We start from the raw sequence: 71,765 nt of genomic DNA, 5'->3' as shown, positions 1-71,765 counted from the left end.
TGTGTGTGTGTGTAAACATGATTGACAATTTAATTAGGATAGAGATCAAATTTCCCAAAATTACATACTTCATAGCCATGACATTTAAACCATTTTCTAAAATGTAGGCTCAGGTAGCTTCATCAATCAACTTCCTGACACACACACACACAAATCTTTCAACTGTTGGTTTTCTGAAATGGGAATGAAACAGGACGAACCAGAGAGATGGGATTTACCCTGCCTCACCTCCCACTTAAGAACACCAGACACAACCCAAAAGCAGACACACCTGAGAAACAACAGTAACAGGATTTACTGAAAGAGAGAAAGAGAGAGAATTTACAGGCTAATGTGCAGCCAGATGACGCCAGTCCCACCCCAGATAATATCAGCTGAGCAGAGAATGAAGTCCAATCAGAAGCCTCACGTGGCAATCTGGTGACTTCTCCATAGACACCCCTCCTCACCAGCGGTTTAACTGCCCCAAAGCCCAGCAGCTTAACAGTCAAAGCCTCAGCTCCACCCCCATTTCCTCTGAGCACCCCTATGGCAGAGGAACTTGGAAAACTCCACCTCCTACCACCCACTTGGTTATGAGCACCATCCACTGGCTGAGAGGTTACTCCTCACAGTTCCTCTTACAAGAAGAGCCAATTTTTATCAAAAAAGATTACGACGTCTATATGCACCCTGTGTATATACATACGTGCTACGGATGGTATAGTAAAGGCCAGAAGAGAGTGGGAAGGGTGATAAAATGATTAAGTAAAAGGGATAAACACAGGGTGACATAGAGTCGGACTGATGAGAACAGGAAGGGACGAGGAGAGACAGAGAAAGAGGACGAGGTTGATCATTCCAGACCAGGAAGGATGCCTAACAGCATCCACAAAACTTAGCCTCCTGAGAGGAGAGGGCCATGTTCTCACATACCACCTGATACAGGTGAAACAGTGAGTACATTCTGTAAGAACTTTTTTTTTTTTAAGATTTATTTATGTATACAAGAGCTGGGGTACAGGCCAGAAGTGGGGGGGGGTGGGTGAGAGGATTCACCAGAGACAGAGTAGGGAGAAAAACAGGCAGATTGACTGAAAGACACTGCTGAGGGGAGCAGTGGGTGAGACAGGAAAGGTCTACTGAGCCATGTGGGCTTCTCCCTGGCTGGCTTGGGATCGAACTCTTGCTGCAGAGGCTGCGGACAGCTTCACAGTGCTGTGCTTAACCCCTTGAGCCACCATTAAGTTCTCTATAAGAACTTAATAATGTATTGCCTATTGTGCATGGCATAGTGCTAAAATCAAGAGGGTTCTAATTTATATGAGAGGGTCCTCCTTGGTCGTGTATGGTTAAGTCTCAGCACTATCAGCGATCACTGCACGGGCCTGAGTGTGATCCCTAGCCAGGGAGGTGACCCACATGGTGCAGCAGACCTCTCCTGTCTCGCCTGCTGCTCCCCTCAGCAGTGTATTTCCGTAGATTCACCTTCTCTGCTCCCCAGCCTATCCCTGATGAATCTTCTCACCCCCTGGCACCTCTGACCTACACCCCAGTTCTTCTACATATAAGTAAATAAAAATAAATCTTTAAAAAAATAATTATATGAGAAAACAAGACATTTAACTGCAAAAAGATAATAAATATAGAAGTTTAAAAATATAGTAATACATCAAAATAACTACTTTCTTATTAGAGTAAAATAAGAATAATTTCATCTAAATCTGACAAGTCTTAAGCATTAAAGACTGGAAAAGATGAATAAGGCATTTAAAGAAAAAAAAACTCAAAGAAAAAGTACTTAGACCTAAAACCTGTCTACTTTTAAATAGGTCTAAAAACAATAGCTATCTCTTCAGTTGTTTTGAAAATCAGTACTATGTGAGGAAGAACTGGAGTGTGTAAGCGGAGGCGTGGGGGTGAAAGAATTCACCAGAGACAAAGTGGAGAACAGAAAAAGTGGATTTATTGAAATACACTGCTAAGAGAAGCAGCAGGTGAGATGGTAAAAGTCTGCTTACAAAGAAAGCTTTGGGGCTCCCTTTTACAACCTGTTTTGGTGGTTTTTCTTGACTGGGGGTGTCAGTCCCTGCAGGTTGCTATCTGCCGAGACATCAGGTTTAGAAAGGCCTTGGGCACAGGTGGTATCCTGGCCGGGTTGTGTTTGCCTAGAATTTTGGATACAGCACTCTATTGCTCATGTGGACCATGGCCAGGTTCCCAGGGCAATGCCTTCCTTGTCTGTTTTGTGTCTCCCAGCACTGGTCAGCTGAGCAAAGTACAGAGACTAAGTTTTAACTTTATTTAATGATACCTCCACAAGTGCTGCTCCTGGACATTTGACAAACTTTCTTATAAAGTGAGTGTGCTTCCCCGCTGGCACAGGGGTTAAAGTCTCAGCACTATCAAGCTATCACCAGCCACTGCGGCATGAGTCTGATTCCCAGCCAGATTTGCCTGTTCCGCTCCCCACTTTGTCTCTGGTGAATCCTCTCCCCGCACCTCCTCTCCCCTCACCTCTGGCCTATACTCCAGTTCTTGTATGCATAAATAAATAAAAATAAATCTTTAAAAAAATTAAAAATCTAAGGTGGCTAGAAGCAGGACATTAAGTTTGCTGTATAACCCTCCCAAAACAGTGTCCAGTAGAGAACAGGTCACTGTGAGTTCTTCAGCCAGGCACACAATTGCAATTGCAACCTGGTCTTGCACAATTCCAAGACCGGGTTCAGGGTACAACAATAATGGGGCTTATTTAACAAACACAAGAGACCAATAGTTACTAAGGCCACAAGTGGCTGACTATCTCACCTGAGATAGAGCCCACAGAGTTCAAAAGTTCCAAACAATAGGCCACTCCTACAAGATGAAATCATCCCCGAAACAAGGGCCTGGATTGTGTGGCAGCCAGAGGTGCCCATAGGTGGGGCTGCTGGATAATGCTGCATCAGGCTTCTAACCTCCAGAAATGTAAGCCACCAAATTTGTGCTATTTTAGCTACTAAATTGGTGGCAATTTGTTACAGCAGCAGAATCTCAAGGACTATAAAAAACTTACACAGAATCTGTCCCTAAAGAACCACACACAGAACCCTGATTACATCTCAATGACCAGAATTTAACCATATTGCCATATGTAGCTGCAAGAGAGACTGGACACACTGACAATTCAATTAAAATTGGAATGCCACTAACAGGGAAAGAAAAGAATGTATATTGTAGTGTGCAGGAGACAAGCTAGGTCATAGAACTCCATTCCTTGGGCCACCGTGATTACCCAGGGGTGGGCATGAGACTCAATAGACTATTTCCTGAGAGTTTATGGGGCTTGTCACAACAAGTCATCCTCCAAATTAATTTCATCATTTTTAGGCTTCTGGGCTTTATGGGGTCCAGGTGGGTGGCTCTTGCTCAGGATAATCATGTGGCTGCAGCCAGAGGATGGTGTCAGCTCAGAGCCTCCTCTTGTCTGCAGGTAGACACCACTGTTGGCCAGAACACCTACACACAGCTCTCCACGTGGCTTGAGCTTCCGCAGAGCATGGTGGCTGAGATCCACAGAGAGTATCTCAGGAGATTCAGATGCCATCTGCTTCGCCTTTACAACTTAGCCTGCCAAGTCACATTGCACGCCTCTGCCATAGTCAAAGATCTACCCAAGTTCAAGGAGAGTGAACATGCAGTCACACTGTAGGAAACACCTATGGGGTGGGGGGCACTGTTGCAGCCACTTGGCAGGGGGAGGGTGGAATACAACCTGCCCAAGGTACTTGGCATCCTCACATCAAGCTGTCCTTTCTGGATAACTGATCTATTGCATCTTTTTGTCATTTTTTGCTTGTTTGTTTTCTTTTTATTATTATTAAATATATTTATTGGGCCTCCCTGGTGGCACAAAGTGTTAAGCACAACACTGTGAAGTTATCTGCAGCTTCTGCAGCATGAGTTCCATCCCCGGCTGGCCAGGGAGCAACCCACATGACGCAGCAGACCTCTCCTGTCTCGCCCACTGCTCCCCTCAGCAGTGTATTTCAGTCAGTCTGCCTGTTCTGTTCCCTGCTCTGTCTCTGGTGAATCCTCTGCCCCCCACACCTCTGGCCTGTACCACAGTTCTTCTATGCATAAATGAATAAATCTTTTTAAAAATAATAAATAAATAAATTCATTTAAATATATATATATTTTACATCATCATTCATCTTTGTGTAATGATTTTTGATTTTTCATCTTAGGTGTAGTTCCCATAAAATTCCCACCACCAAGACACCCAGGGACCGTCATCATAGTCGCTTGTACTTTTCTACGTCCCTTTTTTCTTAAGCTAGTTTGAGGTGGATTTCTGTCACTTCCTGGCCAAACAATATAATGCACATCCTGTAGGCTGCTCTAAGGATTACATGACTGACAATGTTTGCCAAAATCACATCACAGTGCAAACAGTCAAAGCTCCATAAATGGAAGCTCCCTTGCTTGTGTTCTCTCCTTTCAGAAACCCTTCACTTCCCCTGTGGATGAGGGAAATGTGTAATGTATGCCATCTATGTTGCAAGAGAGCAGTACCAACCACCTTTGCCACTATAGACACTTCATGCACGAGGCTTGCAATTACATCCCAAGGGAATTTTGTAATATGTTTGCTCTGGCCTGATGTACACAGGCCTCCCCTCTTAGCAGTCACCTTTTTCCTTCTAGTCACCTAACCTTTCCATTAATAAGATCCTCAAGGGGGACCTACACTGATTTCATATTATAAGCAAAAGAGTTTGCTAACTGATTTTTATTTTTTTTATTTTATTTTTATTTAACCACTTAATTTTTAAATTATAATTTTTTTATTATTGAGATAATATTTGTTTACAGCACTGCATGATTCAGGATGATAGGTTCACACCTCCTCAGATGTACATCACCATGCCCCACCCACCACCAGAGCACCCATATCTCTATCACATACCATTGGGCCCCCTCCCTGATCACAGATTGTTTTTTAAGAGTCTTTAAACAAGCCTTTTAAGATAGTTTTGTGAAGCACATCATAACCTACATCCCCAGGGAAAATATCTACCATGCATCCAAGTTCTAGACTCCTGCATCCAAATTTTTTTTCCTAATATAAAAAAACTACATGCTTTGCAGAAAACTTAGGAACTATCAGAAATATGAAAAAGAACAAATAATCAACAATAATCTTTTGGCATATAATGAGAATCACAATGTGTAGGAAGTTCTGCAACCTAATTTTTCTCCCCTAAAGCATATCATGAAAAATGCCTGCATAACATTTACATCATACTGTTGATCTATAATTTAATTAGTACCCTCATAAGCAATATCCAAGTTTTGCTATTATGATAACCTATTAAACATCTCTATATGTAAATCTTTGAAAACATTCTGATTTTGCGCCCTCAGGATAGAAGTCTATGAATATAACACATTGATTCAATATGTATGATCTTTTATACATATTGTTGAATTATTTCCATGAAAATGCCTGTAAGAACGGGCCTTCCTGTTGGCTGAGGGTTAAGTCTCAGCACTACCACCATAATAGCCCACTAAGGCGCCTGAGTTTGACCAGCCCAGGAAGCTAACACACATGGCGCAGCAGCCATCTCCTGTCTAGCCCATTGCTCCCCTCAGCAGTATATCTCAGTGGATCTGCCTGTTCTTCTCCCCACTCTGTCCCTGGTAAAGCCTCTCACCCCTTGCACCTCTGGCTTACACCCCAGTTCTGCTACATGAAAATAAAGAAAGTCTTTTAAAAAAACAAACCCTTTTGTCCTCACATCCTTGCTAGTATTGAATATGATCATTTAAGAAATTGTTTTGATTTTATAATTTGTCAGGCAAAAAAATGGTGCCTTGCAGGTTGAAGCTCCCTTGCAAATGAAGCTTCTCCAGGGTGCTTTCTTTAAGTGTCCTTCAGAGGTGTGTTGCCTCTATATCCCCCCAACTCCCACACCAAGTGCCATTTTGTACACTCTTGCATAATTTCTGTTTGATTTCCTGCTAGACTTTGGAACTTCTCCTATAGACTTTTCTCTTTTTCAGTTCCAGCTCTGCTCTCCAAAGTCTAATTCTTGCACAGCACAGAAGACCAGATATGTTCCATTACCAAGGTCGTGTATGTTAAATGGTTAACCAGGCAGTGCCTGGAAGCAGCAGAGGGGCTTAGCTGGGTCAGAGAGGTGCCTCCCTTGGTAGGGCAACCAGTTACCCCATGCAGGGGAAAACCAAAAGCCAGGTCTTTTCTGGTTCACTGCAGGTAGCAGGTGAGGAAGCAGCCCTTGTGGAGCCAGACACCCACAATCTAACTCAAATCATACCAAAAAACCTGAGATCCTGAGATCGTGCATGGGCTGAGGAATGGTGGTTGGACTCTGAGTGAGGAAGCAGTTTTTCAGCAAAGACAGCCACAGAGAAGGAGCAATGATCTCTCTGCAGAAGCAAGCAACTTTTGAGGGAGAAAAACTTCTTTTAGACCCACTTATTTATTTACTTCTGTTCATTTTATTATCAAACTTTTAAAACATACAGAAAAGTTGAAAGTTGCTCACAATGAACACCTATGTATCCACTACATAGATTTTACTGTTACAGCAGGATCTTGTCGGGTAACCAGACAGCGCTCAGAGAGGAGGAGGGAAGTTCTTTATTTACCCCCGCTGGCTTTACACCAGTATGCCCAGAGATCTCTCTCCAAAGTCTCCAAAGTCTGAGCCCCGGGAAATTAGGCAATGGAATATTTATTGTCTAAAGCAAGGGGTACAGTCAACTGGGATGCATGAATCAGGCTTGTGGCCTTGAGAACGCTTATTAGTTGTTCCCTGACTCTTTCAGTCTACAGGCTATGTCCCAACTTCAGCCAATCTGCAGGTCAGCCTGACATTTTCCACTTCATTACTACAGCATTTACTCTAGTTGCCTTATGATATATATACTCCGTCTGCCCCTCCAGCTATGCAGCAACTTGAACGATTTATTGATGCATTTCAAAGTAAATTGCAGATATCACTACGCTTCCCTAGATTTCAACATTTGTTTATAGTTTTATTATTTCTTCAGGGCAAAATTTAAGTGGGATAAAATGCAAAAATCAGGCCTCCCTGCTGGTACAAGGGGTTAAGCACAGCACTATGAAGCAATCCGCAGCCTCTGCAACACAAGTTTGATCCCTGGCCTGTCAGGGAGCTACCTACATGGCACAGCAGACCTCTCCTGTCTCTCCCGCTGCTCCCCTCAGTAGGTTATTTCAGTCAGTCTACCTGTTCTGTTCCCCACTCTGTTTCTGGTGAATCCTCTCACCCCCTCCACCTCTGGCCTGTAACCCCAGTTCTTATATGCATAAATAAATAAATCTTTAAAAAAATAAAATGCAAAAATCTTAGAATTGGGAAGTTTTAATAAATGCATATATATCAGCACAAATCATATCCTTATCAAAATAGAAAACAGTACTATTAGTCCAGAAAGTTCCTCCCCCAGTCATCATCTGTCAATATGCTTGCTGAGTTCAAGATTGCTCTAATTTTTCTTTCACAGATCAGTTTGCATGTTCTATAAGTTCATCCAGACAAAATCAAACATTTGTAGTTTTGTCTGAAGCTACTTTCCCTCCAACTAAGGACACATAATTATAGAAAGAAACTAGCAAACTCTAGGGTCGATCAGAAGCCCAGTTCTCATTCAGGGACAGAGCGAAAGCTTTTTCCACTAAATAGAATTTAAAATGAAATACCATTAAAAGAGTGCAAAAGCAAGCCACAGAGTGGGAAATATACTTCATACATCTTCTATTCCATAAAATACTAATATCCAGAATATACAAAGAATGATAAGTCAATAATAAGAAGACAGATAATCCAATGGAAATAACGAACAAAAGACTTAAATTTCTCAAAAGAAGTTACCCATCTGGCTAATAAGCTCATGGAAAAATGTACAACCTCATTAGCCATCAAGGAAATTGAAAATCACAATATGATGCAAATACAAGTCACCCGAATGGCAAAAACAAGAGAGAAAAAAAAATTTAAGAGTTGGCAAGGGTATAGAACAACCCAAACTCTCATATACTGTTGACATTCTGTCAGCGCAAATATTTCAGCGCAAATATTTTATACAGTTATTTGGCAGTATCTACTAAAGCTAAAAATATGTATACCCTATGGTCCAGCAACTTAACTCCTCGGTATACACCCAACTGAAAAGCAGGCATGTATTCACAAAAAACTTGTACAAAAATCATGTGTAATAAAAAAAATTCGTACACAATGTATAACAGCCCAAAGCCACCAACAATCTAAATGTCTGTCAATAAGACAGTAGATTTAAAATATGGAATATTCACACAGTGGAGCAATATACGATGATGAATGAAAATACTACAACTGCACAATATAGATGAATCTCAGACAATTCAAAAGCAAAAAAAAAAAAAAATCAAATAAAAAAAAACAGGCAGAGGATTTGAATAGATTTTTTCTCCAAAGAGGACATATAGCTGGCCAACATGAGCATGGAAAGGTGCTCAACATCACTAATTCTTAGGGAAAAGTGAATCCAAACCACAATGAGATATCACCTCACATCTGTTAGAATGGCAATTGTCAAAAAAAAAAAAAACCCACCAAAAACCCAGGAAATAATAGGGAGAAGAGGGAAATAATGTGCACTATTGGTGGGAATGCAAATTAGTGCAGCTACTATGGAAAAGGGCATGGAGATTCCTCCAAAAATTAAAAATAAAACTACCATACCATCCAGCAATCCTACTTCTGGGTATTTATCTGAAGGAAGTGAAAATACTAACCAGAAAAGATATCTGATGGCCATGTTCATTGAAATTATTCACAATAGGCAAGAGTTGGAAGCAAATTAAGTGTCCATTGATGGGTAAGTGGATAAAAAAAACATGGCGGGTATACACAATAAGATATTCAGTCACTAACAAAAGAAAAAGGAAATCTTGCCATTTGTGACAACGCTGATGGACCTTGAGGGCATTAAACTAAGTGAAATAAGTCAGCCAGAGAAAGACAAAAACTGTATGATTTTACTTATGTGTAAAATATATAAAAACAAACAAAAATGAATTCATAGATACAGTTAGCTCAAAATGCATCATAAACCCATATATAAAAGGTAAAACTACTAGAAAAAAAAAAGGAGAAAATATTTGAACTCATGGGATAAGCAGATATTTCTTTAATATAAGACACAAAAAGCACAAAACCTAAAAGAAAATAAAAGATAATTTGTATTTCATCAGAATTTATTTATTTTTATTTTTTAAATTTTTTTAAAAGATTTATTTACTTCTGCATACAAGAGCTAGGGTACAGGCCAGTGGGGGTGGTGGTGGTGAGAAGATTCACCAGAGACAGAGTGGGGAACAGTACAGGCAGACTGACTGAAATACACTACTGAGCGGAGCAGCAGGCGAGACAGGAGAGGTCTGCTGCACCATGTGGGTAGCACCCTGGTCGGGGATCCAACTCATGCTGCAGTGGCTGTAGATAGCTTCAAAGATTACGTCTTAACCCCTTGCACCACCAGGGAGGCCCTGTATTTCATCAGAATTTAAAACTTTACTTTCTTTTTTTAATTTATTTTTTTATTTGTCTTGTGCATCATTGTGTGTTCCCCATAATATCCCCACCACCAATTCACCTGTGAACCATCACCATAGTCCCTTGTGTTCTTCTCTCCCCTGTTTTGATCCCTTTCCCTCCTCTCCCTCACAGAATGTCTTTTATTTATGGTTGCCTGCTAGTTTTGTATTATTATTATTATTATTATTATTGTTATTGCTACTGTTATTGTTATTTTTGTCCTGATCCCTTATTTGGTTCTTCTATATTCCTCCTATAAGTGAAACCATTTGATAAATTTTTCTTTTTTCCTTCTGGCTTATTTCGCTGAGCATGATCCCCTCAAGGTATGTCCATGTTGCTGCGAATGGCATGAGTTTATCTTTTTCATTGCTGAATAGCATTCCACATCTTTCACATCTTCTGGATCCAGTCATCTATTTTTGGGCATTTGGGTTGTTTGTATATCTTACCTAATGTGAATAGTGCTGCAATAGACATAGGGGTGCAGGTATCCTTTTGAATTAATGTTTTTGTGTCCTTTGGTTAGATTCCTAGGAGTGAAATTGCAGGGTCATATGACAGCTCCATTTTTAGTATAAAACTTTACTCTTTCAAAGATGCAATTAAGAAAATGAAAGAACAAGCATAGGTTGGGAAAAAGATACTGACACTACTTTTATCTGACAAAGAAATTTTATCTAGAATATATAAAAGTTCTTTCAACTCAATCTAAAAGAAGATAAGCAACTCAATTTCTACAAATGGGCAGAATTTTTGAACAGTTACTTTAAAAATATGCTCAGTAAATGCGGCAATTTTTATTACCAAGAGGGAGAAAGGACTGGGTATCAAACTTCAGAAGGTGAGGACAAGAGGTCCCTACCCAGTGTGCAAGATGACTGCTTGGGAAGGAGGCATTTTGGCCAGGGCAGCAGTGGCAGCAGTGCCTGAGAGAAGGACTCAACAGCGCTTATAAGGAAGATCATCAGACTCAGCTGTCACCTTAATTCTCGTCCAAAATTCAGCACACTGGCAGCAAGCTCACGAAACAGATCCTCACTTTTCCTGACAGTGTCTTTGAGACACACTTGCCCATTTGGCACAGATACAGTGCAGGCATCTCTGTGTTTTGCCACTTGGGTGTGCCAATCCTACCAGTTCACCTGTTTTCTCTCCAAGCCTCTCAACACCTGCGATTTTTAGAGCAGTGAGCTCTTTGGCCAGACTTACTTCCTGTGGGAGACCTCCAAAGAGAATGCCCAGGAGCAGTTGAGGATAAGCTGGAGCAGGCTCTGGAAGTCCAGTATAAGTACATTGTCCTTGAGCCTATCCGCCCACCCACCGGATCTCCGCAGGCAACTGCCCTCACAAGACCACCGGCACTGGCTGCCTCTTCTACATCATTGGCGCTGCATTTAGGTTATTCCTACTGTATCAACCTGCCCACTGGCATGCTGAGCCTGGCCTGCTGCACCCTCTACAGCAGCCCCTGGCAGTTTGATCCCTGCAGCTAGTACTAGGTGTAGTATGACTGTCCATGAACTGTTCAGCCTGCGCACAGCACGTCCTCCACTGCTGCAGCGCGGGGCCAGAAGGACCACTTGCTTAGAGAGAAGCAGCCTAGCGCCTAGCAGCCCTGGCAGCGCTGGAGTACTCTGTAAGCAGAGTTACCAACTCCCTCCCCGACTTCGGTAGAACAGGGGGGAAAAGCAAGCAACCTAGCCCTCAAGAGGCTGAACAGAGCATTCAGACCGCCAGCAGTACATTATTTTGCTCAGTGGAGCCAGGAAGGAGTTTGGTTGAATATTTATTTTTAAAAAATAACATAGATCACGATTGTGTCAAGGGGGCTTACAACCCATTTCACTAAGATGTGGGTTTCCATAACCCACCCACGGGCTCCGATGAGTCTGAGAAAATCTGGGCGGCGGAACCTGGGCGAGGCAGCTGTACTGAGGGGCGTGAGCACTTTTAGGAGGGGCGGGGGGGTGGAGGGTCTTGAAGTATGTGCTTTGCCTGCACCATCCAGAGCCAGCCAGAAGCTATTGACCGTTAAAGTTATGAGAATTTTAAAAAAAAGTCCCTCTAATGGACATATAGCCCATCATTCCTCTAAGTTGCTATGATATCCTACATGTATGTCTTGAAATGGACTAATCACACGCGTGGAATTTAAATGATGTGTTTCTGCGTTTGTGACTCCCGATGCCTACTGGGCCGCTTGGGATTGGAGCTGTCAGCAATGAGCCTCTTTAGGAAGCATTAGAGCTCCCTCTGGGGCCCAAGGGAGGAACTATCATGGTGTGAACCATACTGCCGGTCTCCCCACCAGTTTGCCCAAGTCCTGTTACCTCGCTCACCCTGCAGCCTCTTCTTCCAATGGCGGAAAGGACACTGTGAGAGTAGGCTTCTGCTGAAGATGGAAATTTTTTTAAAGATTTATTTATTTATACATACAAGAACTGGGGTACAAGCCAGAGGTGGAGGGGGTGAGAAGATTCATGGGTGAAGAACAGAACAGGCAGGCTGTCTGAAATACACTGAAGGGACCAGCAGGTGAGACAGGAGAGGTCTACTGTGCCATGGGGGTTGCTCCCTGCCTGGCTGGGGATCAAACTTGTGTTGCTGTGGCTGCAGATAGCTTCACAGTGCTGTGCTTAACCCCTTGCGCTACAAGGAGGCCCAGAAGAAGGGCATTTTTAAACAGATATAAATCCTGAGCCTCCCTGGTGGCACAAGGGTTAAAGTCTCAGCACTATCAAGCTATTGCCAGCCACTGAGGCATGAGTTCCATCCCCAGCCAGGGAGGTGACCCACATGGCACAGCAGACCTTTCCTGTCTCACCTGCTGCTGCCGTCAGCGTGTATTTCAGTAGATCTGCCTATTCTGCTCCCCACTCTTTCTCTGGTGAATCTTCTCACCCCCCCACCCCAACACCTCTGGCTTGCATCCCAGTTCTTGTATGCATAAATAAATAAAAATAAATCTTAAAACTAAACCAAACCAAAGAGACATCAGTCCTGGATTCTACCATCTGCCTCTTGCCAGTTGCCTAATGGAACCTGAGGGGTGTCTGCAACTCCTGGTCTTCCTCGCCACCCCAAACACCCCACCCACAGCGCTGCATTTCTATCACAGGATTTTTTTTTTAGAGAGGCATGTTTTATTTATTTATTTGTTTGTTTTGTTTATACATGCACTGGGTACAGTCAGAAGTGGGAGGGTGAGAGAATTCACCAGAGCCAGAGCGGGGAGCAGAGCAGGCAGTAGGACTGAAGTACACTGCTGAGGGGAGCAGTGGGCGGCAGGAGAGGTCAGCGCGCCTTGTGGGACCCTCCTCCGGTGGCCGGGGAGCAGCCGGGGATCGAACCAGCCCTGCAGAGGCTGCGGGCAGCTTCGCAACCCAGAGCTCAACCGCTGCGCCACCGGGAGGCCCCTCTATCACAGGATTTTAATCACAGTTATTAGGTAGCACAGTAGCCTGCTCCCACATGGATGAGGTCCTTGAAGACAGGGGCTGTCTCCTCCATCTCAGAGATGGACCACATAAATCCTCAAAGACTATTTGTAAAATGGATAGACCGATAGATATTCAAATCCCATCTTCTCCTTGCTTGCTTCCACCCTACCCCCTTCAGAGATATTCCAAAACAAAACATATTAATAAATTTTCATTGCTACTAACCATTACCATAATTAAGATAACATTACTTGCTGTAATGTTTAAAGAAAAATCTCAGTGGCTTAACACTAGAGAATTCATGGGAAGCTCAAAGCCTAGCTCCCTCTCAGAGATGGCTCCTTCCAGGTCCTGACCTTGCTCCACCCTCTGCACTCAGCCTCTACACCAAAAGACAGTGGAGGCTCTTGTGGACCAAATCTGGAAATGACTTGGCTATCACATTCTACTGGCTAGAATTCAGTCCCATAGCACCCCACTATAAGGGAGGCTGGGGAATGTAGGCCAGCCCTGTGGATCCAGAGAAAAAGATTTACTTAGTAGCTAACCAGCCTCTGCCACACCATTTTAATGAGAATTCTTTTCCCACTTGAAAGATAGGGAATTTAAATTCTGTCAATTACATGGGGAGAGTATTTTAATATCAGAAGTGCTCTGATATTAAACATTTCCTACCACTTATATGGGATCAGTGCTGCTTATATGAACACAACATAATTTTAATAAACCATGTTTAGAGAACGAATTTTCATGTACATTTGAACAATGATTACAGACACAATTCAATATATTTCTGAATTTAAACTATTATAAAATTGTAGTCTTATCATGACTATTATTTGAAACTGCAGAATGTTAGCAATCAGGAGACTATGTCTGTTTTTATAAAGCAAATCCTATTAGCACACAGCCATGCCTTTCATTGAGAGGTTGTCTATGACTGCTTTCGCTCTACAACAGCAGATATGAATAATTACAAGAGATTATATGGCCTGCAAAGCCTAAAATATTTACTATCTGGCTCTTTAAGAAAAAGACCTGAAATAAAATACCCACAAATATAATGACTGTGAAATTGACTATTATACTTGGATTGAAAGTTATTTTAAAACATCCACACCATGGGCCTAGGGGTTAAGTCTCAGTGCTATCACCTCTATGGCCTGAGTTCAATCCCTGGCCAGCTAACCCAAACATGGCACAGCAGACCTCCTCTGTCTTGCCCGCTGCTCCCCTCAGCAGTGTATTTCAGTCAATCTGCATGCTCTGCTCCCCACTATGTCTCTGGTGAATCCTCTCACCCCCCCCATACCTCTGGCCTACACCCCAGTTCTTGGAAGCATAAATAAATAAAAATAAATCCTTAAGGTCCTCCCTGGTGGCGCAGCGGTTGAGCGCTGGGCTGTGAAGCTGTCCGCAGCCTCTGCAGCGCCGGTTAAACCCCCAGCCACCAGGCGAGGGTCCCACATGGCGTGGCAGACCTCTTCTGTTGCTCCCCTCAGCAGTGTACTTCGTCAGTCTGCCTGTTCTGTTCCCCGCTCTGGCTCTGGTGAATTCTCTCACTCTCCCGCGCTTCTGACTGTACCCAGTGTGTGTATAAAATAAATAAATAAATCTTTAAAAAAAACGTTATTAAAAAAAGTTTAAAAAAATAAATAAATCTTTAAAAAAAGAGAAAGTAATGGGTCAATCCATATGGATGGGATTAGGAATTCACATGTTGCTTTCGCTCCTTTTCCTCTGGGTTTCTCTATGCATTAGCTTTGCTCCCTCCAACTATGGGTGGGCTTCCTTATGCAGGAAATGTAGAGGCCACAGACAGCCCAGGCTGACAGTTCCACTTGGGAAGACCCCAGAGGAAGGGGGACTTCCACAATGTACATATACTGCTAAGGCAGAATTCCATTAGGGAACCAGGCAGCACTCAGAGAGGAGGGAAGATCTTCATTTGCAACGGCAGGCCCAGAGGAGATCTTTCTCCAAAGTCTGAACCCCGAGCAATTAGGCAACAGGATATTTATTGCCTAAGCAGGGGTACATTTTGCACTTTGAAGCAAGCAGGGAGTACAGGAGAAAGCAGGAGCTTTCTAAGCGGTAATCTGGGTGTAAGTCAGGTGTGTGGTCTTGAGAAAGTTTATCAGTTACTCCCTGGAAATTTCAGTCTACACTGAGGCTTTGTTTCACATAACTTTAGACATTATCCACTTCAATACAATGCCCAGGACTGTCTGGTTTAGGTTATGTGCCCACTCCTTGGGCCTGTTGCCACCTTGGGTCATGTACCCACTACCATTGCCATTGTGGGTCCATTGTGATCAACTTTCATGGGCAGTAGGTTAAGGGCCAATCTCACCCCAGAGAACTGGACAATGTGATCAGGAGATATGCTTTCAGGGGAGGGACTGGGCTGCCAGGCTTTGGTGGGAGAATAAAGCATCCATCCTTTGACTGTAATGGCATGCAGAGGCCAGCAGAGGGAGATGTTGTGATTTGCTGGGATTTGTGGGTGTTCTCTGTCCACAGAAAAGAGTAGGGAAGTCAAACTTATTCCTGGCTGGGCCAATCCTACTGATGATCACTTGGGGTGAGTGGCAGTTGGGAAGGAAGCCAAGGCACGGAAAGTTTTCTCCAGCACTGCCCCGTCCAGCCAGCCTGACCTGGAAGCCGAGGTGGGGGAAAGACAACTAACTGGGAGGCGAGTATCACGATTCTCCTAGCGTGTGGGGTCTCCACTTACATTTTCCCCTGAGAAAGGCATTTCCTGGTTCTCTGCTCACCATCTTAGCAGCTATCTGGGCATTCTGGAAATTCTCGAGAGAGTATCTGTGGGAGATTTCTGATTCTAGATAAATACAGCCCTTTCCAGAGAACCCAAGATATGAGCACAGAGTCCAGGGAGTGAATGTCAAGCAAATTTCAGACCTGAAGAGGTCTGGATTTAAGTCTTCAAGGTGCCATTACTAACTGTATGTGTTTGAGCTGGTTGCACGACCTCTCTGTGCTTGTTTCCCCTCCCTAAATAGAGATCAGTAGTCTTTGCCTTAAAAGGATGATATGAGGAATAACTGAAGTAACACATTCCAACACAGTCTCTAGTACTTAAGAGCTTGGTAGATAATATTATATTATTAAGCCCCTTAACACAACCCCACACATTATTGTTCTTTTTATCTAACTGCATATAAATCAGTCCAAAATATTTGGTCCCTTCAGGCACCATTACTCCATCAGGAAAGGGCAGAAACCTTTCTAAGTGCTTGAAGGCAGTTCCTTGTTTTCTTAAGCAAGTGTGAGCAAAGTTTTCCTATTGACTTGAGGTCATCAGAATCAAGCAGTATAATAAGTGTTAGAATCGAAAAACAAATGGAGAGCAATCTTCAAATTTCCCTGAGCAGGGCCTCCCTGGAGGCCTAGGGGTTAAATCTCAGTGCGATCACAGCTACCGCCTGAATTTGATCCCTGGCCAGCTAACCCATATATGGCACAGCAGACCTCTCCTATCTTACTGACTGCTCCCCTTAGCAGTATATTTCAGTAAATCCACTTGTTCTGCTCCCCACTCTATCTCTGGTGGATCCTCTCACCCCCCCGCACCTCTGGCCTATACCCCAGTTATTCTACACACACAAAAAAAATTCCCTGAGCAGACAAAACCAGGTTAGTTTGAAGCAAAGCTTAATTTAGTATATTGTGAAACTAACATGACCTGAGTCATTTCTTTCTTATACCTCTGGAAATTATAGCAGAATTTAAATTCTCCAAAATTGACATGAGGGTAACTATGACCAATTCCCTCCCCCCTTCTTTTTAAATATTTATCTATTTATGCATACAAGAACTGAGGTGTAAGCCAGAGGTGCGGGGGCGGGGGGTGGGGTGGTGGTGGTGAGAGGATTCACCAGAGACAGAGTGGGGAGCAGAACAGGCAGATCTGCTGAAATACACTGCTGAGGGGAGCAGCAGGCTGTCTGCTGCGCCTGCCATGTGGGTTGCTCCCTGGCCGCAGGGGTGGGGTGGGACTCAGTGCAGTGGCTGGCAATAGTTTGATAGCGTTGTCTTTAACCCCTGCACCCTGAGGGAGTCCCCAATTCCCTATCTTTTAAGGAAAGTTCAAATATTATAACTAATCACTGTAAAGAATGGTCACTGGCTCCTCACTAGATAAGCCATTTTATACAATAAACAAAACACATGGAATGAGGCTCATTTTGCAGTTGAATAGTCCTGGTTTGCAAATTATCTTTTTGGTGGTACACAGTGAAATTTTACTAAGGACCACTTCTGTGACTCATTGGTTTTACTTCTGTTATTTTTGAGCTTTAGCCATAAGATAATTTGATAATAATTTCAGGAACTTAGTTTGACTGTTGAGGAACTTTTGGTTCTCACTTGCTTTTGAGGCTTGCTATTGCCAAGGAAATGACATGTGGCCACTCAAGGATGACTTCTGTCTCCAGTGATGTGTTTACAAAACAGACGCAGCTGAATAGACCTACATTGTACACACACACACACACACACACACACACACACACACACACACACACACGGCAGCCCCAACAACACTTACCTCTGTGAAAAGCCATCTCCCATCTTCACCCCCGCACACCACCCCCAACCAAACATTGCTCTGTAAGCAAACAGAGGCGACTCCAAGGTCAAAATATGTGAACCCAGAAGGGAAGGCAAGAGAGTAAGGCAAGCAGAAAGCCTCTAGGACAGGTTTTCAGCCTCAGTGCACATTAAAATCACCTTAAAGGGGGACCTTTAAAGAAGACTGTCCATGGCCTACCCACCCAGAGATACATTGTTAATTGACCTGGGGTGGAGTTGGACTGGCTTGTTTTTTTTTAAATTTTGTAAATATCAAATCTAATAAACCTGGCAATGGGTTACTTCCCAGGCTTCCTTAGAGCTTGGGCTATCTAAACTATTTAACTACCATTGTTATCATTCTTTGTTCAACAACCAACTCCTGGTACCTAATTTTGCTTCCTTTGATCACCACCGGGTGCCCTGACTTAAGAAGAATACCACCCATTTCAGGAGCGTTTACAATCTGCTCTGCAAGATCACTGGATGTGTTTAGTGAAAGAGGGACTGTTTCCAGGAGACTGAGTGTCTCAAAGACAGCCTAGGTAAAAGAAATTGAAATTGCAAACTGGTAGAATGAGTTGCCCCAGCCCCTGTTTGGACTAAATCATAGACTGGCCACTCCTGTCCAAACAATTAGGCCTACGACGCTAACCATAAGGTGCCATGCTAGACAAAAAGCATTAGATCCTGGCTAATGATTATCTTGCAATTTTTCTGGAGGGAGAGTTTGAAAACCTGAATGCACAGTTGGAATGTAAACCATCTGTGCTTTCCCAGGGAATAGCCCAGAACAAGCTATGATGCTGCTCTCCCCCCTGCCTCATGGGCCTATCCTCTAGCTATCTCCTCCTAACTCCCTTTGAGGAGCCAGGCTACATTCTCTACATTCTCCCTTCCCTCCCTGGTTCTCTCAAGCACAAGTCTCTAATAAAGCCTTGCCTGGTTCACACACACCTAGTGCTCTTTGGTGAATTCTTTCCCTCAAAGGAAATTGTAACAGGGTGGTCCCCAGGAAAGGGGGAGGTTCCCTGCCCCACCCAAGGAAGGGTGGAGCAGAGCAGGAAGAGGAGAAGCTGCAGAAGAGACTGAGGAAGGAGGCACATGGAGCCTAGAGACACGTGAAGAAACTGCGCTTGTCTTTTGGTCATGGACTGGGTGACACAGATGTGGGTGAGACCCATAGGGAGGTGACAATGGCAGCTTTTATCTTGATTTTGATTTTGCTTTTTTCCTTCCGGGCTTGTCTGGTTGTTTCTGACCCTTTTCTGAGGGTCCCCACTGGAAGATGCTTTGGACTTGTGGCAGGCTTTGGGGCCTTGCTCTGGGCCAATCCCATTTGGATGGACTTTTACCCACGAGGGGACGGGTAACTTTGGGTGCTTCATTTAGAAACTAGACTCTTTGCCTTACCTGTATTGTTTCCTAGTTTTATTAAAGTTCCTTCCCATTAAAGTCTCATATGTTTTGTGTTGATGCGGCGGATGGCAGAACCCATTTAGAATAGGCAGGTTTGCGGGGTTTGGGCTGCCCCTCTCCCTGTCCTATAACAGATTGACCAGCTCTTTTTGGAGCCCATGACAAGTGTGCAGACAAGTCCAGTGTCCAGTGCAAAGACTGTAGTAAAAGTGTCCTTCCCACCCCATCTCCCCAGCCCCAGCCCTCCACTCCCCCACCCCCAATGTCACCATGGATGAGAGGTCCGCCTGGAAAACCTTCATGTCTCGATACCCCACATGGCTCCCCATCTCAAGGAAAGGCTTGACTTGAAAATGCAGAGACCAGTCTCAGCGGTCTCCCCACACTAGTCCCTATCACCTTCAAAAACCATGGGGGATGGGGGGGGTGACTTTTGACATATAGAGACTTTAGGAAAGATGCCCAGATCCCGCTTCACTCATTCCCAGCTTCAATCAAAACCAGTTCCCCTCCCCATCTCCACCACTGGGAGCTGGTGCCTGCCAGGCTAGCTGGGGCTGCCTCAGGGCAGGCCCTTTCTTAAGAAGCCCTGCTGCTGCCCTGGATGAGGGAGGGAGGCCACAGGGCAGGCCTGGGAAGCCCCTGGGCCCCCCCAGGCATACTAGATGTGGTAAACAAGTGCTATGTTGCAATACCAGCCTCTGAGGAAGCCAGAATGGGGACTGGAGCTCAAGGCAGAGGGGGCAAAGGGCAGGCGGGAGGAGACCTGGTGAGTGGGGTCACTGGGACTGGCCTGGAATCAGGAATGAGAGGAGGGGGCTGGGAGAAGCCTCTGCCTGTGGGTGAAAGCCAGGCTGCAGCGGCAGGTGGGAGCGGAGCTGCAGCTCTCTCTGCAACCCCAAAGCAGGCTGGCATTGGAGAGGTGGGAAGCACAAGGCGTGGGGCAGCCAGGTTAGTCATCAGCTTTTAAACAGCCTTAAAAAAATTTTAGCAATGTATTTTATACAATTAAAAAGATTTTGGGGGGCATATCCTAGAAATTCAAGTACTCTGGGGTGAAAATTATTGAATGGAAACATATGGTTTTGTAGTAAGACACATGTCGATCCCAGTCGTGCACAGCCAGGTTCTTTAATCTCCCTGAGTCTCAATTTTCTTTTGGCGAAAAAGGAGATAATAGACCTCAATCAAAAAGCCATAGTGAAAATCAAGTAAGAAAATACATATGAAGAAAATAGTACATTACTAGTTAATAAAATGATAGATTCTGCATAGATCATTTTTATTATAATTATTATCATTGTGAGTTTGGTGCAATAGTTACTATTATTATCCTCCTATAGGTGACATAAGCTTGGAAGAGTCAAATAGGTGTAAAAAAAAAAAAAAAACAGCCCAGTGTGCTCAGTGGCAGCTCCCAGCAGATGGTTACTGCCCTGCTTCCCACCCGTCAGACCAGAAGCCCCTGTTCCCCAGCCCCAATTCCTCAGAGGAGAAAACGCCAAGGACTGAAGCTCCCAACTAGCAGAGATGGAGGTGCCTCTCTTTGGCTCCCTGAGGTCAAGAACACTGGATTGACAAGGTCATGGTCACTAAGCTGGCAGTCGGCTGGGCAGGTTACATGCTGACTAGTTTGAGCCTCACAACCCCAAGAAGGATGTCTCCCCATCTGACAGAAACCCATGCTAGTAGGGAAGAATTTGCCCAGGATGCATCTGAAGTCTGGTCTATCAGCAACATTTATTGACCAGCCTTCCGCTTGGGGCTGGCCACGCAGGGTGAAAGGCAGTCCCTGCTCTCAGGGAGCTTACAGTAATTTAGAACTGGATATGTCAGAAAAATACAAAGGGAACAGTGTGTGTTAGCATGTGTGCTTCTCTGTCTGGGGAAGTCATTAGCTGCCCCAGAAGAGGCAGCCTGCAGAGCAGACACCCAGGGAAAGTGTGCTCCCCAGAGAGACAGGCAAGAGCAGAGGCCTGACGTTAGATGGAGCCTCTGCCAGGGCCCAAATGGGCAAAGCTGAGAGCCTGAGGAGCCACAGGAGATGACTGCAGACAGGAGATCAAAGGCGAGGTGACTCCAATTTGAGTGGGGGTGCAGAGGGCAGGGATGCAGTGCTTGGCAAACACAGACTAGGAAGCTGTGTGAAGGGACAGAGGAGTGGAGGCAGGAGGCCTTACCCAGCCATCCAGTTTAGAGATGATGGGTCTCTAGAGTGGGAGAGAAGAGAGGAAAGTGGATGGAGGTGTGAGAGAACAGAGAGACAAGTTGTGGTCAGAACTGGGGAGGCCAAGAGGGAGAAGAAGAAACAAAGGGGAGGCAGATTTGACCTTAAAACCCAAGCATTTTACTACCGGCAGAGACTGTCCTTTTTGTGTCTCATTGTCCAGGACAATAGGTGGGTACCTAGTACATAAGCAAAAAGTATTTATTGAGCACCTACTATGTGCCTTCCTCAGTCCTAGGCACCAAGAATATACCACTGAACACAGCAAAGTCCTTGGCTTCTTATAGCTTACCCTACAAAAGGAAAGGGAACCAATGTGGGGGGGTTGTTAAAGGGGTTTGGTATCAAATTCTTGTGTGGTAAGGGGCCCCCCACTCCTACAACAAACAATTCTCTGGACACCAGCTTGGTATTCTACAATTTAATTCATTTCTGACACTGTCTACCTAGAGATATTATCAAATCCCATATGATAAGGGTTCAGTACTATAAGATTCTACCCCCAAGGGCCCCCATTTCAGATGGCAGTCACAAGCCCAGGTTGTCATCTGTGCATCTGATGAACTGGGTAGAAATCAGAGATTCTGCAACCTCCTCCTTGTGTTTGATCAATTTGCTAGAGCAGTTCACAGAATTCAAGAATATTTTACTTACTGAATATCAGTTTACTGTAAAAAGGTCTGATGAAGGACACAGATGGACATCCAGATGGGAGAAGTGTCTAGAGGGGAAGGTAGGAGAAAGGACACCTTCTGGGTCCCCTCCCAGAAAGCCATTCTCCCCAAATCTACACATGTTCACTAACATGGAAGTTCCCTGAATCCAATCCTCGGGGGTTTTTATGGAGACATAATTGATTAAATCACAGGCTATTGGCAATTAATTCAACCTCCAGCTCCACTCCCATCTCCCTTCCTCTGAGATCAAGGAGTAGGACTGAAAGTTCCAATCACCTGGCAGGTGGAGGCAACCTGCGTCCAGGTGGTTGTGTTGTGAGGTGATGAGTATTAAAGATGAGTGTCTTGGGCCTCTCTAGTGGTGCAAGGGGTTAAGACGCAACCTATGAAGCTATCAGCAGCCACTGCAGCACGAGTTCGATCCCCGGCCAGGGAGCTACCCAGATGGCCCAGCAGACCTCTCCTGACTTGCCTGCTACTCCCCTCAGCAGTATATTTCGGTCAGTCTGCCTGTTCTGTTCCCCACTCTGTCTCTGGTGAGTTCTCTCACCCCCACACCTCTGGCCTGTACCCCAGTTGTTCTATGTAAAAATAAGTAAATCTTTAAAAAAAAAAAAAATGTCTCGAGGAATACCTGCTTTCCAAGCAGAGGATGCAACATATGCAAAAGCCCTGAAGTGAGAGAGTGCTTGTTGACTGACCAATAGATAGAATTTTTTTTTAAGATTTATTAATTTATGCATACAAGAGCTGGGGTGTAGGCCAGAGGAGCAAGGAAGTGAGAGGATTCACCAGAGGCAGAGTGGGGAACAGAATAGGCAGATCTAGGGAAATACAATGCTGAGGGGAGCAGCAGGCGAGATAGCAGAGGTCTGCTGCTGCCCAGCCATGTGGGTTAGCTCAGTGGCCCAGTGATAACTTCATAGTGCTGAGAGTTAACCCCTTGCGCCACAAGGGGGGCCCTAGATAGAATGGTTTTGTTGATTCAGGGGTCAGTACCTAAGCCCTTCCTTGGAATGTTCTAAGAACAATACCTGGCTCTTTCATATCAGAAGTGGAGTTGCTGGGGTAGAGAGGGGTCCATTTCTTCCTTTATGCCATTTCTTTCCTCCCAACACTGGCAGATCTAGAAGTGCAAAGGAAGGATAAACATTGTCTCTGTCATAGCATTTGGAGAAAATGCAGAGAGAGTCCAGGTACAGGGCTGGTTTTGTGTTGTCCCAGAGGCTCCAAGCTCTTTCTGGTTTTAATCCTTGGGGGTTCCACCCTGCCATCCCATCCCTACTTCTGTCCCTGTCGTGACACAAATAGCACTGGGAAGTCACTGCTCCTGCAGACAGTCATCTGATGAGTTATCTGCCTCTCTATCTCTCCAGGCTTGGGGCTATACGATGGACGGGTATGCTGTGGTTACTGCCACGTCCTACTCTGCCCCAAGCCCTGAGCACTGGGGATGTGAATGGGAGACTCCAGGACCTTGGAATGCAGGGGATCAGCTCAGGGAACCAGTTCACAGAAGATGCCTGGGCTTCAGCACAAATCATCCAGATTCCCAGCTGAGTTCCAGGACTTGATATGACCATAAAATGGTCAGGACAGTTACCTCCTCCTTGTCATTTCAAGTCATTTCTGCTTCTCTAGCTATTTTGCTGACAAACAAGTTGCTCTTAATTCCAAAGATTCAAGACTTTCTGTTCTTACCAACAAAACATTGTGGGCAGCATATCCCCAAACATGCCTGACATGCACACATGGAATCTTAGAAGGCACCCGCTGGATGGGGATTACCCAGCCTGATAGTTTTTCTGATTTTAATTCTGTTCTTTTTTTTTTTAAGATTTATTCATTTATGCATAAAAGAAGAGTGGGGTGTAAGCCAGAGGGGCAGGGTAGGGGAGGTGAGAGGATTCACCAGAGACAGAGTGGGGAGCAGAAGAGGTGGATTGACTGAAATACACTGCTGCAGTGGCTGCTGATAGCCTGACAGCACTGTGTCTTTAACCCCTGTGCCACCAAGGAGGTCCCTTAATTGTGTTCTTAACTCCCCTCCTGGTTAGGTTAAATAATGCAGGTCCCTGTATTCCAGCATGTTCCACTCACAGAGATTTTGGGTTTCAATATGGCCCTGGATTCTGGCACTTCTGGCACCCCTGAGTGGGGAAAGATAGGTAGGCTGGTTGGAAGGACCCAGAAAAGAGAAGGGCTGCCTTTAGTAGATGAGCGGTTTTCAAAGCACAGCCTCCAGACCTGCAGACACAACTTTGCCAAGTTAGAAAAACACATGTAGGGCCTCATCCAAACCCACTAGGTCAGAAATTCTGGAGTGGGGCTTCACAATCTGTTTTGATAAGCCCTCCAGTTGATTCTGATGGAGAATGGTGGTAAGAACTCAGATCCAGACTGGCACGTCCAGTTAAATCCAGTTTTAGCTCCTCAGGAGACTTGGATGGTGAGAGGCTTTGGGCCAGGACTTTTGCCTGCAGGGGGTTTTACAGAGTCCCTCCTGCAGTGATCAGATAAACATTCACCTAGGAGAGGCAAAGACAATTGTAACTTCTTCCCTTTAGCATGCACCTGGCTCTGCTCTTGGGGTGGAAAAGTGCAGTGACTTTGAATATCCTTGGGTGACTTTATTATTTTTTTTAAGATTTATTTATTTATGCATACAGGAACTGGGGTGTAGACCAGAGGTGCGGGGGAGGGGGTGAGAGCATTCACCAGAGACAGAGTGGGGAACAGAACAGGCAGACTGGCTGAAATACACTGCTGAGGGGAGCAGCGGAAGAGTCAGGAGAGGTCTGCTGCACCATGGGGGTAGCTCCCTGGTGGGCCAGGCATTGAACTTGTGCTGCAGTGGCTGGTGACAGCTTAATAGCGCTGCTGTCTTTAACCCCTGCGCCACCAGGGAGGCCTTGGGTGACTTTATAAGGGAGCTGCCTCCCTGCCAGAAGAGCCAAATATTTGACTAATCCCATTTAATTAAGGAAACAGGATCTCTCTGAATCTTAAGCTGGAACCCCTCTCCCATCCTCCTTAGCAATACACACTTTCTACAACTGAGGAGGGAGGGGAGGTCTTAGCTGGAATTTACAGCTCTTGGGCCCTCCCTCGGCTCCCTATCCCCTCCCCCGCCACCCCGTCTCCTCGGGTGTGCTGGCTTCATGCACTGCCCGGGGACTCAGCCCCTATCAAGTCAAGAACACTTTTTTGTTTGTTTGTCCATCCTCCTTTAGGGGAACAAAACTAACTCAAGAATTGCCCCAGGAGGCTCTGCTCCGCTCAAGTCTATGGAGGGCTCCCAAGACCCCGATATTTCACAAAAATCTCATTTCTTTACCGTGGCTCGCAGACCTTCAACAAGCGGCCAAAGGTCACACCGCGGGAGGCGGAGGCGCAACAATCAGGTGTCCCCCACCTCGTAGCCCTCCCTCCTCCTCCTGACGCTGGAGCCGGCGAGCGGGGGCTGGAACCGAACCCTCTGGCCCCTCTGGCCCTCTAGGAACCTGTGCCCCGGGCAAGGCGGTCCTCCCCGAGTGGGGCGCAGGGGTGACTCCGAACCCCGCGTCGACCGTGTCAGTCCTTCCCGCGGAGCCCGATCCTCACACCCTCACTCTCAGCCCGGATCCTCTGTTCCTCGGACCCGGTGCTCCGCGCCTTATCGAGCGCCCGATCGCCCCCCAAGGCTCCCGCCCCCCGCGGCCCCCCGCGGCCCCGCTGACTCAGGTGAACCGAGCTGCGCGGCAGAGGGCGGCGGGGTCAGGCCAGCCCGCCCGGGTTAGGAGCCGGCGTGCAGGCGCCCGCCCCCCCCGCCCCCCCCTGCCCGCCCCGTCCCCCGCCCCGTCCAGCCGCCCCGCCCCGCCGGGGAGAGGTCCGGGCCGCGGCGGCCGCAGCGGAGTCGCCGGAGGGAGCGCGGGGCCAGCGCGCGGAGCCGGGGCGCAGCATGACCGCCATCGCCGTGCAGGTAGCCCCGGGACCCCGCGGGGTGCGGGCCGGCCGCCCCGGGCTGGCGGGGTCCGCCCGAGAGAGGGGGCGGGCGGGGTCCCGCACTGACAAAGAGCCCCTGCCGCTCGCGGGGGGCAGCGCCCGCTGTGGCCGCCGGGCTCGCCCGCCTGCGGGGTTCCCTGCGCGGGGGGCTGCACGCGACGTGGGGGCGGCCGGTCCCCCACTTTACTCTTGCAGGCAGTCTCCCGGCTTCTGTCGGTGGCCAGCACCAGAGGCGTTCACGCTGCTCGGGGAGGGTTTTTCTGCTTCCCTTTGGGGTCACCCGTGGCCTCGAGGCTGTGCTCCCCAGAGGGGTTTCTCTCTTTTCGAGAACGAGGCACTGTGGACCGGAGGATGCGCCGAGCCCGCCGGCTGAGCGAGGTTTGCCTTATGTAACAGAGGATGCGCCTGGGGGAAGCCAGAACTTTCTTGCGCAAGGATTAGAAGGACCATCTCCTTCCCCCAGAACTGCGTTTGGGGCGCGGATTGGACTCCCTGGGGTGCGAGGACACCTCCCCCCAGTCAGGGAAGCGGCCCGCATCCCCGGAATGTTTGGTTTCTTTAGAATGAGGCCTGGTGTCATGTTGGCTGTGCACTTACATATTCTCACCCCCTCCGCTGAGAAGGAAGGCGGTCCGTGGCCCCCAAGGGGAAGCTTTCTTTATAGGGAGGCTTCCCACTGGCTCTCCTCTCCCAGCTGGGCTGCCCTGGCTCTTCGGGAGACCGGCTGACTTTGCGTGCAAATATTCAGACTCCGCTGCGCGGCCTCCGCCCATTTTATAGATGAAGCAACTGAAGGTCTGAGCTGGACTGCCTCAGACCCTGGGGCCAACTAGTGACAGAAATGACATTAAAAGCCAGATCCCAAGGCACCAGCCCCCACGCGTCCTTCCTCCCTTAACCTAGCTGGAGATCTCCCACTCACCTCCCAACCCTTTCCAGCCGGGACACAGCCACCGCGCAGGAACAGGGTCCAGTGAGTTCCTCCCCTTTGTCCAGGGGCTTCATCCTGGGGCATAATCTTGAATCTTGACTAGTCAGCTTCCTGGGCAGGTCCTAGGGAGCAGGGGATGGTCAGTGAGGAGGTGGGCCTGGGTGTGGTCTCTGCCTTCAAAGAGCTCGGGGTCCTCTTGGGGAACTAGACTTGTAAACAAGGGTCAGAAGAGATGACCCTTGAGTGCTAAATTAAAAGGTGTAAAAGCTGCAGACAGGATTAACTGGGGGCAGGTGGCTTGTGCCACGCTGGGGGGGTGGGGGCAAGACTGGCTGCAGTATGGAGGGACTTAGTCTTTAGTGGAGGAAGAAGACAGGGTGTGAATGAAGCCTTGATAATGGGTTTGAGCGAATGGGGTTCTTGGGTTCCCTTAAGAATGAGTTCAGCAGAGTCTCCTCTTCAGGTGTTTATTAAGGAAGAAGAGCTGAAGAGACACCTGCTTAGACATTGCCTGGCAGGGAATTGCATGGCACAGGGTAGGGGGGGTTTCTCTCTCTCTCTCTCTTTATATATATAATATTTATATAATTTTATAAATAGAATAATTAGATATTTATATAATATATAATTATACAATATATAATATATATTTAACTTTCATGGGATTTATTCTTTGTGGGATTTATCACTTGGGGGTCCAGTTCAGTTGGTTTTCTATAACTGATAATCCTTTCTGCCCCCACCTCTGTTTTTTGATCTTTTGAAAACTCCCATCCTAAATTTTCCACTCTCAGCTCCCCTCGCTGTGACTCTTTTCTGGGGGAGGTGGGCACATGTTACCTAGAGAGGATGGTTGCTGTGCCCCTGTGACACTAACTCCTGCCACTTCAGAGCATTTAACTACATGTTGGGGACTTGGAGGAGATAACTCACATCCCCACAACCCCCACAGGAAGTAGATACCATATCCATTTATAGGTGAGAGAAAGGATAAGCAGCTTACCAGAGGGCAAACTACTAAGAAGCAGACTGGCTGGCTCCTGCCCTTCTATGCCCAGGAGTCCAGCAGGCAGGGATGGCCAGCTCAGCTCCAGGGCAGGACAGAAGGCAAACTCTTCAGGAGGAATGTCCAATTTATGCTGATGATGAGGCCTGGCTTGGACCTAAGGAGCGTGGAGCATGAGTAGTGAGCTGTCCAAAGTATTGTGAGGGTTGAGGAGAACAGATGGAGTTATAGAGGAAGATATGACTTAGTAACCCAGAAGTGTCAAGTGACATTGTTCTATAGGTTACCAGAAACATTTGGGGTTACAGATGAGAAAAGAGAAATAGGAGCGTCCTTGGTGGCCTAGGGGTTAAGTCTTAGTGCTATCACTGCTGACCCCCCACCCTCCACACTTCTGAGCTCTACTCCAGTTCTTCTACTCAAAAATAATTAAAATCTTTTAAAAAGGAGAGAGAAAAGAAAAATAGTTGTATTTTTTTTTAAATGGAGAAAGTCAAGGAGCTGAGAGGTTAATGTGATTAAAGTGACTTGCCCAAGGTCCTACAGATGGGGGCCAGTAGGTCAGGGGTAGGACTGCCCTTATCCGCTCTTTCTACTTCCTCTCTACCGACCATGCTGCTGCCAGCTACCCGCTAGGAGAGATTTCAAGATGAAAGCTGGGTACCTGCAGCTAGGGTGTGGTGCAGGGTACTTCAGAGGGAAGACACAGATGTGCATTACTGTTACTAATACAGGTTTTCCATGCCATCTGGAAGTAGAAAGTTCCTATTGGTATGTTTTTTTGTGGGGGGTGGGGGGGGGGCCCAAAAGTACTATTACCATTAATTTATATGGAAAAAAATTTTGAGCATTCCTAGGCCCCTGAAATAAACTACCAGATCATATCAAATAGGGCCAATCTTCTTCTTTTTTTAAGATTTATTTTTATTTATTTATGCATACAAGAACTGGGGTCCAGGGCAGACGTGGGGCGTGGTAGTGGTGAGAGGATTCACCAGAGACAGAGCAGGTAGCAGAACAGGTGGATCCACTGAAACACACTGCTGAGGGGAGCAGCGGGCGAGTCAGGAGAGGTCTGCTACGTCATGTGGGTCAGCTCACTGGCTGGGAATAGAACTCATGCCTTAGTGGCTGGCAACAGCTTGATAGCGCTGAGACTCACCCCTGTGCCACCAGGGAGGCCCCCATGTCAGAGAGTTTAAATGAAGGTGGACTTTGAGGTGGGAAGGAGGAATGAACCAACATCAGCTGTCTTCTTTTTCTGATCCATGTGCTGTCTGAGGACTGGAGAGTAAAGTCCGGTGCGTGCCCTGGATAGGTGGGGCCGGGGAGGGAACACAACAGTGTGATGTCCAGAGTCAAGGTTTCTGGGTCCTATTCTTGTGACTTGTGCTCTCCATCTGAGGAGCTCCCACCCTGGGGCCTTATTGACCTCTAGGGGTGTTGTAACCTTGCCAGGTGCCTTAGGGCTGCTTTCCTGCAAGGGTCAGCAACTCCATTTTGTAGATGAGAACAGGTGAAAGAAAGCACCCAAGACAAATATCTTTGGTGGTTGATAGACATGGGTTTCAACAGCACAACAGCCAATTTTTCCTGATGTTATCTAATACAGATGCCTAGACCTTAATGTCTCCTGCAGGGAAGAGAAATCCGTTGTATTTGAAATGAGAAAGGGCACCTAGAACCAGCCTGCTCAGCTTCCCCTGCTCCCTATCTTCAGCACTGGAAGCCCTTCTAGAAAGCAAGGAGACATCTGGGTATGCTTTACAGCACCCCAGGCTGCCTCTGTTCAGGATTTGTGTCCAGGTCCTGACCCCTAATACAAAGCCCTATACTTGGAAAGCCCCGGTTGGTACTGACTAAATGCATTCCAGACCCTGCACATTACACAATTGTCTAGACAGCTGTAATAGGCTTTATTGTGATTTAAGCGAGTGCACTTGGACAAGTCACCTGACCTGTAAACTTCACAGAGCACCCTACTCTACCAACCTTAAGGATTAAGCATCAAGTGAGGTCCTACTACTGTAGAAGTACTGAAAGCAATCCTATTCCTGTGCCCTCCAGCAGGCTGAAATTCGGGGTAGCTCCTGTTCAGGTGGGCAAGTTAGCAAACAGCCTGACCTTCCTGCTGGGGCTCTGACCCCAGGATCCTTCTAGGAGTGTGACTTTGTCTTTGTCTTTGTTTTCTGTTCCTCACTGAGAGGTGTGGCCAGACTTGCCTCTGGAAGGCTCCATTTGCACAACGTATAGGGTACACCCCAGAGTCCCTGTTTAGTTTTCTGTCAGTGACTGTCACGCATGAAAGGCCTGTTTTTTTTTTACCTCCCAAACTAGGGTGTCACCCGGGCTGCTTCCACACACTATTTAGGGGGTAATTTATGACTGGGCAGGAGACACACTTAAGGGAACTTCAGATGGAAGTTCACTGGCTAAAAACTTGACCTTTCATTTGTCCCAAGCCCCCCCCCTTTTTTTTTTAAAGATTTATTTATTTATGCATACAAGAACTGGGATGCAGGCCAGAGGTGTGTGTGTTGTGGTGGGGGAGTGAGCGATGAAGAGGATTCACCAGAGACAAAGTCAGGAACAGAATAGGCAGACTGACTGAAATACACTGCTGAGGGGAGCAGCAGGCAAGACAGGAGAGGTCTACTGCACCATGTGGGTAGCTTCCTGGCTGGCTGAGATCGAACTCATGCTGCAGAGGCTGCAGAGAGACTCACAGTGCTGTGCTGAACCCTTTGTGCCACCAGGGAGGCCCCCAAGGCCCTTCTTGAGCACCCACTCAATGCACGTGCCAGCTGCTGGGGACACATAATCTACATGGAGACTGAGCGAGCAGACAATAATATATAACTAGAAATTAGAAGGGAATTATAACTTGTGATCAGACCAGAGAAGAAAACAAGCAGGGTATCTGCCAGGGAATGACTGGGGGGGATCTGCTTTAGGTTAGGTGGGCAGAAAAGGCCTCTCTGAGGAGGTGACATTTAAGCTACAACATGAGAAAGAAAAGGAGGCATCCTGAAGGGCAGAGGGAACTGTGCAAGAGCCTCTCAGGTGTAGAGGCCTTTAGGTCTGAGGGAAAGTTCTAGGTTTTTCTTTAGTAGGGAAAGGGCTGCTGTGCCTACGTGAGCTGGTGAGGTGTGTTGGGAGATGAGGTTGGAGAGGGAGGCAGGGCTTGTGGGCTGTGATAAGGCCTTTTACTCTTGGAAGTACTTCTTTAGCTTTCTGGCTTGAGGGTTGGGAGGGCACCTGTGAGATCAGGGTACCTCACTGGCCGGCGTGGCAGAGATGTGGACTATGCACTCTCTCAGTGTTGGAACCGGAGTCTGCAAGAGAGTTTCCGTGGCTTCCCCACGCAAAGAAGCCAGTAGGACAGTTTGGTTTGCAAGTGCTGGGTGGGGTCTAAGCGGAGCAAGACTGAAGGGCAAGGTGCACATATCCACTTTCAATACTGAAGAAAACAAGGTAATAACAGGAGTCCTGGACCTAATGGAAAGTTCAGAACAAGGTGGGTGGGGATTTGGAGAAAACTGGCATTGAACCAGGAAGTCCTGGGACAGAGGGGAAACTTAACCTTGTGTTGCTATGCTAATGTAGTGCTTTTTGCAGCCCTTCATGCTTTTGGGCTGTAACCTCGGTGGGCTATAAGCTCAAGGTCACACTCGCCTGGCCAGACAGGTTTTCAAAGTTCAGAATCCACTACAATTTGCTGGGCAGTAGGATTTGGGTTTCTGTTCATTACAAAGATCAATAAAGATAGAAAGGCCAGGGAACTCTTAGTTTCTGGTGAATATCTGAGTGAGTGTTTATACGTCTTGAATGGTGAACAGGAAACAGGCAGAATAGGAGAAGGGCTCCCCAAGGAAGGAGGTCTGTGCTGTAAGGTAAGGAGGAGCTGGGGGGAAAGCCCCAAGACTAGGGGGGACCTCTTGGCTTCATGTAAGACCAGAGCAGCAAATAGGGTTAGGAGATAGGACATCATGTGCAATGTCTTCCCAGAAGGGTCTGGAGGGGGGTGTGTAAGGCCCTTCCTGACATGCTGCCTCTGTGGTGTTTTCCAGGCCCAAAGGCTGCTGGCCCCGAAAGTGCCCCACCGATCCTTCTTTGAAACCTTCATCAGGACCCTCATCATACTTTGTGCTGCTCTGGCTGTGGTGCTCGCCTCTGTCTCCATCTGTGATGGCCACTGGCTCCTGGCTGAAGACCGCCTCTTTGGCCTGTGGCAATTCTGCACCATCTCGAACCAGACTGGACCTCACTGCTTCAGAGACCTGAGTCAGGCACACGTGCCTGGGCTGGCGGTGGGCATGGTCCTGGCCCGCAGCCTGGGCAGCTTGGCCGTGGTGGCTGCCATTTTTGGCCTGGAATTTCTCATGGTGTCCCAGCTGTGTGAGGACTTCTACTCCCGGCGCAAGTGGGCTACAGGCTCTATCCTGCTCCTCCTGTCTTTCATCCTCTCATTCGGGGGGCTGCTGAGTTTTGTGATCCTCCTGAGGAAGCAGGTCACACTCACCAGCTTCACCCTGATGTTTTGGTGCAAATTCACGGCCTCCTTCCTCTTCTTCCTGAATGCCATCAGTGGCCTTCACATCAACAGCATCACGCAACCCTGGGCCGACGCAAGGGAATTTTAGGCCCTTCTCCAGGGACATCAGATTCTACAAGAAATTGTGGCCAAGATGGGACTTTCCCAAAATGGAACTTTTAGCTGGGGTAAGGGTGGGACAGTGACCTTTAAATTGCTGCCTCTTAGCCAATAATCTTTGGATGGTCAGCTGGAAATGACCCAGCAGATTTTGTAGCTAATCTGCAGGGTCAGAGGCCAGGAGGACACCTGAGTGTCACCAGCTGCACAGGCTTAGCCAAGTTAATAGGTGTTGATTTTAGAAGAAACTATTTAAAACTCTTTTCCGTGAATCCTTCCTGGGACGGGAATAGATTTGGAAGCACCTCAGGCAACCTGGTGCTCAGGCCAGCTACACAGCCAAGTGCATTTCACACCTGTTTTATTGACTTTATGCTGGGATACAGGTCTTAGGGGCCCTGAAGTGCCTCCTGGGGTTGCTAAGAGTGAATCCTTCTTCCAGCTGTGGGTATCAACATCAGCTCACAGGGCCTTTGTGTATATTTCCTGGCTTTAGCTTTGGTCAAAGGAAGGCAGTGTTCAAGCTTCCTAACAACTTCTTGCACATAGGTTTTCAAACCATTTCACTTGACTTGACTCCTGGCCTTTAAAGTGAGACCCATGGTCCCTGGTTAACCCTAGCTATCAGAAGCTGGCTGCTGTTCCAAGGACTCTGCTTGTTGGGATCCCATCTTGATTCTTCAAGAAGAGTTCTTGAGCAAGCCTTCCAGTAGGTCCCCAACAGTCCTTCCTGGGGTGTGTGTGTGTGTGTGTGTGTGTGTGTGTGTCTTTGGTAAATGTATGATGGCCACAGGTACAATTTTTGATCCTAGAACATATTTCAAGGACATATATCTGGACCTGCTTGATTCCAGGAGGTAAAGAGGACTGGCCAGACCTTGGGTAATGATTAACAGCTGCACTGGGGATGAGTGCACGTGAAGAGGGCCAGGAATCAGTGGAGATTTCCATCCTTGCCTGCAGATCTTGCATTTTTGTGCATCGGATTGCCCTTTTGCAGTCCCTTTTCTGCCCAGTAGGTGGGGCTTTTTGCCCTCAGCTGCTGTTTTCTACACTGTTTCCTCCCCTGTCATCTAAATTCTGGCCTTCCTTGATTCATTCTGGCTGCCACAAAGGGGCAAAGGAGTGAGCTTTTTGTCTCTGTTTCTTTTCTGTCCAGTGGAATCATGTCCTAATTCCTGCTGCACATGCCTCTGGCTGTGAGTAACCTGTGTCAAAGGGCAGTGAGGACAGAGGGGCACTTTATACCGCATTAGTTCCTATAAGGAAGTTGGGTGTTCTGAAGCTCTCCTGGCCTCCATTGTGACTTGAGCAGATTAATTCAGCTGTTGTCTTGAAGGCTGTAGGGAGAGAGCTACCTGACAAGTGAATCAACAGTATGTCTACGTAGGGGGGCTCCACTTAGGGCCAAGTGCCTCCACTTATGCTTCCTGGGTCTCCAAGTCCCTGAAAGGTGGTGGGTGGTGTCATGGAAGCCCCCTCCAGGAAGGGGTAGGGACTGAGCTGGAGGATCCTTACCTTATTTTTCAAAGGCAAAACATGGCAAATACAGACTAAATCTCATTCCAACTACTCTTTATTTGCCTGCCTCCTGGAACTCATGGTCTACTCTTACCAGAAGAATATAATGGAACCAAATCTCAGACCCCTTCCCACCCATGGTGCCCCAGGTTCCTTTAATTCTGAGGAATCATCAACCTCCTCAACTGAAGACCTGGAGGAGGGGTCTTAATGGTCACAGGAGATGGCATCCGGCTGTTGGGAAGCTGACTGTCCAGCAGCAGTGTCCAGCTCTAACAGGGCCCACACCGACCTCAGTCATAGGTGGCCCTGCTCCAGCCTCTCAGATGACGCTGGCCCTGTGGGAGCTTCTGTTTTGCTCCGAGGTGCTGGCCTTGGTGCTGTGAGTGAGGCCACTGGTGCCATTGCTGAAGGAGGAGCTGAGGGCCATGCGGTACAGTGGGAACTCACAGAAGTGCCACTGGCGCCACTTCTTCTGCACCTCCAGCTGCACCTGCCAGGAGACTAGCCATCAGCCTTGTGCTCAGTGCAGACTTGCCGCCCCCCCCGCCAGCCCCCTCCACATGGGCCTGCCATTCCTGCCTGCTGCCATGCTTTCTCTTCTGCAGACCACTCCGATTGACCTGTTTTAGCTACTAGGTATTGAGGAACCCATCTCCCTTGGGTGCCTTCATCTTCAATCACACCATGAATGTCCCCAAGAAAGGGCTTGTGCTTGCTTCACAGACTTCACAACCCAAACCCCATGACCCCAGCAGTAACAGCAAAACTTTTGAGGCTCGGCTTAATGCTTGATCTTGGGAAAACATCAGCACTTTCCCATTCAGTGTGGTGAACCGGATGTTAACAGTCCCAGAAGGGCTACGTGTGTGCAGTACCATCTTTGTTGATTGTGTAGCTGCTGTGTTCTGACCCCAGCACTCTGAGCAGGGGCAGAGACCGTGAAGGAGCCCACGCTCATCTGGAGGTCTCTGGGGGCTGAGTTGCGCACATTCCACCCGAGCCACTCATTTTACAGAAGGGAAGACTGAGGCCAGAAAAGAGCAGTGACTGAGGTCATCAACTACAAGCAGCAGAGCAATCAGCAGCCTCAGTTCTGGGTGGGGTGGTGTGGGGGGGGATGCACTTCCTCCATTTCCTGAACCTCCCCAATGATCAGAATCACCTGGAGTTCTTGCGGAAAAACACTCTCAAATACAACCCAGATTTAAAGCACCCGTTTTGCTTAATATTAGAAACTGCGGGTAGGGCCCAGCAATTATTTTATTTCATTCCCCCCCCCCCCAGCAATTACTTCAACAAGACCTCCAGATTTTGTCTCTCCCATTAGGTGAGTTCAGACTTCCTAAAAGACAGGCCAAAGCCTAGAACCTCAGCACCCTGCCCCCCAACACACACACACAAATACCCCTTCCCACCACACACTCCAGGGAGATCCTGAACTGGAATCCAGGGTCTGGGGAGCTGCTCAAGGAAGGTGGGTACCCAAGAACTCACCTCCCCATTGAGGAAGCAGTAGAGCACAGCCACCACCAAGCCCTGGGGAGTAGATACGGGGGTTAGTGTAGATGCCTGCTCAGCACAGCCTCATCCTACCAACATGCTCCCACCTGTGTCCTTTCATCACCAGCCCAGGCTCACTTTCTCCCAGAAAGTGTTCCAGAGCCATCCAGCACAGACTGAGCTGGGGAGAAGATAAGGGTCCCTTTCGCTGTTGTCTCCAGTGTCTAGGCCAGGCTCACCTGAATTAGTAAGGCCAACAGGGAGAAGTAGGGAATGGTGGCACCTGGAGCTTATGCGCCTCACTGGGAGGGTACAGAGCCAGCCCAGGTGAGCTCATGGACCCCATGTGGACTCATTTTCAAGATAAAGCTGGAGATGATTAAACAAGGGCAACTATACAGTTGAAAACAATTGTGTTAATGTGTGGTGTGGTCAGAACAAAGCCTTAGTGCAGGGGTATGACTGCCTTACCTACCGGACAGGTGTATGCATTTCCAAGGCCAGGAGTCCCAGGCCTACATCTGCTTTATGTGTTCTGGCATCCATAGTGCCTGTTTCCCACTGACACACCCTGGCATGCAGCTCTTCCAGGAGAGAGACCCCCAGTCTAGGATATGGGATTTGAGCTCAGAGGTTTGCATGGAGCCACAAGCTGTAAGAGTCTCTAAGTGCACTTTCTCAGCAACCAACCAGGGGCCAGCCTGCCCTCAGGCCCTCAGCTCCCCCATGAACACCCACCTCCTTAGAGGTGGGTGCCATAGCTCTGACTTCAGGTGGCCCATTCATGCCTGCCCTTAGCTACTGCTGTATTAGAAAGGCCACCAAAGAGCCACAGAACACTCTGGTGGGCTGACGACATTGACTGCTCAATGTCATTGGCATTTTAACCAGAGTTAGTGGCAAAGCTAGGATTTACTTTAGAATTTCAGGCATCAATGACAGGTACACGCATAGGATGGGGACTATTGGATGAGCGGGAGCAGGATGCTCGACAGTGCCCCAAATGGTGCTGCACATTAAAATCATCTGGGAACTTTTTTTTTCGCGAAGAACTGGGGTGTAGGCCAGAGGTGGGGGTGGGGGTGAGTGAGAGGACTCACTGGAGATGGAGTGGGGAGCAGAACAGGTGGATTTTACTGAAATACCCTGCTAAGGGTGCAGCAGGAGAGGTCTGTTGTGCCATATGCGGGCTAGCTCCCTGGCCAGGGGTCAAACAGGCCATAGTGGTGATAACACGAAGACTTAACTCCTAGGACACCAGGGGGGCCCCACCTGGGAGCTTTTGCCCAAGTTGCCCCTCCAAATCCAATGTCTGGAGGTGGGAGCAACAGCAGCTTTGAAAGAGCCCCAGATGGCTCCAATGGGCAGTCCCATGGAGAATGACTCTCAGAGGGCAAGAAAGGCGAACCTGCTGGAAGTGGGGCTCAGCTTGGCCTGGGTAGTTGAGAGATTTGGAGTTCCAGGTGCTTCATTTCATCTTTGCCAAAGCCCTAGGAGGTAGACCAGAGCATCCCCACTGAGCCACAGGGGAGGAGCAGAACAGGGGGATTTTACTGAAATCCTCTGCTGAGGGGGCAGCGGACAAGACTAGAGAGATATGTTGCAGGAGATGTGTTGTTAGAGAGTCAAGTGACTTGTCACAAAGCAGCTTCCCGACGCCCAGACCCCCATTTCACATTCCTCGGAGGCAGCGACTTGGACTCTCTTAACGAATTCTGAATAAAGGCTGATGTTACTACACCTGGGGTTTTCACATTGGGATATTTTTATGGACTTCCCAGCATTCTTTTTCAAACACCCTCCTCCCTGCCCCCCAACCCTTCCACGAAGTTCATCTTCCTGCTCCGTGTTCTGACGGCTGGGCCTGGGCCTCTGCACTGCATTATGTTGACTAAGTGTTTGCTGCTCAGAGCTCCAGAGAGGGGGTGCTAGAGTTACTTTTCCCTTTTGTTTTCCCAGGAGTCAAAGTCCCAAAGTCATTCTCTCCTAAGTTTTTATCTCTCCCCTTTTGATTGAGGAGGAATTTGGTTCCCACTGAGGGTTCCACCAGAGAGGTCCAGTCGTTTCTCTTGAGTGTGTGACAAATGCACCATCCCCCTTCCCAAACCACGCTGCTGGACTCTCCCTGGAAGACCTGGTTTTAAGTCTCTACAGTCTCTGTTTTACTCTAGGGGAGAACCCCTCTTTTCACCTTAAAGTCCCAGTCCTCATGCTCACCTGGAATGAACCAAGAGCCAATTCAAAAAACAGCTGGACCTCCATGGCATCCTCTGGGGAGAAGGCAAAGACGATGTAGTGGACTCCAAAGAGGGGGATCAGCAGAAGGGTGGACTTGGCCAGGCGCCTGGGGATACAAACATGCTGCAGCCTCCTGTCTCTTCCCTTCCCTCTTGCGCACAGTCTGGTACACCCCACTTGAGCCCCATGGCAGGGGACTTGCATCCCCAGCCCCAGACTTTTTGGATTTTATTTTTTATTTTGGAAACTTCCAATTCCCACATGTCCATCACCTGAATACCCCTCTGACCAGTCCCCAAACTTTATAATCACACACCTCTATAGTAAAAAGAATATATGAACATGGACCTGCCTGAATAACTTTATTTATAAATGATGGGCAACTATAACTGCCATTCTGTCTAACATATTATGAGCAAATCCAGCATTCTTATTTGTTTGATAATAAATATCTGTAAGAAGTTTTTATTTTCCTAAATTAGGATCACCAAATTTGGCAAATAAAAATGTAGGCTGCCCAGTTCCATTTGGATTTCAGATAAACAGTGAATTAAGTTTTTTGGTATGAGTACTAAAAACAATTTACTGTTTATCCAAATTGCAAACTGAACTGGGCATCCTGCATTTTATCTGGCAACTTCACCCTGTTCCTCAGCACCACCCTCCTTTGGAGCCCTCTGCTCCAGTGATGTTCTGGGGAATCTGACAGCAAGTAATCCAGACCATTGCCAGAACCCCCCAAATTCCAAACATCACAAAGAAAGCCTCTGTTGGACACTGACTTACTCTAACACCTCTTATGGGCTGCATTGTCCCCCCACTCACTCCCCCAAATTCAAAAGTTGAAGTCCTCATCCCCAGGACCTCAGAACGTGGCTAGAACTGCAGAGATGACTAAGTAAGAATGAGGCTGTAAGGGTGGCATCTTAGGCCATTCAACTGTTGTCTATAAGAAGAGGGGAGACAGCAGGGATGCAGGCACACAGAGCAAAGATCTCACCAGGACACGGTGAGAGGCAACATCTACAAGCCAAGGAGGCACCAAACCTGTCACCTTGATCTTAGACTGCTAGCCTCCAGGACAGTGAGAAATAAATTCCTTTTGTTTAAGCAATCCAGTTGTGCTATTTTGTTATGGCAACCCTAGCAAATTAATACAGCATCTCTCTTTTAAAGATTCCAATGTATTTTTGGATCACACAAGCCTCTAGATTTGGGTCCCTGGACTTCATGGCCTTGCCCCAAAGATAAGACTTCTGCTGACTGGCATCTGGCTGCAGATGCCAGAGCATCTCTTTATTCCCAGGGCAGTGACTAGTGAACCCGTCCCTCCTCCTCTTTTAGGTGCCGTAAATCCCCTGGGGCCAGATCATGGCTTTTACTTTTCTTCCCTCTCCATTGGTGCCTGGCACCAATTGGGCAAAAGCAGGTGCTCAGTACATTTTTTCAGGTCACTCACTGAACATGCCTAGGTCTTCACCTTCTACTTACTTGTAATGGTTCACTTCATATCCTCTTGATTCTTGGGTTCTAAGTTTCCTCATCAGGATTCTTAGAATATTTATAAAAAGGATGAAATTAATCTGTAAGACACAGACAGAGGTAGGGCTAGAGGTTATTTGCTGTCCTGGCCACTTCTCTTGTCTTGTACCCTAGACCCAAGGACGAGGATGGACAGGCACTACAGAACACTCCCAGAAGGGCACGTCACTTCCCGCTTGGTTTCGACCCCACAGACCTGGTAAGAAAAACTGTCTGGAGTCAATGGCTCGGCCCCCTCCTACTCCTGGGCTGTGGGAACTCCAAGGTCTGCTTGGTGGTGGCATGGTTTCTCACAGTCAGAATGCACTGGAATACCCTGGAGATCACGTTAAAATGCAGGCCTGGCATGGGCCTGAGATTCTGCATTTCTTATGAGTTTCCAGGGAACGCCAAAGTGGTCTTTGGACTACACTTTGAGTCACAATGTTTTACAGCAGGGGTCCTCAAAGTTTAGGGTACAGACTGTGGGTCTCCACTTCTAGAGATTTTAGTTTAGTGAATCTGGGATTGGAATTTTAACAAACTCCTAGATGATGCTAAAGTTGTTGTGTGGAGACCACATTTTGAGAACCACTACTTCAGAGCCTTATGGAGTCACTTTGAAGTTCAGTCACCAGCTCCAGGTAGACATCCTTCATTACCTTCCTTGTCCGATTCATTGTGGCAGGAAGCAGTGATATTATTATGTGAGGACACCTGAAATATTTGTAAGAGACCAAATGCAGGCTGTGTCAAAGGTGTGTGTGTGTGTGTGTGTGTATTCATGTATCTGCCAATCAATCATAACTTCCTAAGGATAGGAATGGAGTCTCTTTATTTCTTTAGGTGTCTTGCCCCCCAGCTCCAGTATAGTCACCCACATGACAGACCTCCCCTGTCCTCTCATCATACACAAGCCAGGATCAGTGGAACTGCCTGGCCAGGCCCCCTCATTGCTCATACTCATAGTTTGGGGTCTGGGGACACTTGCCAAATGACACTGGATTAGTGGCCTGTCTGGGACTTAGCCTGATGCTGCCTTTTTGGGAACACTATTTCTTAGCTCGCTATTTATGCATCTTGTTATAAGCTGACTGTGCATGGTATAAACTAATAAAGGCTCCTTTTAAAAAATTTTTGTCTTACATTTGTATTTAATTTAAAAGGGAGCACTTTAAGGCAAAAGAAAAAGTCCTCAAGATCCCCAAAACAACTGTCAAATAGTCAAATTGTAGGGGAAAGCTAGAATTCTACCCTGTGGAAAGCTGTCTGGAGGTTCCTCAGTCTACTAAAAACGGAGCTACCATATGACCCAGCAATTCCACTCCTAGGGATCGAGCCAAAGGACACAAAAACATTGATTCAAAAGAACACCTGTACCCCTATGTTTATTGCAGCACTATTTATGATAGGTATAACCTGGAAACAACCCAAATGCCCAAAAACAGATGACTGGATCAAGAAGATGTGGTCCATGTACACAATGGAATAGAAGCTTCTATTCTAGTCCATGTCTTTCCTCCTTCCCTAATGGACGAAGAGGTCAATGTGTCCTAAGCTTCTGTCTTTTTCCTAAGTGATGAAGCATTCACCACTCTCCTTTTTATGAGCTAGAAGAATGTAGTTTGGGGTTTCACCTAGTCCTACTTTTATCAGTAAGCATGTTCTCTTGGTCTAAGAAGCTCATCTTTACTCTTAGAGTAAGGATAAGGTCACCCCCTTCTTGCCTGATATATGATGCTTCCCCATCTCTGTCCTTGATTCCCTAGGTCTTAACGACAGGATAATTATTCTTGGTCTTTTCCAATACACTTTAGAATTTACAACCATGTGAATTCTCCATACATATGTTATTAAATTCATTGTGTTTCCTTTACTACCCATCTGATGCTGTTCAGATTACTTTTCTAATCCTGCAGGGGAGGAGGAGGGAGAGGGATCAGAAGGAGGGAGGGAGGAGCACAGAGGACTGTGGTGATGGTGCACGGGTGCATTGGGGAAGGAAATTCTATGGGGACTACTCCTGAGGTGGGGGGAAGCAAACATTGTTTAAAAATGAACAATAATGTAAAAATTATATAAATAAAGAAGGAAAGAAAAGGGAAAAAAATAGGTTACCTAAGAGGAACCCAGAGGGTTATGGGATGATTTAGTTCATGCCTCAACATGGGCAAGAGCCAGTTCTGTGAGCTCTTGACTGCTGCCTGCCCCCCACCCCCTTCCCAGATACCATCCTTTGGAATGGAGTTTCCAGCCCCTTGTGCTGCAGGCCAAGCTCTAGCAACCCTGTGGTTTGTTCCTGTTTCCTGGCCTTCTGTCCCTGCAGGCCAGGTACCCACTGGAGCCCCTCAGGGGTGGATGGACACTTACCAGGATGGAGAGGATCACGGGCCCTCGAATGACCCACCAGATGGATGCATTGGTGTTGATGTTCCAGCACCTGTGGAGGGACATACAGGCAATGTGCGGAGTGGGGCTGGGCTGGCCAGGAAAGACTTCCTCTCTGAGGTGGCCTTCAAATGAAGGTCCCCCCTCCCACTATGCTCCTGAGCCCCTGGGGTTGTGTGATCGGTATCCACCCCTCTTCTGGTGCCCAGGAGCCCTGCTGTCTCCAAGAACTCCCAGACAGCCTCTAGGAGCACATATGTGGGACGTGAACAGTGGAAGACCCTGGATCCCCAAGCTGGACATTGTCAGAATTCACTGGGGAGCATGGTAGGAAACTGTTCACAGCAGCAGGCAGATGACATCATTAGGCATGGGGTGGGCGGGTACTTGACCAATTGGACAGCACATGCCTGGTCTAAGGCAGCCACAACTCTGCGCCAGCTGATATTTGCCACAAGGGAAAATGGGAAATGTTGTAGAATGTTACAATTTTTCTAGAGAAGTTGCAAATTCAGGTTTTTAAAAAATTGCATTCATCTAGCTCAAAGAATTATTTTGAAACAATTATTTCGAGCTGAATTTGGACTTCAGACACTTGCAAGCCTGATCTTCTCTCATCCACTTACTGGCCTGATTAGATCAAGAGGCTGTTTAAGAAACTGTCTCCCCAGGTGAGGTGGCCAACTTTGCTGTGTACGCCTTTGCACCAGCCACCCTAGTGACACCGCTAGGAGCTCTCAGTGTCTTAGTGCCATTCTCTCTTCATACTTTCTAAATGAAAGACTTAATCTTCATGAGAAAATTGGTTGTTTGCTAAGTATTTTAGGATCCACGGTTATGGTTATTCATGCTCCAAAAGAGGAGGAGATCGAGACGTTAAAGGAAATGTCTGACAAGCTAGAAGATCCGGGTTTTGTGATCTTTGCCACACTTGTGGTCATTGTGTCCTTGATATTAATCTGCGTGGTGGGACCTCGCCATGGACATACAAACATTCTCGTGTACATAACTATCTGCTCTGTGATTGGGGCATTCTCAGTCTCCTGTGTGAAGGGCCTGGGCATTGCTATCAAAGAGCTGTTTGCTGGAAAGCCTGTGTTGTGTCAACCCCTGGCCTGGATTCTGCTGCTGAGCCTTACAGTCTGTGTGAACACACAGATTAATTATCGAACAGGGCGCTGGATATATTCAACACTTCCATCGTGACTCCAATATATTATGTATTCTTTACAACATCAGTTTTAACTTGTTCAGCTATTCTTTTTAAGGAGTGGCAAGATATGCCTGTTGATGATATCATTGGTACTTTGAGTGGCTTCTTCACCATCATTCTAGGAATATTCTTGTTGCATGCCTTTAAAGACATCAGCTTTAGTCTAGCAAGCCTGCCAGTGTCTTTTCGAAAAGAGGAAAACACAATGAATGGCAATCTCTCTAATATGTATGAAGTTCTTAATAATAATGAAGAAAGCTTAACCTGTGGAATTGAACAACACACTGGAGAAAATATTTCTCGAAGAAATGGAAATCTTTCTCTTTTTGAGAAAGATGTAATGTTAATATAGAATTTTGTTATGAAGTGAATTTGATTATAAGAATGTGTCTGAGAAGCACTGTCCTCAATGTTCTCCAGAGACAATCTTTTTTAAGGTTTCGCTAATTGGGACCAAGAAATTACTTTTCTTATATCTAAATGATGGTAGCCCACTAAAAGGACCTCAGTACATGGCCAATTTCTGTTGTTATTGGGGGGTATTTTAAAACTTTCCTTCACCAAAATCTAAATGCACTAATGAGTTTTAAGTCTATAAAAGTGCTTTATTTTTTCATTGGTGATGAAAGTCTGAAATGTACATTTGTCATCCCCGCTTCATCAATCCCTGACCATTTTAAGGCCTTTTTATTTAAAAAAGAATTAAATTTCTTAGCACAGTATCTTGTCACACACCTTACTTGGAAAAATGACTCCCAACTCAGTGATTTTAATTTTGAAAATGACAGTTTGGAGAATCTTAAGTTATTGAATGAAGGAGATGCATTTTGAAGGCCTTTCTCGATGGCACCTAATGGAACCCACCCACCTGAGTCTGAGTTCCTGCTTTGCAGCCTGGCTGGTTTTATTTCTTGGCTACTCTAACATTGATACCTGGAAAGTTGATTACCATTTTATTTCAACTTTTATATTTTTCAATATATTTTCATGAGTTACCATCATTTAGATCTTCTAACTACCCTAGAAACCAGGGGGAGTTTCTTAAATTTAGCCTATAATAAAGAAAGTAAAGTTCTTTTCTAAGTCTGAATGCTTGGAACAATCTTAAAAACAAAAAGAAAGAAAGAAATTGCCTCCCACTTTACTACACTGTCTCCCTCCCTGCCTGGCTTCTTTCAAGTTTTCTTTCCGCAAGCCTACTCCCAGAGGCCTCCCTGTGCTCACCTGCCATCTCAGCACTTCACACCTTTAGAACAAGACTAGATCTTTGGTGTGTCCCATAAGGAGTTGCTCTCCTGTTCCTGACTCTGAAGGACTTTCAGACACCCAGTAGTTGGAGGAGAGCGGTCATGGGGTAGGGGGCAGGGGAGGAAGGAAAACTTGGGTGGGTCCTCTGAGCTTCTCACTGAGAAGCACGTGCCTGGCACCTGACCTCAGCACAGGGCTGGGCAGGCAGGCTGCTAAGGCAGCCCAGGGTTGTGCAGGCTGGCAGAGGCCGCTCAGCCAGCTGCACACTCACACCCAGCAAGAGTGGGGCACTCAGCTGCTTGGCGCTTCAGAGAATTCGGCTGTGGTCCCTTGTTTGAGAAACAATCCTCTTCTAGAGAGCCCCAGAGAAGTGTCCATCCCATCTGAAGAAGTGGACAACATAAAATGCACTCTTGTTACCTCTCTTCCAACAACTCACCCAACATCTTCCAGAAAGTGCCTGATGATGGCCCATGAAGCAACAAAAACGGCTGGGGAGCCTGAGGATAAAGAAAAAGGGAGAGGGAGAAGTAGAAGAGAGAACTCTCACTTTTCAACACACATATGAGGAACAGGGTAAGTAGTGACCCTGACTAGGTGCCAAGTTCTGGTTTCTATGGAAACACAGTTGTCATCCTGTAAAATGTGTAGCCATGTGCTTCTAGGAAGCCAGGGATGCCCTGGAAACAGAGGTAGGACCAGCTGGATCCAAAAGACCACTTGGGGCTGGACTCTCCTGGGAGCTAGGCCCAGACTCCAGATGACCTCTGCGGGGAAGATGGGGACCAGCACACCTGGGCAGGACGTTGGGGCCTGGGGATGCAGTTGGGGGGCTCCTTTCCCAAACTGGGACATGCTGGACAGGGGGGACATGGCCCTGAGGTTTGTAAAAAGAGTGGCCATTCAACAGGCAATGAAAACAATCAATGTCACATTTAAACAAAAGATCTTTTGGACTAGAGAGTGAAAAGCACAGAGGAATTGAAAATAAAATATAAGAACATTTCCTGGCTTCTGGTTAAACACGTCAAATTGACCTTTTAAAAAAAAAAAAGATTTATTTATTTATTCATACAAGCACTGAGTATACAGTCAGAAGTGCGAGAGGGTGAGAGGATTCACCAGAGCCAGAGCGGGGAGCAGAGCAGGCAGAAGGACTGAAGTACACTGCTGAGGGGTGCAGCAGGCGGCAGGAGAGGTCTGTCGCGCCATGTGGGACCCTCGCCGGCGGCTGGGGATCGAACTGGCGCTGCAGAGGCTGCGGGCAGCTTCGCAGCCCAGTGCTCAACCGCTGTGCCACCAGGAGAGGCCCTGATCTTAAATGTTTATCTTTACATGCTTCAGGCACTCTTACCATATGATAGTAAAGAAATAAAAATGGCACAAGTCCATGAGCACAAAGAAAGGAAGATGCCAGCCTGCTTAGGAACTGGAGAGCTGGCAGGGAGTAGAGCAGAGACAGCAGGAACTCAGTGCCAAGGAGGATGCTGATGGGAGAGTGGCCGAGAGGCTCAGGGGTTGGGGGCATTAGGGACCCCAGGAAGTAGGAGGCAGGGTGGAATTGAAACTGTAGGATGGCTCGGAAGCAGGGTCGAGCAGGTGCCAGTTCTTCTCTCCCACGGCTAAGTACTGATAGCTGTTCGGCCCTGACCAAAGTTTATTGCCTGGGGAAGTTGAGCCAGAGAGAGGGTGGCAGGGGTTCTCAGTTGAATACAGGGATGAAGTAAGGGCCTACACCGTGCTGCCCTTTGCTACATGTGGCTATTGAGCACTTGATATGGGGCTGGTCAACTTGAGAGAGGGTTGAGGATGAAGGACCCCAGGCACAGGCAAGCAGACCGTTAACAAGAAAGAAGAAGGAAAAAAATGTGGCAAAACATGGTTGGCAACAGCTCAGCGAAGACCACCTGTCTGTGGCAATCTGTATCCCTTCCTGGGAGAGAAGGGGACATGGAGGATGTGGACAGAGGGGCAACCACACCATGTACCAGCTTCCCTAGCTGACAGTGTATCCCTAAGTGTAAGCGTGTCCCCACACTTAGACTTGCAAGCAGTAAATCCCTTTCCAGCCCTTTCCCTGTTGCAGGGAGCTGTCCTATTGCTTCAATCAGCTTTCTATATATATATTTTTAAAGATTTATTTATTTATGCATACAAGAACTGGAGTACAGGCCAGAGGTGTGGAGGGGTGAGAGGATTCACCAGAGACAAAGTGGGGAGCAGAACAGGCAGATCTACTGAAATGCACTGCTGAGGGGAGCAGCGGGCGAGTCAGGAAAGGTCTGCTGCGCCATGTGGGTAGCTCCCTGGCCGCCGGGGATTGAACCTGTGCTGCAGAGGCTGCAGATAGCTTCACAGTGCTGTGCTTAACCCCTTGCGCCACTAGGGAGGCCCCTCAATCAGCTTTCTAAACTCACTCCCCACAGTCTGTGGCCTTCATCTTCTTAGGCACAAGACAAGAGCCGGGTCGAAATCTTGTGACTCCACCAAAGAATAACAAAATGGGATGGGCTGGAGTGCAAGACAGGTATTGGTTTTGAAGATTTAGCACAAAAAAAAGATTGTAAAATATGTTATTAGTAATTTTTATATTAATTATACATTGACATGATAATGTTTGGATTACATTGCTTTAATCTATTATTGAAGTTAATTTTTAAAAAGGATTTATTTATTTAGCACCTCCCTTGTGGCGCAAGGGGTTAAGGCGCAACCTATGAAGCTGTCTGCAGGCACTGCAGCATGAGTTCAATCCCCCGGAAAGCCAGGAAGATACCCACATAGCGCAAAAGACCTCTCCTGACTTGCCCACTGCTCCCCTCAGTAGTGAATTTCAGTGGATCTGCCTGTTCTGCCTCCCACTCTGTCTCTGGTGAATCTTCTCATTCCCCTCACCTCTGGCTTACACCCCAGTTGTTGTGTGCATAAATAAAACTCTTTTTAATAAATAAATAAATATTTTAAAAAATAAAATAGATAATAAAATAAATAAATAATAAATAAATAATAAATCTTTTAAAAATAAATAAATAAAAAAGATTTATTTATTTATGCATACAAGAACTGGGGTGTAAGCCAGAGGTGCGGGGAATGAGAGGATTCACCAGAGGCAGAGTGGGGAGCAGAACAGGCAGATCCACTGAAATTCACTGCTGAGGGAAGCAGCAGGTGAGTCAGGAGAGGTCTGCTGTGCCATGTGGGAAGCTCCCTGGCCAGCTGGGGATCCAACTCTGCAGTGGCTGTCGATGGCCCAATAGCACTGTCTTTAACCCCTGCGCAATCAGGGAGGCCCTCACATCCTATTTCTATGGACAAATTTGTTTCTTTTCTTTTCTTTTTTTTTAAAGATTTATTTATTTATGCATACAAGGGCTGGGGCACAGGCCAGAGATGGTGGGGGTGAGAGGATCCACCAGAGACAGAGTGGAGAACAGAACAGGCAGATTGACTAAAGTACACTGCTGAGGGGAGCAGCAGGCAGTATAGGAGAGGTCTGCTGTGCCATGTGGGTTGCTCCCTGGCTAGGGATGGAACTAGTGCTGCAGAGGTGCTGATTGCTTCATAGTGCAGTGCTTAACCCCTTGAGCCACCAGGGAGGCCCGACAAACTTGTTTCTATACTGTGGTCAGAGCACCACCCTTCCCCTTTCCGCCCTCCCCAACCACCTCCTTGCTCAGTTTTCACACCTGTGCAGTGAGGTGGCTCCCCTTGGCCCAGTCTTCCACCTCCCACACCAAACAGGAAATGAAAAGATTTTTCTTTACAATTGTATTGCTCCAGACAAGAGCTTATAGATAGGGGTACTTTGGGAATAACCACCCGCTACACACACACACACACACACACACACACACACACACACAGAGGCACACACACACACCACTGCCATTTCTAGACCAGCTCCCTGGAGAAACACATCCCTTGCCGCCTCCCCACTCCCAACCCCAACACACACCACTGCCTCACTCAGCTCTGAAGTGACTCATTCTTAATTATGAACAGCCAAGGTCACTGACATCTGAAGAAAGCTGATTACATAAAGGACAAAGGAACTCAGAGGAAACAGACCATACAGGCTGCAGGAGGAACTTGAACAAAACAACTCTGAGGTATATCATCAGAGAGATGAGAGAAAAGATTACATCTTCAAGACACAAACAGGATGTCCAGAACCGGAAGCATTCAGAGAACAAGGAAGAGGGCTTGGAAATTGAATATATAATAACCAAGATTAAAAAAATTCCATAGATGGCTTGGAAGATAAAGACTAGGAATCTAAAAAGCAGAACAAAGAATGGAATGAAAAATAGGAGAAAAGAAATAAGAACATTAGAGGTTGATTCTAGGACATGTACTATCTGATTAAAAGTTTCAGAAAAAGAGGATATAAACCAGAAGGGAAAATGTTCAAAGAGATCAAGTAAGAACATCCCCAAGAAATGAGGACTGTGAGTTTCCAGATGAAAGAGACACAAGGTGCCAGTAAAATGGATGGGAACAGATCTGCATCAAACATATCCTTCTGACGTTTCAAAATACAGGGAACAAAGAGCAGATCTTGCAGTTTATACAGAAAGAAATGATCAAGAAACAGAAGAGATGGCACTTCCAGTAACACCGGATGCCAAAACAGAAGGCCTTCAAAATTCTGGGGGGAAATGACTTTTCAACCTAAGCATTAGAAGGCTCTAGAAAGAACACTGGTGAGTTTATTAGTATTGAAGTATTAGTATTATAGGTTAAATGGTATCCCCACCCCCACCCTTAATTCATATAATTCTTCCAGAACCTTAGAACATGACCTTGTTTGGAAATAGACTTTGTAGGTATAAGTTAAGATGAGGTCACATGGAGATGATAATCCAATATGGCTGCATTCTTATAAGAAACCATGACAGACACCACGAGAAAGAGATAATATAGAAGATGGAGACAGAAATTGCAGCAATGTAGCTATAAGCTAAGGAATACCAAAGGTGGCCAGACACCATCAGAAGCCAAGAGAGAGGTAGGGACCATAATATCCCTCAGAGCCCTCAGAAGGAATCAATTCTGCTGAAACCTTGATTTTGAACTTCTGGCCTCCAGAACTGCGAGACAGTAAATTTCTGTTGTCTTAAATCACCAAGTTTGCAGCAATTTGTTAGGACAGCCCCAGAAACTGATAGATGGCCTGTTGTGTTTGATGAATCGGAATATAGCAGTGGATGGTTTTCCAGTTCTGTTGGAGGATTTGTGTTCTATATAATAGTGAAAATTAGAAATAATTTCAATTTCAAAAAAAATACGTATTTGGTTAAATAAATCCAAGAATAGTTAAAAATCTTTAGGTAAGTGGGCCTCCCTGGTAGTCTAGGGGTTAAGTCTCGGTACTATCACTACTATGGTCTGAGTTCAATCCCTGACCATGGAACTAACCCACATAAAGCGCAGCAGACCTCTTCTGACTCGCCCGCAGCTCCCCTCAACAATATATTTCAGCAAATCTGCCTGTTCTGCTCCCTAGTCTGTCTCTTGGTGAATCCTCTCACAACCCACACCTCTGGCCTACACCTTCGGTTTTCTACACAAAAAATAAATTAAAAATTAAAAAAAAAATCTTTAGGGAAGAGTTGGTGGAAAGTGAAAAGCATGCTTATGTGTCAATGCAAAGAAGCAAAGTTCAAAATTCTACATATAGAACAACTACAACTATGTGAGGAAAAAACTGTGAGTAGGGAAAAAAAGCTGGAAGGAAACCCCAGACAATGTTCAAGAGATGGGACTAGGTTATATATTTTTTTCTACTTAAAAAAATTACTTTTTTTGGCGGGGGTGGGGGGGGTTGGTGGGGGGGCCTCCCTAGTGGCACAGGCAGTTGAGCGCTGCATTGTGAAGCTGTCCGCAGCCTCTGCAGTGCCAGTTCGATCCCCGCCAGCCTCAGAGCAAACCACACGGTGAGCAGACCTCTCCTGTCTTGCCCACTGCTCCCCTCAGCAGTGTATTTCAGCCAGTCTGCCTGTTCTGTTCCCTGCTCTGTCTCCGGTGATCCCTCTCACCCTCCCCCGCATCTGGCCTGTACTCCAGTTCTTGTATAAATAAATCTTTTTTTAAAAAAAAAAAAGCTTTTGTAAAAAAATTACTTTTTTGCAGGGTGTGTACTCATCAAGTAACTAACTCTGCGGAAACCGTTTCAAATTGAGGCAGGGGCCACTGCTTTTGGAAGAGAAAGCATTCTCACAGGTGGAGAGGTTTAGGTCCCAGCACCAATCCTGGTTGGTGAGGCTGTAGAGGCAGAGAGGCCACGAGGGAAGGAACCACAGCTATTTTATGTGCTGTTCTATCTTTGGAGCCTGGCATATAGTAGATGCTCAATAAATATTTTTTATTATCTCATTAAGTCTCCCATAAACCTGTGACAGAGATATTATCACAAAGGATTATATCCCAGCTATACTACAAACTCTTTGAGTGATGGAATTGTTTTGTTTTGGCTTTGGTTGTAATTTCTACAAGGCCTTCTGCACATCTAGTGCTCAAGAGGGTTGAATAAATTACAACCCTGATATTAGAGATGATGAAGCTGTCCATGTTCACACAACAAAATCCTGGCAAATCTGGGATTCAGAACCTGGTGAGTTGAGCTCTAGACTAGCTGCTCTTTTGGCAGAGTCTATTGCATTAGGCAAGTCCCTGGAACTCTGAGGCTATAGGTCTATGCAGAAATCCAGAGATCTGCCGAGACTGCAGCTCCTGCTGGCCAAGGGTCATGTACTAATCATGCTGCCAAGATTCAGCAGGAGAGTTCAGCAGGCTCTGCCAGGGCAGGTGACTTCCCTGATAGTGTGATGAGAAGTTGCAGCCCTCACTGTTAGGGATGTAGGCCAGCAGAAAATACAGGGGAGGCCTTTCCTGGCAGGGGTACTTCTTAATCAAAGGCACCAAGAAGAAACCAAATGAAGCTGATGGTTGGCACATGTGACTTTCCTTGTAAGCCTTTGACTTACTCACAGGAACCTGGTTCTCTGTCTAGAACCCAGGGCTGACATTCATGTGTTTATCAAATAAACAACTGATGAATGGATGGACAGATTGAATGGATCGATGGACAGAGAGATGGATGGATGGGTGTTTGTTAACAGCAGAATAAAAGTTAAGGGGACTTGGAAACTAACAAGCCTTTGTTTGAATCCTGTGTGTTCCCTTGTCTGCAGTGGGAGCCAAGGTTTCTCTGAAAGGCCTCTGGGGATTGTTATGACTAGATAATTCATTTAGAGTGCTGAGCCAAATGCTTGGAACATAGCAAGTGCTCAAGAAATGGAGTTATCACTTTCATTGACTAGAAAAGAAAGAAATGTAATAAGCCCTACCGTTGACTGTCTTGCTACCATTTTCCCTCCTTCCTAGAAACCAAATCCCAAATTTTCATTAGGAAGTCACATGGTTTGAGTAGCTTAAACCAATTAAATGTATCCCATTCCCTCAGGCTCTGTGATTGGTACAGGATGTGTAAGAGACTTAAGCTAGTCCAATCAGAGTGAACCTCAGGATATTTTCTGGGACACAGCCTCTTTCTATCTCCCATCAGATGTAATATGGAAACCAGTAGCCCAGAAGCTGCTGCAGTTATACTGGGTACCATCAGCCCAAGGATGTTACAGAAGGCAGTCAACAGACAGAAAGAAATATTGTTGCACTGCAGAATTCAGCCCGACCTGAAGCTGGTAATCCCTGGACTTTGCAGCTACATGAGCCAATTAATTTTTTTTATGTCAGATTTTCCGATACCTATAGTCTGATAACTTTCATATAGAAAAGCTCTGGATGCCAGAAATTACATGTAAATTTTAGTTATTATTTCCTTTTAACAGTTAAGTAAATTGAGGTAGGAGGGTTAAACATCAAGTAACTTGTCTAAGGCCACACAAATGAACTTCCTCAACTAAGGGTGGAGCTGGAAACAGAAACCAAATCCTTTTGATTCTGGAATAACTCTTCTTTCTCCTAAACCACACAGCTACTGTTACTCCTGGGGAAACATACCCCATCCGAGGGCAATAAATCCATGGAGGCACTTCCTTTCTGAGAAGAACGAGATGACGAGGAGTGTGTGAAGGTACAGGCCTTCCACCAGCAGCCAGGCGTAGTTGGCCATGATGCAGTACTGGAAGAAGACCATCACCAGCTTACAGCCCACCTGGACAGGGAGAGGTAGGTGAGGTCCAGGCTGGGTGACACTGGGCTTTCCTCTGGTGACTAATCCCAAATGAAGTAACGGTGATATAACGGTCAGGGCCCAGGCCAAAGTGAGCCTCTGGGGCTCCTGGCCATCCCCTGGGGCCTTCCACTACCAGAAGACAAGGACCACAGAGTTCTCTCGAGTGTGGAAGTTCACAAACCAGCAGGCTTGGTCAAGTCGGCATGCACCACTGGGGAAGCAGGAACTACATTCAGATTCTGGAACTGGCAGCCAGTTGTGAGATGATATCAACTCCCAACTGCTTCATTTTTCAGATGAGGCAACTGAGGCCTAGATGGGGAAAGGGTGTTCTGAACAAGCTCAGATGTCCTTTCCAAGCTCAGTTTCTCTGGAAACAGCTGAAGAAAGGATGTGCCAACTATAGGAGGCAACACTGATTATGGTAAAAATGGGCCCTAAGTGGTGCACTGCATCTGGACAGCCTGTAAATACCAGACAGGGATGCCACAGTGTAGCATCCTTTGATGCAGTGACTCTTCCCATTGTCATGTCTCTCACAGGGGTCCCTGGAAATTGTGCCTGTGGGATTGTAGGCATGAGGCTCCTATGCCAGCCTGGCTCCCATACCGGCTTTACAAAGTTCCCCTTCCCTCTCACTGAGCTGCCCCCGGGAGGAAGCCAGCTCCTAGGGCTGCTACATGGACTTGTCCATGGAGGAGGAGGAAGATGTTACCCCCTTGCTGGCCAAGTGAATTCCCATCCAGAGATTCTGCTTCTAGCTTTGGCCCATGGGTGACTTGCGAGTTAGATGTTTAGTAGAACGCAAGAAGCTTTCCTGCTGGCCAGTGCTGGAACTCTTGTCACTGTTCACTGGTGGGCTAGGTTCTGGATTTAAGTCCCCAATTCTTAGTCTTGTTCTCTTATTTCATCCTGGAAATCTCCCTCGGAGACATGGGACCTACTTGTTGGACCTCTTAGTCTGAGTCAGAACACATACACCTATACACACTCACACAAACACAATACAAACAATATACACTTAACAGGTCTGTAGAGAATTATAGGTTGGCTGAACTAATCTCAGTTTCCAATCCTTTCCCCTTTGCTGACTTCACTATGGAGACTATGATAGTAAAAAATAACTCAATCTCTCAACTTCCTTTGCATCTAGATGTGGCCACTTTACACAGTTGTACCCAATGAGATACAAATACGAGTCTGGGGCTGAGGTTTAGGGGTTGGGGTAGGGCTTCCTTTCCCAGGTATAAAGTCAAAGCCTCCCAAGGGGCTTCCCTTTACTCCTTGTCTGGAACATGATGTGAGTGAGGGCTGGGGTTACTGCAGCAATATTGCAAACACATGGCATAAAGCATGAGATCAAGGATGGCAGAACAGAAAGGAAAAAAATGTTTCTGTGTCCTTCAAGGCATCATGGAGCCACTGAGCCACCTCTGGATCGCCCATCTGTGGACAGCTTATGTAGGAAACAGCCCCCATCGGTTTGTTTAAGCCGCTGATACACGGTTTACTGTTATGTGTAACAAAAGATATTCCAAAATGATACACAGAGCAATATTGCACTGAATTAAAGACTCATCTGTGCATTCTGAAGGAGGAAATGGGTTCGATTTAACAAAACATGATTGCTTAATGTAGACATACTGGCATATGCCATGCTTTTCCGTCTACAACCAACTCCAACCTCTCTAAAACAGACCATCTGTCTACAGCTGGGAATTGGCGGGAGTAGGGAAAAGAGGAACCTTGCTGTGTATGGGAGTTGCATGGCACCTCCCACTGCCTTCCCACAAACTGCTCTCATACATGACTCAGATTGTGTGGATGGGAGAGGGTGGGAAAGTAATGGTTCCAGAGCTGGTCCCTTTTCCCTTGGCAGCCTCAGCAGGGACTTGGGGGAAGGACAAGCAGGCTACCACCCACTCCGAAATTAGTCTGGGGAAGGCAGGCAGGTCTGGCCACACCCTGGGGCATGCAGGCATGTTACCCTGTGAGCATCGCAGTGAGTGACATCGTCCGAGGAGAAAAGCACAGCATCCTTGATGAAGATGGACAGGGCACGCAGGATGAAAGACACAAACAGGTGCATGTGGATGTAGTTTCGGGTGCAGTGGAGCTTCCTAGAGTGGGGGAGAATGCAGGGCCTGAGGAGTCAGAGCAGGGAGGGGCTGGTGCTCAGCCAGACCCACCCCTTCAGAGGGTGCCAGGGAAACCCAGGCTTTGGATACAGGTTCTTTGCAGGTTACACACCACACTGTCAGCAGGCACTGAATGAGAACCCAGGCTGCCAGGTACCCGGTTTACTGTCTCATGTTGCAATTACAAGAATAATAATAAAGTTGGGGCTACCCTGACCCACCACCATCTCCAGCTCTCACAAGCGTTTAGAATGGATGACAGGATAGGGGTCTGGGGGCAGGCAATGAGAATGGGAGGCAGTGGACAGCACTGGAAGCCCACAGGTTGTCGGGGAAATTAGACCCTGCCATTTACTAGCCACATGGCCTTGAGTAAACCTGTTTGCCTCCCAAAGCCTATTTCTTTCTCTGCCCTAAGGGACAGAAATTTGTTACTTGCCCTCTTCTTCTGGTATCAGAACCAGGCTCTCTTATGAGGAGTGATTATTCCACCCTCCTGCCCTTTTCACAGACCTGACTGGTTTCTGTCCCCGGATGCAGTGACTGGTTCAGAATTGGGCATGTGACCCAAGCAGCACCTATGGGAGCTTCCTGCAGGACTTTCATTGCAACTATAGGAGAGGAGGTTCTCTTTGCCCTGGTATGGCTGACTGGTAGAATATACCCCAGATGCTGCAGCTGGTTGCCTTTGCCACCCTGCAGAAAGACTGAGGACCAGGCTAATGGAGAGGGGAGTTATGGAGGGAGACAGACAAGGTTATCTGAGCAGCTAGATTCAGCTACTAAATTCAGAACTCTCTAAGCTTATCAATTATGTGGGGCAGGTCACCTCTGTTTTTCTTAATTTGTCTTAAGTTGGATTTTCTGTTCCTTGCAAACCAGAGTCTGTGTAACATACCTGTAAAATGGGGATACTGATCCTTGCCTCATAGCACTGTGTGAAAATCAAGTGGCACAGGAAGTTCTTAGTAATGTTCAGTAAATATTGAGTGAATAAAGGAATGAATGTGATCACAGTAACTAAAGTGTTGTGCTCCAATGAAGCTTTACATCAAGAAGAGACAAGGACACCTAGACCTTCCTTCCCTGACCTGAATAATTAAGAGATTCAGAGTCTGTGCCTGGGGAAGGCTGGGAGTGGAGAGGAGCAGCGTGTTCTCACCGGAAAGCACAGAGGATGCTGAGGGCAACCAGGAGCATCACCAAGGAGGAGCTGTAGCCCACGGTGTACATGACCTTCAGCTTGAGCAGGTACGCATGCTGCAGAGAGAAGCGTGTGTCAGTCCCATCTGCACACCTGACTGGCTCTGCCCTTTTTTTGCCTCAGAGTATACCAGCTTCAGTGTGCTTGAATCTCAACTTTGATTGCTATTCTGCTCATACCCTAAGCACACCAGTTTATAGACTTGTCACATCTTGGTTTTGGAAGAGACTCATGGATCATCTGATGCCAATTCAGATTTCTATTTCATGTATAGGACCCTTACCAGCACTCTGAATTCAAGCTTTTGCTTGAATACCTCCAGGAACGAGGTACTCACTCCCTTTCAAGGAAGTCATTTGGTATAGAGCAACACAAAATATGTTAATTTTTTCTAATGTGAAGCTAAAATTTATTACCTACAAAATTGCACCTTCCAGTGCTTTGTCTGCTTCTGGATTCACTTAAATTGAATTTGTCTTGTACCTCAGGCCTGTTATTATTTTAAAAATAAACTTTTCATTTTAGAATAGTTTTAGACTTATAGAAAAGTCTCAAAAATAGTACAGAGGGGTCAGTCATTCTTTAAAATAGCTTTTCTGTCCATCTGTCCCTCAGGTATCTTCTCAACATTAAATACTCTGCCTGTCTTTAATCTCTTTCCACAATCCTTCACCATTTTGCTCAATTAGTATGATCCAGTTTGTCAATGTCCTTCTTAAATAAGATACCCAGAAACAGATAAATAAAAAGCTCCAGATATATTATCTGACCAGGAAGTTGAGTGGGATCGTCACCTTCTCTGATCTATACACTGCATTCCTATTAATGTGGCCAAGCAGGCATTTGCTTGTTCAGCAGTCATGTCACATGGCTGGCTCATTTCTTATACAAAACATTTTTTTTAAAGATTTATTTATTTATTTATACAAGCACTGGGTACAGTCAGAAGCGCGGGAGGGTGAGAGAATTCACCAGAGCCAGAGCAGGGAACAGAACAGGCAGAAGGACTGAAATACACTGCTGAGGGGAGCAGCAGGCGGCAGGAGAGGTCTGCGCGCCATGCCGGACCCTCCTCTGGTGGCCAGGGAGCAGCCTGGATCGAACCGCGCTGCAGAGGCTGCGGGCAGCTTCGCATTCCATCGCTCATCCGCTGTGCCACCAGGGAGGCCCTATACAAAACATCTTAATGAACTGGGTGGGATACTGAGTAAAAGGCGAATTGTCACATATAGAGATAGATGTAACTTTAGGTTCAAAAACTAAATTGTACAATACTCTTAGAAAGAATCAAGTCAATGGAAATTAAAACAATAATGTCACACCCCATATTTTTTAACTGAGCAAGCTAAAAAATACTGAAAATAATATTCTATACAGGTCAGGGTATAGTGAAAGTGAAAATTGGCCCAATCTTCTTGAAAAGTAGTATGCATCAAGAAACTTTGAAATATACATTCTTCTTGACCTCCTTTTTATCTCTAAGAATTAATTCTAAGAAATATTAATATAAAAGCATACTGATATAGAAAGATGTTTATCACCAAACTATTTGTGATGGAAAACAACCAAATGTCCAACATTAGAATAGTTGACTAAATTATTTTTAATCCAAATTATTTTTATGTTATGACACTATTTAAATGCTGCTAAACAAGAGTTATGAGTCAGGACATGCTGATAATATAAAATTAAGTGTAAAGGCAGAAGACAAATTTTACACAATGTGATTTCTACTCTAAGTCCAAAAAAAAGTTAGGTTGAATTATATGAAATTACCCATTTTGTAGATAAAAATGATTGAATGTCACCCATATCAGATGATACAATGTCATGCATGCATATAAACAAGAATATAAGGAAATGTATTAGATGTTAATATAGGTTAACTTTGGATTATGAATTTGTAGGTAGAGTTGCTATTTTTGTTTGTATTTTTTCTACTTTTCTCATTTTTCTTCAGTGGGTATTACTTTATAACCAAAAGAAATTTTAAAAATTTAAATTTAATTAAAAAAATTAAACAGTCATAAGCATAGTATTGAGGAAACCTGGCTGACAGCTCTTCATATGAAAATGACCTAGAGGTTAGACCAGCCCAAGCTCCAAGGTGTTAAGGAATGGTACTGCAAAGAAAGAACATGGGCTTTAGAGCCAAGAGACAGAGTTCTAAACCCAGGATTGTTACTCACCAGCTGTGTGACCTTAGGCAAATTACTTAGCTTCTCTGAGTCTCAGTTTCCTCATCTGCAAAATGGGGATATTATCTACCTTGCAGGCTTATTGAAAGAACAAATAAGGTATCCGGCTTCTAGACAGTGCCTGACACTGGGTGTATGTTCACTTCTCCCACCTCCCACTCCCCCTTCTCCCGCCCCCCCCCCCATCTTCCATTTCTCCACTTGGGTCAATGGTCTGAGATTGTTGTCAGAGAGTGCGACATGAAATATGAGGTAGCTGCCCCCCAAACAGGCCCATTCTCGATTATATTAAAGGAGTGCTTGGAGCAGCCAGCCACGATGGAATGCATGCCGTGTTTTGTTTAGTTCTGGGTATTTTGTTTTAAGAGGCACATTAATAAACTGGAGCATTTCTGGAGGAGGGTGAGTGTGTCTTCTGAAGATTGAAACAATTGGGTAGATTGTACCCAGAGGGCAAAAAGCAAATAAACAAACTTAGGGAGATACTGACAGGGAGAAAAGGCTAAGACTTGCTGTGTGAGCTCCCGTGGGAGGAAGTTACCAGAAAGTTGACTTGACTCAGAGTGACCACAATTTTCTGACTAGAGATGACCTTTGATGGGATGGCTATCAGGTGACATTGAACTTCTCCACTGATGACTGAAAACCCAGAAGCCAGAAATTGTCTTTCAGGCATCAGGGGGAGACCAAAAGGGCAGAAGGTAGCACTAGATTAGTGGGTCCTAGACTTTGGCACATTTGAAAGCAGTGAAATGTCAGAAATGTTGGAGGACCAATGTATCAGCATATAATCTTGTCACATACAGGATAAGCCTCGGAGCCGAGGGCAACAGCCTCAGTCCTCGGGGGTGGTGGGTATATCCCTTCTTGCAGCCCTTAGGAGCAGATCCAGGTCAGCCTTCAGCAACACGAGGCCACACAAGTGACAAGCAGGGAGTGTTCAGACTGAATATTCTGTGCTGACCTGTGGCTGGGGTCACTGTCTATCTGACAACCATAAGCACATTCGGGTCAGCTAACAAGCAGACCCCTGCTGCCTTGTATCTTCGAGGTCTGATCCAGAAAGAGCTCTGTTCTTCAGAGGCCTGATGTGACCGCAGTGGCCCAGTCCTGACATATCACTGTGCACCATGCTCCAGAGGCTTGGGGCCTCAGAAGCCTCACTGCTGTCTGTCTTGGATCAAGCTGTCTGTCTCTCTGCTGCATCCCCTGACTGGACTACCTTCCCTCTGGATCCTTTAGATCAGGGGTAAGCAGATTTTTTCATAAATGGATGGATAGTATAGATTTTAGGCTTTGGGTGTTAGGTGGCCTCTTTTGCAATTACTTGGTTCTGCCCAAGCAGTGGAAATGGGTGTGGCTGTGTTTCAATAAAACTTTATTTGAGAAAGTAGGTGCTGGGCCAGATTTAGCACAAGGGCTGTTGTCAAGCTCTGCTCGAAGTGAGCATTTTAGTCACCACTTTTTTCCCCCCAAGAGGCAGTGTGGCCTGGTCTTCCTGATGACCTGAGTCAACTCTTGGTGTTTGTCAATAATAAAGTGTTGTGTGCCAGGTGAGGAAATTGAAAACAGAAAATCAACAGAGGCATACTTTCACCATCGTTTGCTCAAAAGAGAAAAAAGACATTCCAACAATAGAAAGGGGAGAGTGCTGAGAGGGGTAGTCCCCAGGGGCCTGACCCAGGCCCCAGGCCGGCTCCACTCTGTTCTTGCCCAGGATCTTCTCACCCAGGAGGGAAGGAGGTGGACAGGCTTACCTGCTTCTCGTTGGATGAGTCATTCATGTTAACCCCACAGGCCAGGTCAGGCCTGGGGAAGGTTTTCGACCAGCCGTCCAGTGTGCAATTTCGAAACATGGTACCTGTGGGTGCCAAGCATCCTTCAGGTCAGACGACAGCAGTCTCCTGGGTGCCCTTGGCCACACCTTAAGGGTAGCCTGGAGCTGTATTTTATCCCTGGTTATCCCCAGCTGCCTTTCTCTGAACCACACAGTCAGCTCCCAATTAACCTGGCTGTTTCTCCAAGTATATATCAGTCAGTTGGAGAAGTGGTAGGCAAGACTGTATAGGCAGATGGCCCCACAAGATTTGTGTGCATGTGTGTATGTGCATGAGAGGGAGAAAGAAAGAGAGAAACAGACTTGTTGATCTAGAACTCAGGCCAGCCCTGCATAAATATTCCCTCCCAGCCCTCCAGCACTGCTGTGTCTTCCCCAGGCCTCCATCAACCCCACATCCTGCACTCTCCCTCCCCACTGTGCACCATGGCTCTGAAGATGAGGGAGACTGATGGACAGGTCACAATGCTCAGTATTCCAGATCCCAGGCCCTGCAGAATGCCCAGTGTCTCTGCTCCCCACCCCAACTTGCCACCCTTGGAGTCCAACGCACATCACCCTGGGCCTATCCACTCCCAGCTCCACCCCTCCGCAGGCTCCAGATCTTCACTAAAGCCAAGGGCACTCAGTGCTCCAGGAGGGACTTCCCCTGCCCACCTTCCACCCTCACTGGCAGAGGTGCCATTTTCAGCTTTTTAAAGGGTTTTCTTAAAGCATTGGGCTGCTCTCCAACCACCTGGTGCTCACCAGGAAATAATAGCAACACCATGCTGTGGACACCATTATTTTTTTAAGGAGTTATAGTATCTTGCATGATTAGAGAGGTCCAATGTCATGCCTAAGAATGTAGCCTAAGAGGTTTTGATTATATACCCCTAACAAAAAGTGGTGCTTATGTATTTACTCAGTTACAAAATTTCATGCTTTGCTGTAATAATACATGGTCATTATTATGTACCAGGCACTGTTCTAAGCAGGTGCCAATTAGTAACCCATTTAATCCTAATAAGACTAGAGGGTGGGCACTGTTATTTCTTTAGGAAAATCTATGGTAACAAGTAAACACTATACCCTCATTGCAGCTGGAAAATTCATATTTTAGTGAGAGAGACAAGTGCATGTGGCACAAACAGATGATTCAGTGTAATAAGGTAAGTGATTGGGAACATTCCTGGAGGTAGGGGAAGTTGGGGAAACTGAGGCATGTAGTGGTGAAATAACTGCTGCAAATGGGGGAAATGAGATTTGTACCCTGGTCCACACACTATGTACTAATCCCCTTATTCCTGCTGGGAGTACCCCCCAGGTTCTACAGTCATTTAATGAGTAGGTCCCCCAGAGAACCTGCTATGATGAGCAAGGACCTGGTTTCTCCCATAATGAATGTCCCTTAGGCCTGGATGTGAGGACCCCTGCTCCAACAAAGTTTGATTTTACATCTCACTTTGGAGCCTGTTCCCCAGCATCTGCAAACCAAGTGCTGAGACCCAGGTCTGGTTGCTTTAGGCACTGTAGGAGAGCAGGGTGCTGCTCACAGCCCTGCAGATGGGAATCGTGCCAGGATTTGCTCTAATTCAAACCCTCTCCAGGGGTTTGGCAGGTTCTGCTCTGACAATGTCAGGGCCCCAGTCTTGCAGGACCTCTCTGCTAACATACAGATGCAGATCTAATCTCCACAGTGCCCCAGTTAGGGAGCTGCTGCTGGCTATTTTACAGATGGAGAAACCAAGGCCTACAATTGGGCCACTGTGCCCAGCCAGCGGTGCCCCAATACTGTGCCACTCTCCTGCATGGCCCCTTCCTTGGTCACACAGATGACTTCCAGCACCAAGAGACCGTGGTCTTGGGCTCTAGGCCCACCAGCTTTGGAAGCTCCGGAGCACAGGTTTAGAAGCAGATCTGAGTTCGAAAGTCAGTGCCGCTTCTTGTCAGAGTCACTTAGCCACATTACTTCTCTGTGCCAAATGGGAATCGTCACCCACTCTGCAGGCAGCACAGGAAACACAAGAGCACAGGAAGCTGCCCAGTCTAGGGCCAGGCACAGAGTAGGCGCCATCGCTTTGCTCTTTTTGCCTCTTGGCCTTTCTAAAGGCCAAAGGGGTGGGTGGGGTAGGGGGGTGGGTGGAGGGTGGAGGGTTTGGAGTCTTTGAATTTAGGAGAGGGGTGGAAGTTTCTGTAATTAAGTCAAGGGAGCTAAGTTGTCAGACAGGAAATGTAATGGTCAAATTTAGGCAGGTTGGACAGGAAGGTGAATTGAGAGAACACAAACTCCTGGAGCTCAGAACCGGTTATCAGACAGCACGTGCCTAGAGGCTGGGCTGCCTGTTTGGGGGCCTTCTCCTCGCTGACCTAGCAGGATTCCCAAGACAGACACTTCATGTGATCCAGGCTAAGTGCCCAGAATGGCTCACCAGGCAGTGCCCTTGCTGACCCGCCCTGGGTAGAACTGCAAGGGAGATAAGAGCGGGGCTCTCTGTGGAGTCCCTTCAACCCCGCCCACACCCTCTACGCTTCATTCCTCACAGACTGGGGTCCTCACCCAGGAATATATATCTCAGGTCGCTGAAAACACAGCTAATATTTTTGTGCAGTTCGGGAAAGAGCAAGTGCAAAGTTTTATCCCATGTGTAAAGTCTCCTGGTCACTAATCAGATCAGGAACCCCTACCTCTTGAAGGCCCCCACTACTAAGACAGATAGGAAAGAAAGTCAAGCCCTGAACATACCCAGGAAGTGTGTTTTTAAATAAGGGACTCTGGAAGACCTTTTCAGAATCAAAGGAATGCATCCTAGAGGGAACATTCTAGGCCCTGGTACAAACAGAAAAATATCTAGGGGCAGGATCCAGCTTGCATGGGCTGGATTCTCCAGTCACATGGACATACCTCCTGTCTGGGGTCATATAGTGGGAGCTCCAAGAAAAATTTAATTTTTCCAAATTTAAGTTCCAAATTTAATTTTTTCCAAGAAAAAATTAATTTTTCTTTCAAACAGAAGGTGTCAGAATACCAACTTGTCTCACTGGGTACTCTTCATTGGGTGCCCCCCCACCCCAGGTTGGGGTGGGGAGCCCTGAAATCCTGCAGGACACCACCCTGCCTTCCCGAGAGCACATAAAGGGGCTAGTATCTAATCTGACCTGCAGGTAGATCTATGGGAGAGTGGGTGATGGCAGGAGGAGGGCTCTTGGTGACTGAGGATCAACCCTGACCTGTGCCCTGGGTCTGGGCAGGGTATGAGCAGAGTGGTGGGCGGGTGAGATTGTCCTCCCCACCACAGGGGGAGCCTGTGTCTGGACCCAGCACATAGGATCTCAGTGTGGACATGCTGGCCAGCCCGCCCTGCAGCCCCACAGTGACATCATGTGGCAGCAAGGAGAAACTGCAGCACGGGGGAGGTAGGCATAGGACCCCAGTTTCCTGCCCCACATCATGCAGACCTAGAGCTGCACCTCTAGGTGACTCCCAATGGGCCATGAGCAGTTCAAGGGTGGGGGGCCTTGAGGAGGAGACAGTGGGCTTCGAGTTAATGAGGTGAACAGGGATTCAAGAAATTGGGGAGGGACATGGCCATTCACAGGGCTCTGCCTGGCCCCTCCACAGAATGGCAGGAGTGGGAGGAGGCAGTAAAGCACTGTGACTCTGGAAAGGCTGCCCAGGGAGGGCTGGGAAAGGTGAGAGCTTTAAGGCCTCTCTAACAGGAGAGCTCAGACAGCCAGGGAGAAGCACTGGATAGGGGGGCAGAGACCAGAGTCTAGTCCAGACCCTACGCTTGCCCAGCATGTTGCCCAGGTCAACCATGTCTGGATTCATCTCCTGTATCCTCAGCTCCACGGACCCCAGAGACAGACACAGAGGGGTCATGCCAGGAGATAAAGACTTTAGTAAATCTGTAGGCATATGTGCCTGTGGGTGACTTGGAGAAAGAGCAGAAGGATAAAAAGGGTGAAGACGGAAGCGAAGGGACAAAGGAAGACAGCATTTATTCCCAAGCAGTCTTACAAGAGTAGGATTTATATTCTCCCCCTTTTACAGGAGACAACTGAGGCTCAGGGACAATGAGTAACTTGGGTCCTGAGGGGGAGACTGGCACCCAGCTGGACCACAATTTCCCATGTCCTGTGCAGTTAGGTGTTGCCATATGACAGTTCTGGCAGAGGCATTGCGGGCAGAAATGGTAGAATTTGCAGACTTGGTCCTTCAAAATCTCCCCTGTGTGAGCCTCTGGGGCCTGTTCTCTTCACCAGTCTGAATGGAAGCTGTGTGTTGCAACGCAAGCAGTAAGGTGCTGGGGTACCAGAACCACGTGTGGAAAAGGATCAACAGGTTGGAGTTCGGGTGGGCAAGCATTGTACGAAGGCTGGCAGACCTGGGGGATTTCTCTGTCACAGCAGCTAGCACCACCCAAGCAGCAGTAAGTGGAGGAGAGGGATTTAAACCAGTCTCCCTGGTCCCCTCCAATTCTCATCCATGGGGCATCAATTAAGTGAAGCCTAGAGGGACAGTGAACTACAGCAGCATGTCCCCCAAATATTCTTTGCGGGGGCCCATGCATGCACATGCATGCCCACCCATCATATAGGATGATGTCATGACGGTCTACACGCCTCTCCCACACTGCACAATCTTGGTTTCCCTGGTCACCCTTCTCGTGCCTGGCTTTGGAAGGTTGTCAGGTTTTAGTGTTATGCTATCTGTGAAACTATCTTGCCTCCACCGAGGGTCACCCCCACTATGCAGCAACAGACTGACCTAGACGCTGAACTGAAGGGCAGAGCACAGGTTTGGAAGTCAGAGAAAAAAAGCTGGGGTTGAGTCCTAGTTCTTCCATCTGCTGCCTGTGAAGCTTAAGCAGACTGCTAAAGCCCTCCCCTCCCTTGTATTATTTCTCCTTATTGTTCACGTGGGGGAGAAAAGGTCTGTGGCTTGCAGGGGATTGTGGTGACTACAGCACTCACATCTACAAAAATGCTTGGCAATAATGGAGGCTTAGGTAATGTTGATCCCCTGAGTGCCCTTGTCTGAGGCAACCTCCTCACATCCTGCCTGGAGGTAAGAAGATCCTTGTCAACTGCAGTTTTCCTCCAGTAAGAGATCCCCCCAGGGGCAGCGGCTCCCAGGGTGGGCCCAGCTTTTCAGCAGGATCTGGCAGAAGGGGCCAAGAGGAAGTAAATATTCTGGAAGGCCAGGCAGTGACAGAGTGGCAGCCAGACACCGGAGCTAGAGTAAGGGCCCTGGTTGTTTAGGGGCAGAAACGTGGAAGGAGTGGAATCCGTAAGCAGGAGCATGGGACTGAAAGAAGCCCAGCCTCCTTTCTCAGCGCCGTCATTGTCTCCTGCTCTCTTGCTGGGGACCCTGAGCAGTGACCCCACACAATGCCCCCAAGCAAGCCTGCTGACAAGGGGCGCTATGCCCCATCATTTTACTCACTGCTTGTCCCCAGAGAAATTCCCTTGGCCTCATGCCTCTGGGTGAGGGCCCAGTCAGGGCCACCCCACAGCCTCTCAGCCAGAAGTCTGGCTGAGCGGTTACCGTTTCTGCCCGTGAGCATCTGGAGGAATCGCGGGCACCCCACTTCCACCGTGTGTCCGGGCGCAGAGGAGGGCCAGCAGCTCATGTTGTCCCACAGCCCCTCGCATCCTGCCAAGAAGAGCCACAGCATCAGACAGGGTCAGGGTGTGAACTGAGGGTCCCATTACCCCATCACCATCACCACCCCCACACCCTGGCCAGCCCTAAGTTCCATCAGTAACAAGGACGAGTGACCGCCATGGGCTGCCCCAGGATGTGCATAGGTGGCAGACTGAGAAACAGGCAACTGAAGGCAACTGAGAAACAGCAAGTCCGAGAATGCTGACTTGCCAAATCGTCTCCCTGAAAATAAGAAATAAATCTCTCTGTTCTGAGGAAAGAGACTCTGCTCCAGGCTAGGATGTGCAAGGTGTATTTTCATATGTAAATAAGCCCTGCAAAATTCCTTTCTAAGTTGCAAAAATTTGTTCTGCTTTTCCCTCCCAAATTATTACCCCCTTTCTAAAAACTAGATAACCTCATTGTGTTGACCAGAATACAGGTTCTAGATTCCATAAGCCTCTGTGTGCAGGTAATTACATGTGTCTTTTCTCCTGCTAATCTGTCTTGTGTTGATTTAATTATTTATTTGCCCTTTGTACTGACCTAGAAGACAGAGGAAGATTCCTCTCCAACAGTTTTGACTCCTTGAGATCAGAAATCAATGGTGTCTAAGGTGGCTTTTCACCTTTGAGGTCTTAGATGCTGACAGCTACATAGTAAGAGCTCAGTATAGAAGCTGTGATGTAAGGAGGGAGGGATGGACACACATGATCTCATACAAGCCCCACAAGGTCAGGTCTGAAGTTCTCTCAAGGAGAAGATGGCAACCTCTTGAGCTCGACTTATATTAAACCACTTGGTGGTGGTGGGCCTCCATTCTGACTGTGTGGTGTAACCATCTGGGAAGCTTTGAAAACATGCATAACAGGCCCTACACCAGGGGATCCTGATTTGACTAGTCATGGGTGGGGCCCAGGCATGATACTGTGTTAAAACTTTCTAGTTAAGGGCCTCTCCGGTGATGCAAGGTGTTAAGCACTGCACTGTGAAGCAATCCACAGTCTCTGCAGCATGAGTTCGATCCCTGGCCGGCCAGGGAGAAACCCACATGGCGAGGCAGACCTCTCCTGTCTTGCCTACTGCTCCCCTCAGCAGTGTATTTCAGTCAATCTGCCTGTTCTGCTCCCCATTCTGTCTCTGGTGGATCCTCTCACCCTCCGCATCTCTGGCTTGTGCCCCAGCTCTTGTATGCATAAATAAATAAATCTTTAAAAAAAAAAAAAACTTTCCAGTTACGCCTAGTGTAATTGGCAGCCTGGAGAACTCTTACGGCACGATTCTCAACTTCAGCTTGCTTCAGTACCAGCCAGAAGGTTTGTTGAAATAGATTTCCCTGCCCCATCCCTGGAGTCTGGTGGAACCCCAGAACTTGCATTTCTAATAAGATCCCAGGTGAGGCTGATGCCATTGGTCTGGGACCACACTTTCAAAAACCGCCGCCCTGGCCACAGAAGTAACTAATCAGTGACTCTACTGCATTTGTAGTAGGATTTTGGTTGAGGATATTGCTTCCAACTTGATGTTCTGATGTTTATAAAGGATTTCTGAGGTCCCTGCCTGAATGCGTGGTGGACAACAACTACATGTGTGTCATGACAGTGAATCTTGAAGCTGGTTCCTCTTTGATTTGGCTGCTAGGAAGCTCAGAGTCAGATTTGTGACCCACTTCAGGTAACTAAAAGATTTGGAAATGAATCGAAAAGATTATTGTCTGTCTTCAGTGTAAAATGAGGCCTTTTTATAGCATATCCTTTTGGCTTGTCTGGTTCTATGGGTCTCTCAGGCCTTTTATTTTTCAGCTCAGTGACAAGAGTGTAGAGTACTCTCCCCATAGGCTAGCAAATGAATTTTGTCAAATTGAAATACAGCTAATTGTACAGCCACGGATCCTACTTTATTGTTTTACTGTGTTAGCACTTGTACAATTGAATAATTGTATTTTAGCTGGACAAAATCGTATTAGACCAGCTTTGTATCTACCTATAAATTAACTTTACTATTCTGCCCTATAAGTATAGTACCTGGGACTTCCTAACAAACCACTGATATACCTTCTTTGTTCTCTCATTAATTATATAAAATGTTTGCCAGGTATTCAATTCATATTTGTACGAAAGTTATGATTATATTCTTTTACTTTTTTATTTTTATTGAAGTAATATTGCTTTATGACATCATATAAGTTTCATGTTGATTAAAAATCAACATATGTATATACTACATTAAGTTCACCACTAAAAGTCTAATTCCATCCTTGGCTACACAATTGACACCTTTTACCTGATTTATCTAACTCCTTTCCCCTTTTCTTCTAGTAACCACTTATTGATTGTAGAGTCTAAAAGTTTATGTTCATTTTATATAGTTTGTCCATTAGTTTGTTTCCTCTATTGCATTCTCTTTTTTTAAAGATTTATTTATTTATGCATACAAGAGCCAGGGTACAGGCCAGAGGTACAGGGGGTGAGAGGAGTCACCAGAGACAGAGTGGGGAACAGAACAGGCAGACTGACTGAAATACACTGCTAAGGGGAGCAGTGGGCAAGGCAGGAGAGGTCTGCTGCGCCATGTGGGTCACCTCCCTGACCAGGGATTGAACTCGTGCTGCAGTGGCTGCGGGTTGCTTGGTAGTGCTGTGTCCTAACCCCTTGCGCCACCAGGGAGGCCCCTGCATTCTCTCTTTAAAATAATTGTTTAAAATAACCACCCACCAATTCTCCTGAAATTTATCTCAAGGAAAGAAATGCAAGGAAACTGGCTCCTGTGACAGGCTTCTGGGAATTCATGTTATAAAGGAAACACCTGAATTTTTTTCTTTCTTATGGAAAATAGAGACCAGTTCAGTCCTTCTCTGCTGTGTGTTCCTCCCCTAGGTGAGTCTCCTCTACTTTTACACAGAACCCTTCACTTCTGGGCTTGTGATCACCAAACATGTAGAGGATTTCCCCCATAAAAATGACCCCTACCTTGGGTTCAGTTCATTTGCTAGAGCAGCTCACAAACTCAGAAAGTACTAATTTATGTTTATAAGCATATTAAGGACATGACTCTAGAATACCAGGTGGGCAGCCTACAATTTATGTCAATGCTGACACTACCTGTCCAGAATGTCAGATCCCACAGGCTAAGGGCTCAGTCCCATAAAACTGTTCTTCCTTCCCCCCAACCACAAGTGCCGATCACAAGTAGGCCCCCAGATTACCCATAACTTTTACCTAATCTGGCTGCAAATTGGAGTACTCAAACCCCCTCCTTAGGTTCAGTTCATTTGCTAGAGCAGCTCACAGAACTCAGGAAAATACTAACTTCCGTCTGCAAGCTTATTCAAGGACATGATAAAAGATACAAACGACCAGCCAGCTGAACAGACACACAGGGCGAGGCCTGGGAGGGTCCCGAGTACAGGAGCTCTGTTGCCATGGAGTTGGGGTTCATCACCCTCCTGGTGTAGCTGTGTCTGGCCACCTGGAAGCTCTCCAAACCCTGTCTTTTTTTTGGTATTGCATGGAGGCTTCATTACACAGGCATGATTGATTCAATCCTTCACCATTGGCAATAGATTCAACCTCCAGAGCCTATCATTTTACTATAAATCACAGTATCACACACACCATCTGGGAGGACATTATAAGGGACAGATTTGGAAGGAACCAGAAGTAGAGCTAAGGTGTGGGGAGGTGAGCAGCAAAACACCCCGCCCCCACCCATTCACTTTGGGGAACACAGTGCAGCCCACACCACCCCAACACTTTGGGGAACACAGAGCAGCCCACACCACCCCAACACTCACAACCTTCAAAAAGAGCTGGAACTCTGGAGCCAGACAGACCTGGGTTCCAGTCCTGCCTCAACCCACACTAGCTGCTCTAGTCTATTTCCTCATCTCCTCTGGGATGCCTTCCAGCTGAGGTTGGCAAGAGAAAGAACCCAAAACACACATGCAAGTCTGGCACTGGGCGTGAGTAGGTGAATGCCTGCTCCCCACCAGCTCTATAGCCCACTGCTGTCCCCTGCTGGTCACCCAGGTCTGAGCCCACCTCTGATTTACCGGGTTATTTATTTATTACTGGTTTATTATTACTGGGAGATGGGTGTGGTCTGAAGGGTGGTTGGATTAGCCAGAGGGCAAAATCTCAGTTTTTGCAAATAACTACATTTTCAGATATGGATACAATCAGGCCAAAGCATCACTGTCCTCCTTGTCACCTGTGTCCCCACTAAATGAAGTCCTCCGGAGGCCTGTCCCAACTCACCTGATGACCTCAGGTATGTCAGAGCAGCCTGGGAGAATGTGAGCAGGCAGACATTTGAGCTATACCTCAAGGCATTCTAATTCAGGCCTTTTGGTACCTGGGAATCTGCATTTCAAGAACTCCCAAGAGATGCTGCTGTATGTGCTCCTTAGGCATTGCTTTGGGACTCTCCCTGCTGTACTTCCCTCCTCTCCACAGTGAGACCCTTATTTCTGGACTCAGATCCACCCTTGGCTCTCAGGAGCAAATCTGAGATAGTGACACAGACAGCTGGGAACATTCACTGCAGCTTGGTGGCTCTAACATAGCACCTATGTGTGGGTACACCCTACTCCCTACCCAGCTCCCACTGGGCAGAGCCCTTAGAGCAGGAACCTGTCTGACTCCCCACCTTTGGGGACCTGTGCTTTCAATGGGCGGGGTACAGCATGGGCACTCGGCAAATGTGTCAAATGAACAAATGAACAGTTGCATGATGGGCCCTCTGACCCCTGGACTATTCCCCGTCACACATCCCCTGTAAACAAGCTTTTGCCTGGACTTCTAAATTCCAGATTACTGACCTGCCGCCCAGGCCTCTATCTGCCAGGTCTAACTGGGTGCCAGTGGGAGTCACCTTGTACTTTACACATGAGCTCACTTAATCACAGCAGAGTGCCAAGGTGTGTGGGTCTGTCTTCATTTTACAAACAAAGTGATAGTGCAGTGAGCACTGGGCTCTTGGAGGCACACAGCCAGGGAGAACAGGGGCTGGGAGGTGATGGACAGCCATGCCACATGGTGTGGTGCCCCCTCACAGGCTCTGCCCACCTGCCCTTTCTCCCGCCCTCCTACCTGGAACAAGGCTAGGGGAGCTGGAGGGAGGCCAGAGGAGGAGGGGCTGGGCCAGGAGGCCATGGAAGGAGCAGACAGGAGAGATGGGGGTTGAAGGCAGGTGTGGCCTGCTCTCCCCTGGCAGCAGGAGCAGCTCCCTGAGAGAGCAGGGGGAGCGAGGAGGTGGGGGGCCCTGCAGAAGGCAGGCCAGAGATCCCAATGCCTGACTGGGGGCTCTAGAGGTGGAGGAGCCCAGAAGAGACGGGGCAAAGGTGGTGGGGATTGGAGGAGAGAGATGTGGGGTCACAGAAGGCAGAGTTTGGATGTGGATCCCACAAGGACAGTGAAAGCATTTATGGGACCAGGGACCAGGTATCTGGGTCCTTAGAGGAATGTAGGAGATAAGGAATGTAGATAGATAACCACATGGGTATTCCTGAAACTTCACCCAGCTCTCAAGGGGAGTCCTGAGAGAGAAGGCGTGAGAGCTTCTCTATCTTGACTTTCCCCAGAGCACCAGCAGGCCTCCACCCTGCCCCCCAGCTAGTCCTCCAGATTCCAGCCATGGATGCAGCTCACCAGGCCTGTGCAGGGTCTCTGGGAGCTCACAGCCCCGGATGACTCCAGTCCCCCCACATGCCCTGGCACAGTGACATGGTCCAGGGAGGGCCCTTTACAAATGACCCACCAGGTCTCTCCATTGGCACCTGTTGTCTGTGGGGCAGTGAGACTCCTCCCCAGGGGCCTCAGTGCAGTACAGGAAACCTCCTTTATAGCACAGCCTCCCTGCCAGTTTGCCCAGAGTCTCTTGTGTTGGAAGCAATGGAGGCACTTGCCAACCTCTTGCCTCACCTTGAGAGAAACAAACTCAGGGCTGCAACTGCCTGGGACAGCCTGGGCACTGGCTGATGTCTCTAGTCCATGAGGCTAGATGACCCATGTCTGGCTGGCCAGACAGATGGAGGAGGATGCCAGGGCCGCTGGCCAACTTCCCAACCTGGGTCATGTCTGCCCGGGCCTCCAGGGACACTGGCCTGGTGCTGGCAGAAAGCAGGGCAGAGTGCTAGGGAGGGTGACAGACTTCATGGTGAGTTGGGTCCCCCTGTCTCTGGTTCACTGCTACATCCTTCATATCAACCGTGCAGAGAGAAAAGGTGGGGGAAGCGATCATTCAGGCCTGTATTGGATACACATCAGACATTGCGAAACTCACAGTTTGGGTTGGGTCACTGACCCACAGCAGAGATGGGGGAGCCAGGCTCCAAGAGGCAGGTATTGTGAAGGGTGGTACCAGGATGCTGGGAACCCACCCAGGCTTCCTGTTACCCCAG

The 71,765-nt window shown here is 47.1% G+C and overlaps 2 protein-coding genes and 1 pseudogene across 3 annotated transcripts; 2 read left to right on the top strand and 1 right to left on the bottom strand.

The window, feature by feature from the left end:
* Positions 1-25,895: 25,895 nt before the first annotated feature.
* TMEM37 (transmembrane protein 37) lies at positions 25,896-32,519 on the top strand (the record flags this gene model as incomplete). Its single annotated transcript, XM_084240075.1, has 2 exons — positions 25,896-25,916; positions 31,947-32,519. The coding sequence occupies 2 exons, from the start codon at positions 25,896-25,898 to the stop codon at positions 32,517-32,519; spliced, it is 594 nt and encodes a 197-aa protein (XP_084096201.1).
* Positions 32,520-34,373: 1,854 nt separating this feature from the next.
* On the bottom strand, positions 34,374-65,396 carry SCTR (secretin receptor; the record flags this gene model as incomplete). The annotated part of the gene is made up of 11 exons (XM_084245954.1): positions 34,374-34,544; positions 35,549-35,590; positions 37,772-37,898; positions 39,284-39,375; positions 41,684-41,753; positions 44,602-44,662; positions 52,185-52,338; positions 54,347-54,479; positions 55,660-55,757; positions 59,657-59,760; positions 65,267-65,396. 11 exons carry the CDS (start codon positions 65,394-65,396, stop codon positions 34,374-34,376), a joined length of 1,182 nt encoding a protein of 393 aa, XP_084102080.1.
* On the top strand, positions 41,854-44,247 carry LOC311180326 (magnesium transporter NIPA2-like; annotated as a pseudogene). Its single transcript has 3 exons — positions 41,854-41,884; positions 42,373-43,126; positions 44,228-44,247. The product of its transcript is annotated as a magnesium transporter NIPA2-like (transcript).
* Positions 65,397-71,765: the final 6,369 nt, after the last annotated feature.

The sequence above is a fragment of the Talpa europaea genome (genome assembly GCF_964194135.1).
Source record: "Talpa europaea genome assembly, chromosome: 1".
NCBI classification, from domain to species: Eukaryota; Metazoa; Chordata; class Mammalia; order Eulipotyphla; family Talpidae; genus Talpa; species Talpa europaea.
Note: the sequence above shows the minus strand (reverse complement) of the source record. Positions and strands in the feature narration are given on the sequence as shown.